The sequence below is a fragment of the Helianthus annuus genome, chromosome 7 (assembly GCF_002127325.2).
Source record: "Helianthus annuus cultivar XRQ/B chromosome 7, HanXRQr2.0-SUNRISE, whole genome shotgun sequence".
Taxonomy (NCBI): domain Eukaryota; kingdom Viridiplantae; phylum Streptophyta; class Magnoliopsida; order Asterales; family Asteraceae; genus Helianthus; species Helianthus annuus.
Window position 1 is genome coordinate 103370935 of NC_035439.2, and position 64037 is coordinate 103434971.

Genomic DNA, 64037 nt, shown 5'->3' on the forward strand with positions numbered 1-64037 from the left:
CGAAGAGCCACAAAGACGAAGAGATCTTTACGAACCCGCGAGGCATTCCACTTCGCACAGCTCGACGCCATCCTACCGGCACTCCTTTGGACCAAACTCAGAAAATGATCCCAACAACCCACAACCTTCCTTCATACCTCTACAACGTTCGGTATCACACCGAAATTACGACGACCCTACTCCATATTACATAGGTCAGTTTAATCCGGCTGACTACATACAGGAACCATCAGGTTTTGTCCCACTAGGGCCACAAGACCACTTTTCTGAAGATCCCATGGAGGAAGATGAGGATCCTACTGAACCAGCTCGTGGTACGCCCACGCATCCGATAGAAGTTTCTGATGGGTCATCCTTCCATGGAACGCCCTATCAAGGACCTGACAGTTTCCAAGCGTTGTTTGACCGACATGAGTGGTACTACACGCCACCTCAACAGACATCACAACAACCGCGACATCCACAGGATCCCTCTGAGGATTCACGCTTTGAGGCAGTTACGCCACCACCTCCGCCACCGGCGCAACCAGTAATACCTGATCCGCCAAGGCGTAGGAGGACAAATGCTCGTATGTCTACACGAGGAGGAGGGGGTATCCACTTCAGCACTCCTCGACATTCTAGTAGTAGCCACTATCCGCCACTACGAGAAGAAGGACCTTCAAGTCCTATACAGGAGGCGAACTCCGCACCAGCTGCACAAAATTCGCCACCATTTGGGTATGACCAACCCATACCTGCTTACACAGGTCCAACGGCTTACAACCCGTTCGAACCATCACAAGCACAATACAACTACGGCTATGAGCGCGACCCATATGTGGTGTCGGCAAGATATAATGCGCGCTACCCTGACGGAGCACATGGAAACATGGGACCACCGGACTACTCCGCTCATGGGTATCCAATACCTCCCAGACCTCCAGTTCCGCATCAAGCGCCACAACCACGTTTCTCTCCTCCTGAACAGGAAGAAATACTCCATCGACTAGATCGTGTGGAGAGAGAGTTTGAAGAAGAGAAAAAGAGCCATCGAGGATTTCTCAAGGGCTTGGCGAACCTACTAAAGGGCAAAAAGAAGAAACGTGACCATTAGCCCTAAATAGTTGTACTAATGAAATTTCTACTTTGAAATAAGTCCCTGCGTGGACACTTATCGTATTTCAGTCCCTACGTGGACTTATCTTTAGTCCTTGCATGGACACCTATCTTGTATTAGTCCCTGCGTGGACTTATCACTTATTTTTAAAACCTCTATGGAGGTATGTACTATTTGAAAGACCCGTTTAGGGCAGTATGTAACTGTATTTGAGATTTTGGAATGTATGTTATGAGTTTTGTTTTAATATGTATAAAATAAATCAAAACCATTCCTTTTATATTGATCTGCCTAAATAAAGAATCTTAAAGGGTGAAACCTAGCTTGGTGTCTTTTAAGATCCAGTCAAGATGGTACGACCTAATTGAAAAGATTCTGATTCTCTGTTAACCTCTGTACGCATGTTAACAATCATGGCAGATGTGATTCGTTAAAATCACGCACGTCATTCTTATACAATAATCCTTTAAGGATTTCAAAACCCAACTAAATGATTTATAAATCGTGGGTTAAATCACCAATGAAGGTGATCAATACTATTAAAACATCCATTAGTGATGTAATGCCTACGGGCCAGTATTATTAAAACATCCATTAGTGATGTAGTGCCTACGGGCCAGTATTATTAAAACATCCATTAGTGATGTAGTGCCTACGGGCCAATATTATTAAAACATCCATTAGTGATGTAGTGCCTACGGGCCAACCTTATTAAAACATCCATTAGTGATGTAGTGCCTACGGGCCAACCTTATTAAAACATCCATTAGTGATGTAGTGCCTACGGGCCAACCTTATTAAAACATCCATTAGTGATGTAGTGCCTACGGGCCAACCATAATAAAACATCCATTTGAGATGTAGTGCCTACGGGCCAACCATATTAAAACATCCATTAGAGGTGTAGTGCCTATGGGCCATAATAATTGTCTTATAAAGACAAAAGGCAGTGGTAGTCTATGACTCTCTGTCAGAAAGAGATAAGAGAACTACGGTTCGAACCTCTATGCCTTTGATTCTCTGAAATCTCGGCTAATATTATAAAACATCATCATGATTAGGCTTTATGCCGCCAATACTATTTATATAGCTGAAATAGGATATATTCAAATCCTAATATTTAATGAAATAATAAGTTAACCAAATATGGTCTCTGTACCATGGTTGACAAATTGTCATAAAAGACAATTATATAATAATCTCCTGAATAAAATTTTGTTATCTTCTGTAACAGATTCAAGTTACAATGGCGGATCCCAATGGAGAGAACAGCCACACAAATGAAGATGACTATGACAATACGCCAGTGCATCTGACAGGCGCACAACTGAAGGCTCTGATTGACAATGCTGTTCAGGCAGCTATTGATCGTCAATATATTGAGTCCCAAGGCAGAACCGTGTCAAAACCACCCTCTAAACCAAAGACACACTCCAAACCTCCCTCTGAACCCAAGAAAGATGACGACAAACACTCGTCCACTGAGCACAGCGTTCATCGCGATAGAGAATATACTGATGCATCCAGTGCTAAGGGTTGCACCTACAAATACTTTGTATCATGTAAGCCCCGGGAATTTACAGGGGAGAAAGGTGCTGTTGACTGCATCACCTGGCTAGATGAGATGGACACTATTGTGGACATCAGCGGGTGTGCAGCGAGGGATGTGGTGAAGTATGTGTCCCAGTCTTTTAAGGGCGAGGCCCTGGCATGGTGGAGAGCGTTGGTGCAGGCATCTGGTAAGTCTGCTTTGTACAAGATGACATGGGAGGAATTTATTGCTCTCATTAAAGAAAACTACTGCCCTCAGCACGAGGTTGAGAAGATAGAGGCTGATTTTGTCTCACTAGTGATGACAAACCTGGATTGTCAAGCATATCTGACAAGCTTTAACACCATGTCACGCCTGGTGCCATATCTTGTGACACCAGAACCTCGAAGGATTGCCCGTTTCATTGGGGGCTTAGAGCCGGCGATCAAGGCCAGTGTGAAGGCCTCTAGGCCGACGACCTTCAGGTCAGTTACTGACCTCTCCTTGTCTCTTACACTTGATGCTGTCCGTCTGAGGGCACAAAGGAGCAAGGAGGCTGAAAAGCGAAAACGTGAGGATGATACCTCACGAAGATCAGGGAAGAAGCACCGTGGAAGCGGTGAAGGCAAAAGAGGGTCGGAGGCAAAGAAGGATGGGCAAGCTGGTGAAAGGCCCAACTGCAAGATCTGCAAGAAACCCCACTCTGGGAAGTGCAGATTTGCATCAAACTCACAGTCACAATCAAAGACTCCTTCCTGTGGATTATGCAAGTCCAAGGATCATAAGACTGTGGAGTGCAAGAAAATAAAGGATGCAACCTGCTATGGTTGTAATGAAAAGGGGCATATCAAGAGTAACTGCCCAAAGTATGCCAAGAAGGCGGAAGAGACAAAGAAGTCAAATGCGAGAGTTTTTCGCATGGATGCAAAGGAAGCGGTTAAGGACGACAATGTGCTTACAGGTACTTTTCTCGTAAATAATATATTTGCAAGAGTACTATTCGATTCTGGCGCTGATAAATCCTTTGTAGACCAGAAATTTTGCCAACTACTAAATATGCCTATCAAAACCCTTGATGCGAAATACGAAGTAGAGTTAGCAGACGGCACGATAGAAACCGTCTCAACTGTTCTAGAAGGATGTGAAATATCCATTAGGAACCATTCTTTTCCTTTATCTCTACTTCCCTTCAAATTAGCGGGTTTTGACATTGTCCTAGGCATGGACTGGTTATCCCATAACCAGGCCCAAATCATTTGCGGCAAGAGGCATATAGTGCTAAAGACTCCGAGTGGTGAATCTCTTACCATTCGAGGGGATACGCAGTACGGATTGCCCGAAGACGTATCTATGCTGAAAGCTTCAAGGTGTCTGAACAGAGGCTGCGTAATTTACATGGCTCAGGTGATAATTGAAGAACCAAAGCCGAAGATCGAGGATCTTCCTATCATTTCTGAATACCCCGAGGTTTTTCCTGAAGAACTACCTGGTTTGCCACCAGATAGACAAGTGGAGTTCAGAATAGACATCATTCCTGGAGCGGCTCCGATAGCAAGAGCACCTTACAGGCTAGCTCCAACGGAAATGAAAGAACTGAGGACCCAGTTGGATGAACTGCTGGCGAAAGGTTTTATCAGACCTAGTTCATCTCCCTGGGGAGCTCCTGTCCTATTTGTAAAGAAGAAGGACGGATCGATGCGGTTGTGCATCGACTATAGAGAACTGAATAAAGTTACCATAAAGAATAGATATCCTTTACCAAGGATCGATGATCTATTCGATCAGCTGCAAGGAGCAAGCTACTTCTCCAAGATCGACTTAAGGTCGGGTTATCATCAACTAAGGGTCAGAGATGAAGATGTACATAAGACAGCATTTAGGACTCGCTATGGTCATTACGAGTTCCTAGTGATGCCTTTTGGGCTCACAAATGCACCGGCTGCGTTCATGGATCTCATGAACCGCGTTTGCAAGCCGTACTTGGACAAATTCGTCATAGTCTTCATCGACGATATCCTTATATATTCCAAGAACCAAGCTGACCACGAGAAGCACCTCCGTTGCATTCTCGAATTACTACAGCGTGAGAAACTCTACGCCAAATTCTCGAAATGTGAATTCTGGCTACGAGAGGTTCAATTTTTAGGGCACGTTGTGAGTGAGCGTGGTATCCAAGTGGATCCCGCTAAGGTAGAGGCAGTCATGAACTGGCAAGAACCAAAGACGCCTACCGAAATCCGTAGTTTCCTGGGGTTAGCAGGATACTACCGGAGATTTATTGAAAATTTTTCGAGGATTGCTGCGCCCTTGACTTCCTTGACCAAGAAGAAAGAAAAGTTTATTTGGGGCCCAAAGCAGCAAGAGTCCTTCGAAATACTGAAGCAAAAGCTAAGCAACGCACCTGTGTTGACATTACCGGAAGGTACAGATGAATTCGTAGTTTACTGCGATGCATCACACATGGGCATGGGATGTGTGCTTATGCAGAAGGGCAAGGTGATTGCCTATGCTTCAAGGCAATTAAAGGTGCATGAAAAGAATTACACCACCCATGATTTGGAGTTGGGTGCCGTTGTATTTGCACTAAAGTTGTGGAGACATTACCTTTATGGTATTAAATTTGTGATTTATTTTGATCACAAAAGCCTCCAGCACCTGTTCAACCAGAAAGAGTTGAACATGAGACAGCGCCGTTGGATGGAAACCCTGAATGACTACGATTGCGAGATCAGGTACCATCCCGGGAAGGCGAATGTAGTCGCCGATGCCTTGAGCAGAAAGGAAAGGGTAAAACCCATTCGAATCAATGCCAAGAGCATTGAAGTCAAGAACAATTTAATTGAAAGGATATTAGCTGCACAGCGAGAGGCTGTGTTGGAAGCTAACTATCCAAATGAAAAGCTGGGAGTAACTGAGGAGCAGTTGACTCTTAGCAAGGATGGAATCTTGAGGCTGAACGGACGTATATGGGTTCCGATTTATGGAGGACTACGAGATGTTGTCCTCCAGGAAGCCCATAGTTCCAAATACTCAGTTCATCCTGGTGCTGACAAGATGTATCAAGATTTGAAGGCAAATTATTGGTGGATAGGCTTGAAAAAGTCTGTAGCCGCCCATGTAGCAAAGTGCTTGACTTGTGCTCAGGTCAAGGCCGAGCACCAAAAGCCATCGGGCTTGCTACAACAGCCTGAACTTCCCGAGTGGAAGTGGGAATGCGTAACTATGGACTTCATAACCAAGTTACCCAAAACCAGGAAAGGAAACGATACAATATGGGTCATAGTCGATAGGCTGACTAAATCAGCTCATTTTCTACCCATCAAGGAGACGTATAGCTCCGATATGTTAGCCCAACTTTATGTTGATAAGATTGTAGCCTTACACGGCATACCTGTGTCTATTATCTCCGACAGGGATACTAGATACACATCTCACTTCTGGAAAAGTTTCCAGCAATCTTTGGGCACGCGTTTGAACTTTAGTACGGCTTACCATCCACAGACGGACGGTCAAAGTGAGCGTACTATCCAAACGCTAGAAGACATGCTTCGTGCATGTGCAATCAATTTAGGCGGTAACTGGGATAAGAATTTACCCCTGATCGAATTCTCCTACAATAATAGCTACCACACCAGCATAAAGGCTGCGCCTTTTGAGGCATTATATGGTAGGAAATGCAGATCGCCAGTTTGTTGGGCGGAAGTAGGGGAGGTCCAACTATCAGGACCAGAGATTGTTTTCCAGACAACGGACAAGATTGTCCAGATCCGGGAACGTCTCAAGGCTGCCCGCGATAGGCAGAAAAGCTACGCTGATCCAAAACGTAAGGATCTTCACTTCGAAGTAGGTGAAAAAGTGTTGCTTAAGGTATCACCCTGGAAGGGGGTGATGCGTTTCGGCAAGAAAGGCAAACTGAGTCCGAGATACATAGGACCTTTTGAGGTCATTGAACGAGTCGGATCAGTTGCCTATAAACTGAACTTGCCTGAAGAGCTCAATGGAATTCACAATGTGTTCCACATCTGCAATCTCAAAAAGTGCTTCGCCGATGAATCATTGGTGATTCCACACACAGATGTGCATATAGATGAGAGCTTAAAATTTATAGAAAAACCTTTGTCGATTGAAGATCGACAGGTGAAGAAGCTTCGCAGAAAGCACGTACCGATTGTAAAAGTCAAATGGGATGCTCGTAGAGGTCCTGAATATACGTGGGAAGTCGAAGCTACAATGAAAGAAAAGTACCCCTATTTATTTGAGTAAATCTCGGGTCGAGATTTATCTTAAGGGGGTGAGGATGTAACACCTCGAATTTTTGTGTCCAATGATGTGTTAACACGTGTCATTTGTTTACACGAGGCATCGATAATAAATAAAGGACTAATTTTGACAAACCTTGAAAGTATATAAAATTCGAGGGTTATAAATGTCAACAAGGGTAAATATACTGTATAGTAACCCTAAATAACGCTTGAACCTTCAAACGAATAAATCATAGATCGTACGGAAACGAAACGCGGAAGAAAGTGAGAGATTACAAGCTACAGGGGTTAACTGTGTCAACATGTTTAATATTACCTCTGAGTGACCCTTTAACGTTCCCAAGGCTTCGTAACAGTATTATACGCTCACTAGAATATACTGTATAAATTCCGCGGAGTTCCGTTTTAAAACGAAAGAGTTATACTCAAATTCGTATGAGAAGGGTTAAAAGCGTCAATAATGAAAGTTAAGGCTTTCTGAACAATTAATAAAATAAACGGGGACTTAATAGCACGGGTAAATAACACGAGGCCCCTATCGGTAAATAACCGAGGGCCAAACCGCAAAGTTACCCCTTCAAACCCGAAAGGTCAGGTAAATCATTACGAAAGATTTCGTTATTAATTACCAGGATTTCGTAATCATTTCAAAAGATTTTAAAAATCTGAAAAACAGGCCCTACGCGACCCGCATTGCATGTCTGGTTAAGTTGAGGCGGGCCGCGAGCCTCCTCTTTTACTCGTCTGGTATTTAAATCCCAGGCGGCCCGCATTATAAACGCATGGAACTCCCATGCGGGCCGCATTAGACGCCAAGATGCAGAATGCTTGTAACTACTTGCCTTTTGGAGCATTTGAACGACCAAACATCAATCAATGAGGCATGGGTGCCCCCTACTCGACCCATGACACTCTAGGCCACCTGCCCATCATCCATGGTCACTTGTAGACCAATGTGTGATGATCTTGGAGCTTGGTTTGCACTATAAATAGGCATACTTGTTCACAACTTAGAACACACCTCAAAACTCATTCATCTGATCATTCCAAGAGCTCTAAAGTATTCCTCTGTGTTCTTAAGTCTTGCCTTAACTTCTGTAAGTGATCTAACCCTTTGTGGTTTCACATTTCCATAGTTTTAGCCTATAAACACAACCGTCGTAACTAACGGTTGTCATTACAATAACTTGCAAATGGTTCAGTCTTATGACGGATCAAAAGTAGTTTTGAGTAGGTAATTATGTGGGTAATAAACCTCTAAAAAGGTTCCCCCTGATCACCACTCTAACTATGTCAAATATCGAGTCAAACGTGCGGTTAAAAAGTCAACAGAAAGCTATTTTAGCGATTTATGCATAATCTGTAATGTATATGTTATGGAACCTGTTTTGGCAATCATAAAACATGATAATAAGTATATAAACTTGTTTGCGCTCGTTTGAATCGACCATTTGCTATATTGAACCGGTTCGGAGCCGAATGTCGCAAAAGTTTGACTTTTGCTTTGACTTCAGTTCTGACCCGTTTTAGTGAGGTATAAATATACCTTAGGACTCTCTTAGGACCAGGTCACATGTTGGTATAAACCTCTGTGATCGGTTCATGAGTTATCCGAGTCTTTTACGTATTTCCGTCATTCGCCTAAAAGTTGACCGTAACGGCCTTTTGAAATTAAAACGAGTAATTCGGACGCGTGAACGGACCAGAACCTTGCTTATTAATTATAAGCATGTCCGTAAAGTTTCACGTCAATCCGAGGTCTAGAATGAGAGTTATGCTAAATGGCGCATTTAAAGTAAACTTTAGTAATTAACGGCGCAAATAGCATAACGCCTATCTAAACCAAGATTTCGTCACCAAATCTTTTACCCACTATTATAAATAAATATTTTGGGAATTTTAAAGATTTTAAATAATTTTTACCTTGCTCATAACCTGCGGTTATGGCTACGGTTCGGTTAATACCGAATATGCCCTTTTCGGCCAAAACATGAGTTCTACAAGGTCTTTTGACCCGATTCCAGTTGCTATTGATTTTAAATAATAAATAAAGTATTTTAAGCTTTATAAACTGTTTGGGAAACTCAGATTTCCTGTAGAGCTCGAAAAGCCCTTTTAAAGTCTTTAAAATGACCGAAAAGCCCCTACGGGGCATAATATAAACTTAAACTCGTTACGGGCAGCACGGAAGGTATCCTACTGATACCACAACCCATTTAAGGCATATTGACTTAGGAAATAAGCGTACGACTCTCATGGTTAACCGTTTCGCCTTTTTGCGCGCACGGTTCGGCTTATGAAACTAGTTTTCATAAATGAGCCGATACGGGTCAAATAATATCATTTGAACCCCAAAATCCAGAGTGTGAACCATTAACCCATATAAAACAAGTCTCCGGACTTATTGGGACAGAATCACACTCCATTCTCGGTTTTCGCCTTTCACGCGATTAAACCCTATCTAAATATATCAGAACCAACCGGTCTAGGCTACGGCCATTATAACGACCCGTTAGGATTCTAAGAGGTTAATTAAAACCTTCGTTCCAGATTAGGAGCCCCAGTAAAAGCTATCGGTGATTTAATCCAATTAAGGAAATATACTTGCAAAGGTAAATACTTTAACTTATTTCCCCTATATGGGCTTGGGTTACGGTATATTAATACCGCTTGATTGAGCATTATATTCTTCCATCGCTTAGGTGGTTAATTAAATAATATGATCGGCTCATTTAAACAGTTTTGTTGCTTATAAGCCTTTGGGGGGGTTTAATGACCGTTGTCCCGGATATCCTTGGCATCATTTTACGAAATGGCCACGACCATCGACATCCCGGTGTAGGCGTACACCCGGTATAAAGTGTCGACATTAAATTAAAAGACGTAGCCGTTGGTTTTTATACTACGGTTTTACGCAAACGTGGTGTGTCTATAAATCTTTAACCCGGCACGACCCGGGCTACTGAACGCATAAAAGGACATGTAAAACGTTCACAAGATTTATTATAATTTTCCCAAGTTATAAAAGAGTTTGTGCCTTGTGCATTCAAATCAATTTTAATAAACATTTTCAAATGTGTCAGTTGAATGTATTTACCAGTGTAAACTGACGTATTTTCCCCAAAAAGATTAAGTGCAGGTACCTAAACGTAAATTGGCTGGTATTAGCTCCCTAGCGTCGGGATAAGTCTCGCAAGCTTGATTGCAGTATCTGATGGAACAATACTTTATGTTTATTTACGATCCACTGTGGATATATTCAACCCCTGTAATACATTTGATATTACAACCAGAGGTTGAAGTTTATATATTTATCTTATGCTTTCGCTGTGCATTATATAATTGTGTGGTTTGACTATATTGTTGCCAACATCGTCACGGTAATCCCCCACCGGGCCCACCGGTGAAACACGTGGAAATCGGGGTGTGACACATATACCCGTCACCACCAAAAGGACCACCTCGGCTCGAACCGACACCTCGTTTACTCGAACCGACACCTCTTTTGCTCGAACCGGTTCCTCGTTTTCTCAATCCGCCACCTCTAGATTTTTTATGTGAATCCATTGTAGAGACTTTTGAGGGTTTTGATAATGAAGGATGTTGAGAGTGCGTGTGTTTATATTATATGGCTATAAGAAATATATATAGTATTTAAAATATTTTCTTTTAAAGAAAGTTACCATTTCACAACGGCCAAATATATCGAAGAGTTAATTACTGTTTTCGTCCCTGAGGTTTGTCAAAAATAACGGTTTCAGTCCATTAGTTTAAAAATTGCGATTTCAGTCCATTAGTTTCATTTTCGTAACCATTTCAGTCCACCAACTTAACTCCCATCCATTTATTCTGTTAACTTTGGGTGAAATTACAAAATTGCCCCTATGGTTTAATTAAAAAAAAACGCTGGTCACAGGTTTCGAACCTGTGACCTTTGCTTTGAAATGCGATTGTTAAACCAATAGGCCATGTATCAAACTTGTGAATGAATTCAAATTGTTTACCTTATAATATTGCATATTCATCATTATCTTCCTCAAACCTTTCATCTTTATCAATGGAGAAGCTACCATTAACAACCAGCATCTTCAATTGAATCGCTGGAAAAGATGACTGTTGCAGCATAACAGCTTCAATTGAATCGCCGGAGAAGATGATTGGGGCCGTCGGAGATGAGGTGTGGTGGTGTGTGGCGGAGGCGGAGGCGGAGGTGTGGTGGTGTGTGGCGGAGGTGTGGCGTGTGGCGGAGGTGTAGTAGTGTGTGACGAGGATGGTGGTGGTGTTTAGGCAGATGTGGTTGCGATGTGGTGTGGTGGTGGTGTATGGCGGAGGTGGTTGTGGTGTGGTGGCTGTGTGTGGCGGAGGTGGTTGTGGTGTGGCGGAGGTAGTTGTGGTGTGGCAGAAGTGGTTTAGGGTTAATGGTGGCTTCTGCCATTGATAAAGATGAAAGGTTTGGGGAAGATGATGATGAATATGCAATGTTATAAGGTAAACAATTTGAATTCATTCACAAGTTTGATACATGGCCTATTGGTTTAACAATCGCATTTCAAAGCAAAGGTCACAGGTTCAAAACCTGTGACCAGCGTTTTTTTTTATTAAACCATAGGGGCAATTTTGTAATTTCACCCAAAGTTAACATAATAAATGGATGGGAGTTAAGTTGGTGGACTGAAATGGTTACGAAAATGAAACTGATGGACTGAAATCGCAATTTTTAAACTAATGGACTGAAACCGTTATTTTTGACAAACCTCAGGGACGAAAACAGTAATTAACTCTATATCGAAAATATCAAATCTCACGCGGGCCAAACCAACCCACTAGGATAGCGGCGGTCTACTGGCATGGGTTGAAACCCGGACTGGGCTACCCGCTTGGTGCCCGTCCCCCTTAAACGGGACCAATAACAAAATTACAAGTTCACCAAAAAGAGCGCGTGAACCATGTTAACAAAAGGGGCAAACTTACTCTGTAAGCTTAAAATTCTAGGGTTTTGATCGTGTTTAACAAACGGATGCCGGAACGTTCACTCTGTTTCTGACGTAATCGCCGGATTTTTGCCACCGGTAAACACGCTGAAACCGTCGTACATTTATGCGCACATTTACAGTTTCGATATTTTGAATTTCTAGTTTTATTATTAGTATATATCGAGTGAAAGTGATGAAAATCGGTTTGAAATCGTTAGATTTTGCTTGTGATGTTTGCTCTTATGCATAATTCTGTTATAGATTATTAACTTGTTATCATCATTGAGTTTGTTACAGTGATTGTTCTCTGATGATTTCTTCATAGTTAGTTTAGAATCGGTTGTTACTCTGTTTGATTGCAGATTATTATTTTAGGCTTTTGTGATTCTGGTTTGTGGTTTATGTGATGCTTTTAGCGTTTTATAGTATTTAGAGTGGAAATGCAAAATGCTGGTTGTATCGTTATGGAATTTAGCGTTACAGACACCGTATATTGATTGCTAGACGCCTGAGAGGACCTATCGTGCTATCGTAATAGAAATTGCATGTGATTTATTGTGATGGAACTATCGAGTGTGCGAGAGTTGATATAATAGATCATGTGTCTTGTTACTACTCATGTTAACGATTCAGGATTTGTGGATGGAATACTAATAATATTGTTGATAAGGTAAAGAGTACCAGTTATAACATGTTCTTAAAGTCACAGGAGATATAATATGAGTTCCTTTTGATGTTTGTAGATTTGAGTGTGCTTTTTATTTGCTTTCTTTTGGAAATATAGGAAAGATTTTGGAGTTTCGTAAATGGGCGTTCCTAAGCAAAGGTGGACGTCAGAAGAGGAGGCTGCTCTTAAAGCTGGAGTCGTCAAGCATGGACCTGGCAAATGGAGCACGATTCTCAAAGACCCAGAGTTTGAATCTGTCTTGCGATTACGTTCCAATGTGGACCTTAAGGTACAGTATTGTATGCAATTTATCATAAGTTAGATACGATGCTTACGCGTAACATTATATTGAGTGCAGGACAAATGGAGAAATATGCACTCCATGCCTGGTGGATGTGGATCCCGTCAAAGGGCTAGACCTACAAGATCAAAAGCACAGCCTGTTTTCACTGCTTTTAAAGATGAAAATGACATGCAAATTTGTCTTCCAGATTCTTCTACAGAATTAGCTGAAACATTGCAATATGGTAGTTCTAAGAGGCCAATGCCAAGGTTATATCAACTTTTCGTCACTCTATCTGTCGTTTCTAGCTATGTTGCATACTTGTTTCCATTTGCTAAGCTGGTTATTAGGGCTGCAAACGAACGAAACGTTCAGCGAACAGTTCATGAACCGTTCGACGGGAAGTTCGTTTGTTTAATAAACGAACATGAACAAGAAACTTCGTTCGTTTAGTTAAATGAATGAACATGAACCGGGGTCACGTTCGTTCATTTATGTTCGTGAATGTTCGGTGACGTGTTCGTTTACGTTTGTTTGTGTTCGATAGGTCATTAGTGCTTTTTGTTTTTATAATTTATTTAAATACTTCAAAATCTTGACAACTAAAATATTTAATAAGTACCCGTGTATTATATATTATGTTCATGAACGTTTATTTGTGTTTGTTGTTTCCATTTGTGTTCATGAACATTAGCTTGTGTTCATGAACGTTCGCTTGCGTTCGTTGCCTAAAATTAACAAACGAACACGAACACAGCATTTCCTTAATGAATGAACACCAACATAAAATCTCGCTCGGTAAGTGTTCATTAACAGTTCGTGAACACTTACCGAACAAGATTTTATGTTCGTGTTTGTTTGTTAAGGTAATGAACTTGTTTGTGTTTGTTTGTTAATTTTAGGCAACGAACGAAAACAAGTGTTGGTGAACACAAATGAGCACAAACTAATGTTCATAAACACAAATGGAAACAAACGAACACAAACAAGCGTTCATGAACCGAATATATGATACACCGACACTTATTAAATATCTTATTTTTCGGAATTATCAAGTATTCAAATAAACGAACGAATGCGACCTTTGTTCATGTTCGTTCATTTAACTAAACAAACAAAATTTCTTGTTCGTGTTCGTTTGTTTAATAAACAAATGAACTTCCCGCCGAACGGTTCACGAACGTTTGGTTCTTTTGCAACCCTATCTGTTGTTACTAGTTAGATGATCAAAAGGACTAATGTTAGTTATAAGTCTGATACCGACTAATGTAGGTTGGATACTCTTATACTGAAAGCCATAGCTAATCAAAAGGAGTCGCGTGGTTCGAGTCGCGCTGCAATCATTGAATACATAGAGGTACATTCATGTGCACAGACATAATTAGTTTATTCATAATTCGTTTTTCTTTTTGTAATTTCTATAATTCATTTCATATAACAGGAGAAGCATTCTGCACTTCCGAACCTTGAAAAATCGTTGAAAGCAGAGTTAAAAACATTGACAGATAGTGGAAAACTAGTTAAGGTAAAGCATCGATACAAAATAGCACAAACTTTGAATTCAGATGTAAAAAAGAATCCGTCCCTATTGGTTCAAGAAGTAAAGAACGAATGCGGCCCGATGAGCGCTCCGAAGATTCTGACGAAAGCAGAAATTGATGCGGAGTTGGAGAAGATGAGGGGCATGACGCCACAGCAGGCGGCTGCCATGGCGGTGAAGGCGGTTGCGGAGGCTGAAGCGGCTATTGCGGCGGCTGAAAGGGCGGCAAAGGAAGCGGAGACTGCGGAAGCGGATGCGAATTTAGCTAAAGTGTTTGCTGCTGCCGCTGCAATGCGTGCGGTCAAGCAAACCACCCTTTGCACATGGTAACGCTGAATCCAAATCAAGTTATAATTGGTCAAATTGCCGTATGTGCTATAAGATGCTAGTTATAGAGCTTAACGACTGTTTATTCGCGTGCAGACTTTAGTGACGATGAAATGGGGTTCTTAACAAGATGTGTGGTAGACTCGTGTTGAGAGATGTGCAGGACTGTCAATTGTAAAGGTTCCCACTCATGAAAGTTTAAAAATTGGTTCTCTTTTGAGGTATAGATTGGAGGGTATAAGTAGATACACACACGCTACTAGTCGTTTTTGGTGTTGGAACAAGTTTGTTGTTTTTGAGATGGAAATCGGTTGTGTTTGGGCTTGGTGATATATATAGGCCGAGTAACATGTCAAATGTGTTCGGGTCGAAATGACAATGTTTTTTATACGGGTTGGGCGCGGTTGGGTTGGTGTCTCTTCGAGAATCTTTTAAAATCAAATACGATTAACTTGATTTTCACAAAGGAAAAAATGGCTAAGAATGTTTATGCACTAATGTAGGTCCTGTAGCACCTACAGATTGACTAGCTCAGTGTTGCAGAAGTCGGCCTAGGTTGCCGATTAATCGGCGCCTAGGCGCTAATCGGCTGGTCATTGCTTAAATATGAGCAAATCAGTTCAAAAATTGGTCCATGTCAAAGTCGGTCAAAATCGGTCTAAGGCGGTTCTAGGCGGACTAATCGGGCCCAGGCTTTTTGACTCAGTAAACCCAAATTTTTAGACCTGGCCCATGGTTTAAAGGGCTATTCACCTTCTACAGCCCAAATTTTAGTTGCAGACCTACATTTACAGCCGACACAAGCTCCTTCTCCGACCTCCCCTTCGGCGCACACCACCAGCTCCGCCTTCATTCAAGTTTAATTGCTTATGTTTGAGCTATACTATTTGAAACTTGAAGTATTTATGTGAATTTTAAAGTAGTATTTTTATATTTTGTGTATATATATAAATTTGAAAAATTACATATAAAAATTCTCATTCCGATTAATCCGTATTAATCCCGATTAATCCCTAGACGGTACCTCACCGCCCGACTAGCGCCTAGCGCCTTTTACAACATTGGACTAGATAGGCGAACACAATATAAACATTTCTGTTAATTCTGAATGTAGAACAGTGTAATACATAAACCCCATGCATGCTTACGATCTCTTATAAATCTACCAAAAATGACAAGTCTATAGCTACATCCTTGGGTAGATAACAACCTAAGTGCGCTAGCACTTGGGCAATTACAAAACATTACAAACACAAAATAAAAGTTGACTCGAATGTTCGGAAAACGCGATACCCATTTTCAAGAAGCGTTTGATAAGAACGAAAACGAATCCGAGCTACGTGTATATTCGGTTGTATACAAAATTCTGCTGGAAACATGTAAGATTATTATAAAATGATTAAAATGCAATTAGTTTTATAATTTGGTTTGAAATAAAGGGTTTAGATATATATTTTTCTTTTTTGCTAGAAAGATTTGTTTAACGGGCACTTTTTGTTAGACAAAACTGTACTTCGTACCTTTTACTATGAAGTTGGTAAAAACTAAACTTTATGTTCATGTTATATTACAAGGTCAACCTTTACCAATAACCTCGCTTGTTATCTTGGTTAAATGCCCTCACGTGTGTTACACGTGAGGGCATTACAGTCATTTCACATTTGTTATTATAAAACCAACACAACTCTTTCACTCTATCTCTGTCTCTCTTTAATATCTCTCTACGATATTTTCTTCCCTTTACAGAAACATTACACGACTACAACCACCTCACCTCACCTCACCTAACACTACCTTCAACCTTCTCTGGCAAGTTGACCACAACCACTGGCCGCCATCTTCATCAACAAAAGTTAGGGAAAGAGGTGTGGTGGTAAAGGTTGGTTGGTGGGGGCGGAGATGGGTGGTGAACGGCGGTGGAAGCGGTGTGGTGGTTTTGAATTTTTAGAGAGGGTGGAGATGGGTGGCACTAGTGGTGAACAGTGGTGGTTGTATTTCAGGGAGGGGCAGGGATGTGTGGTTGTGGAGGTGAACGATGGTGGCAACGGTGTGGTGGTTTTGTATTTCATAGAGGGGCAGAGATGGGTGGCATTGGTGGTGAACGGTGGGGTAGCAGTGTGGTGGTTGTATTTCAGGGAGGGACGGAGATGGGTGGTTGCGGTGGTGAACGATAATGGCAGCGATGTGGTGGTTTGTATTTCAGAGAGGGGCGGAGACCCGACGACATCGGTGGCAGTTGTGACAACCCTCACAACTCCAGGTATCCGAACAAATTAATTAATATTTAATTAGTGCTTAATTATTGTGCTTGATTACAATTATGATTAAACTGCTTTCTGTTTTCTGATACATACATACTCATGCATCACACCTTTTTAATGTCACTCCATTTACTACACACAAACAATAGTGACAAACTTGATGCACAAAGCACAGTTAGCACAGTGAGCGGATAACCATAAAGACATGCTGACAATGCCAGCACTAGACAGACATTGTTTTTGAGGCCAGTATGAGCCAGGAGTAGAATACTACACTAGTAGGGAGTGTAGGGAGGTGAGGACCATATAACTGCGTCACTAGGTGATAGTTATAGTGCCCGGAAGTGCCTAAAACATACTGTACTTTAAGTGCAGAATTCTGCACTAAATACCAAAATTCAGCATTTAACAATGCTAGTAAAGTGCAAAAACTTGGTAAAATAGTTCTAGACACTTTCCAAAGTGTTGGGAATTTAATGTGTCACTAAAAACAATATAAAAGACACTTTAAAGCTTTATTTAGCACTTTAACGGATCAACATCCAACCGAACAACCGGACTTTACCCGGAACATAAAAATATTGCCAAACACATTGTTTTTTACTTTTCTGAGCTAGTTAGGGTCTCCGAACACCCTAACACACCTTATATTATATAACACACACTAATATACTAACTAAACATTAGAAATCCTAACTAAATGGTTACCTTAACATTACAACCCAACCCCCTACCCCCCCCCCCTCCATTCGACGGTCACCATAGGGTGACCCACCCTTGCATTCTTTTGATTATTATAATTGCTATTGTTGGTCATTAAGAAACATAATACATGATGGTTAAAGATGAAATATGGTTTATAAATATGTATGAGAGATAACCATCTCATTTCATCAAACACCCAACAAACAACAAGCTCTCCTCCTTCCTCCTTCCCCACTCACGGCCGCCACCCATCACCACCATACACCCACCATCAAGTCTTGTTCAAGCCATTTTCCATACATCCAAAGGTGTTAGAGGTCCAACAAGCAAGCTTGGTGCACTCGGAAGCTCAAGGACCGCTCTAGTTTTCTTTTATCCACCACTTTTATGCTTTGTTTCTCCCCTAGCCTTGTGCTAGTAGTAAGTGCTTCAAATCTTCATCTTGTTCTTATTTTTGGTGGTTAATAGATGAAAGAATGATAAAAAGTTAAGAAACTCTAATGAACATAATCCAAGTCTTGAACATAAAGGATAAAGAGTGGATAAAGAGAAGATGTATGGTTAAATGATGTTGTAATCATGTTAATCTTGTGTTGTTATGCTTAATACATGTTGTTTGTTAGTAGAAGTAAGATGGTTCATCATCTAGACTTGCTAGATCATGTTTAAGAACATGAACTAGCAAGATGTAAAGGTTAAAGATATGGAGGATGATGAAACCATCCATACATGAACTTTGAACTTGAATAAATATAAGTTTTCTTGAAAAATAAAGTTGTAAACTTGTAGATCTAAAGATCTATGAGCGGTTTTTCGAAAGAACCAAGTGAAAGGAAGAAGTTTTGTTAAAACCCGGATCTTGTATGAACTAAACACATTTTTTAGTGGGTAAACAAGTGTAGGAACACTTGTGTAGAAAGAAAATTTAACAAAGAAATATTTTTAGAAAATATAACTAGAAGTTGTAAAAATACACATTCTTTAAAAAATAAAGTTTTTAAGAAACTAATCATATTTTTCATGATAGCAAGACCTACTATGTATGTTAGTAATTTGCTACATATTTTTACAAACTTTCAAGTTCATGAGTTTATGATTTAGGCTTATTCTTGTCAAGATTAGTGATTAAAGATTGTATATTGTTGATTGTAAATTGTTTGATTGATTTTACAAAAGAAAATGATATGCTAAAAAGCATGGACACCTCCATTTACAGAGGAAACTCTGGCGAAATTTTTCTAGAATTACAACACTTAGAAATATTTTTCTAACAAGCGTTTACAAATATATTTTTAACTTGGTTTTTAAAATAAACTTCGCCATGGCTTTTTATTCCAAAAATACCAAGTACCGGAGGTGGATTTTCGTAAATAAAATTTGATAAATATATATATTATACTAAAACACTTGTGTGATTGTTTGTTATTTTGTGTACTAGATATATTATTTTTAGGGTAAAAACAATATAACTTGAAAATATCATGAAATTACGACTCCAAAAATAATACCGACGCTCTCACAAAATAAATATTTAAGTTACATAAGTATTGTTATAATACGAAAACACCAAAACGTAACTTATGTAGTATTTCCGAGAAATACTCTTAGATGTATATTTCGATAAGTATTATTTTTGGAAAATGTATGAAGTAAAATATAATATTTTTGGGAAAAATATATATATATTTTGGAATTTAAAACATTTTAGACAAGTGACTAAAATATATTTTTCAAGTGAGACTTAAAAATATATTTTCGGAATTGTAAGTATACATGTATTATTACCCCCATCCTTGGGAAGGAAATTCGAATATAAAATAAATAAGAAGTGTGAATACGAAATAGTTACCTAACTATTTTACCAAAAACGTTAAACCCTAAGCCAACGCCTTCCGTCTAATAGGCATTAGTACGTGTAGGTCGTCACGCAGCAGATAGAGTTGGAGATTGATGTTTCTGGATACGCACTTATGTAAGTTCATGTCCCCCTTTTCTCTTTACTGTTTTCAGTTTTATACTTCGAGGGTGAAATACATGCGACAATTACTACAAACATTTATTACATGGTATGGTTGGCGTAGGGATGGTTTATACTACTAGATCATGTGAGGGGTGGGCACAACACTTGAGGCCATTAATCCTCGTTGTTAGGACCGAGGGACACAAGAGTGATAGATCTATTTAGGTGTAGCGAGCCCACACCCGTGAGGCCGGGGCGGCCCATAGAGGTGACTGTGTCTTCCAGCCGAAGCCCGGTAACAAATTTGCTAGGTTTGAGTTTCCCTGCACTTTCTCACACATACCAGTGGCTTTGCAACCCATTGGTGATCTCTTTTTCCTTATTGCTACATACCAGGGACTTTTATGCATACTTTAAAGATTTATACATACTCACTTTTACATGAACTCGCTCAACTTTTGTTGATTTTTCAAACTACATGTATTTCAGGAAATTAGTGGATCTGGCAAGGTATGCATTCACGTCAAGCTGCGTAGGAATAATGATGTCATCCGAGTCTAGGAAGTGTGACCTTTGCCTGGACGGGTCACAAGTCTTAAACTGTGTTTTATTTCATGTCTTTCATATTGTCGGTGAACATGTTTTCATTATGTCATGGTTGTATTTGGTTTGTTGTGTTGACTTTTTAAAAACAATGTTGCCGTGTTTACTTTAAAACTTGATGAATGGATGAACATCATGTGTTTTAATTTTCATATAGCATGGTAATGGTAATTGCTATGGTATTAAGAAGTCACACCAAATAAACCCACGCTTCCGCAAAAGCCAGGGTGTGACACAGTTGTAGTTGAGAACCGATGGTGACGGAAATCCAGCTATCACCAGCGGTAGCCGGAGCAACGTCGTTTGGTGATTGATTTAGATTCATTGGTGTTCTATGAGTTATTTGAACGAGATTTAGATGAGGTTTGGTTGCAGTTTGTATTAAATTTTGGGGTCTAGCGGCATTATTCATTTGGTTTTGTTTTTATATAATTTGTTGTTGCGAGTTGAGCTTGTAGTTTGGTTGTAAGTTGCTTCAATTGATGATATTATTGGTGTAATTAAGTAGGGCAGGCAATTTTTATATAATTGTAGTTTGGTTTTGTTTTTATATAATTTGTTGTTTACACGAATACATGACACGAACCTACACGAAGTTAACAGGTATCGTGTATGACCTTAACAGGTATCGTGTACCAAACAGGTAGACACGAGATTACCTGTTAATTTTCGTGTATAAACAGGTTAAATACATGTTTACCTGTTAATACCCGTTAGTACACGATAAGAAATTAAATTAAATAAAACTCATCAGCCATGTGCGTGTGGGTTTCTTAATTCCTTTCTATTTTCATTCCTCATTCAATAAAAAAAAACCCTAAACTCTCTTTGTAACTCTCAGATAGCATGTCGTGTTCGTGTTAACAGGTATTGACAGGTAATTTTCCTGTATAACAGTCGAACAGTCATGTTAACAGGTATTAACAGGTAATTTTCGTGTATATCGTGTCGTGTTCGTGTTTGAAAAAAAAGACACGATAAGTTATCGTGTCGTGTTCGTGTATGGGATTTCGTGTATCCGTGTCTTATCGTGTCGTGTCGTGTCGTGTCTTATCGTGTACGGGTATACACGATATGCCAGCCCTATAATTAAGTCCAAAATATTTGTATTTGTTTGTGAATTTCAACCAATTTTAGTCGTTTTATATTAAAGGATAGCAATTTGTTTTGTTATTCCGGTGTGTATCTTTCATAAGTTCGAGAATTAATTGAAAGAAAAATTTTGTTGTGCGCAGTATTCCTATTATTTACTTTTGAAAATCATTGATCAGCAAAGAGTTGTGGTTGTGTTTCAGAGAGGGCTGTGGATGGGTGACAGTGGTGGTGAACAAGTTGATAATCTGAGAAGAAGATGAACATTTATGCAGCAGTTAAGGTTTCATTAGTTTAAATGAATATTAAAATTAGAAGGGGAAATGACTTAAATGCCCTCACGTGCATCGCATGTGAGGCCATTTAATGGCTTTTTTGACGTGGTTAGGTGTAAAGGTTATAAGGTGTCACAAAACATGAACATAAAGATTGGTTTTTACCGATTTTATAGTGAAAGATGTACAATTTAGGTATAACATAAAGGTTGATTTCTACAATTTTGTCTAATTTTATGGAACGGCGAAATATATTTTAAAACAAAATTAGTAAGGAACTAGAAACCACACGAATTACAAAGAAATAAAAAAGACACCAAGAGTTGCAATCTCACAAATACAATTTCACTATATATTTAAACTATATAAATGAGTGTGCCTTAATCACTTCGAGAATCGCCTACAAGCCTTTCCATTATGTTTTTTCCATAAAAATAAAAGAGACCGTCTGTATAGAAGGAGGATTGAGTGTTGAAAACTTTTCCATTACGTGATTTCCATAAAAACAAAAGAGATCGTCTGTATAAAAGGAGGGCGTTTTACACCAATTGAATACTATTAGGGACCCGATTGTGTATTTAATTTCTTTTCAAGTTATAAATAATTAGTGTTTAAATATAGTTAAAAACTAATTTATTAGGTTTGGACTAAATGTATTCCCATAGGCTCGTTATACCATCTATTGACGTGATATATTTTGATACGTATAGACATATAACATATGTATACAGATGTATAACAATTGTATACAATGTGAGTGAGTTATTTGAAAAGATGAAACCGATTATGTAATAGGGTAATGAGAGTAAACTCACTAAAATATAGAGAGTTGGGACTTGGGATACGTATAACACAATCCAAAAATTAATGAGTTACGTGCTAATGCATTTAAAAGGGTGTAGCAACGTAACTTGTTGTTCGTCTATCTGCCATTAGTCTGTAATCGTCTTTGTTTTAAATGATCACAATAAAAAGATTGGTGATTGACTTATGATCATTTTCGTTGGATTAGTTTCTTAAAACATTATCAAACAATAATATTTTTTATTTTTTTATTAATAAATATAAAAAAAATCATCCATTTATCAACGACAAATAATTAAAAAGTACATATTACAGTTTTGAAAAAAGAACACGTGACATATATAATTCAGTTTTGCGATATCCACTAAATATTATTGGTGGCCCCTAAACTCCTGTCATTATCTACCAAAGAAAAAAGAAACAAAAATAATAAATTGATACAATAATTGAATGTTAAATACCCACGTTTGAATTTAGTATATGATTGACATATATCGCTTTTAAATATAAATGAGATTTGGTCCCTCAAATAGAAAGTCACCTTTCAAAAAATAAATAAAGAAAGAAAGCTTTTTATTTTGAATAAACCATATAAAAATGCATTTGTCAATTTATTTCAATAAATAAAAAAGAAAGCTTTTTATTTTGAATAAAGCATATAAAAAGGTAGGGTGGAGTTATTATAAAAAAAACCAAAAGTGTGAGAAAGGTAAGAAAGAATCTCAACCATTAGATCTAAATTAATTGAAAAGGGTATGATTGTAAATGCATTAACAAATTCAAATATGGTAATCCTTGATTTAAGGATTTGAAGAGAGAAAATCATTGATTTAAGGAATTATAAGTTTATAACCGTCCATAACATCATTCATTTTAATTCTTTTTGCATCATTCACAGAATCAGAGCATGTTCATGACATGGTGTTTTAAAAAAAATTCATAGTTCAATTCATGGTGTTTTTACAAAAATAATATAACACCATTCAGTAAATAAAAAACACCATTCAGAAATAAAATAACATCATTCAATAAACAAAATAACACCATTCAGTAAATAATATAACACCATTCAGTACAAGAATATAATACCATTCAGTAAATAAATATAACACCATTCAGAAAAAGAAAAAAACACCATTCAGAAACAAAATAACACCATTCAGAAAAGAATAACACCATTCAGTAAAAAATAACACCATTCAGTAAAAAATAATACCATTCATAAAAGATAACACCATTTAGTAAAAAATAACACCATTCAGTAAAAAATAACACCATTCAATAATCCTTACATCTCTGTATCATCTTCTTCTCCGATTCCGGCACCACCACTGCCGGTCCGCCACCGCCGTCGTCGAACACAACCACCCGACAGTAAAATCTCATAGTTCCCAACCGCCGCCGTCGTCTAACCCAACCACCCGCCGTCGTCGAACCCAACCACTGCGGTCCGCCACCGCCGTCGTCGACCACCACTGCCGGTCCGCTTCCGATTGATGTTTGATCTTCGTATTGATGTTTGATCTTCAGATTCGTGATGTTTGCAGGGATTATGTTCTGAATATGGAAGAAGAAAGAGAGAGAAAGAGAGAAATTAGGAACGTATGATAGAGAGAGAACGAAATTGTAGGGATTTTGGATTGAATTGATTTACAAAATGAAGATAAAAAGACACAATTGCCCCTAGATATTTCAATTCAATCCAAATTAATATAAATATTTTATATTTTGGTCCCTATTGATCTCAACCATTAGATCAAAAGATCTAATGGCTGATATTTTTTCTTACCTTTCTCACACTTTGGGCCTTTTTTACAGGATCCTAACTCTAAAAATGCATGTCAATTTATGTTTACCTCATTGGCCGCTCTATAAAGTAACGTTTTAAAATCCGGTTTTTACACCGTATCGGATTTGGCTCAAAAACAGATTAATCGGTGTATCGGGGTTTAACCGGTTCTAACGGACGATTCAACTGGTACAACCGGCCGGTTTGAACCGGTTTTTAAAACATTATCAGGGTTAGGATATAATAGGAAGTTTATTTAGCTAAGAAGGCTAGGAAGTAATCTTGACCATCCATTTAGTTAATCAATGGCTAAGATTAAATGAGGAAAATTGAAGGGAAGAAAAGAGGCGCGTGGGTTTGTTTAGGGGCATTCTAGTCAATCCAAGACAATAGTTTCTCTCTCCTTCAATTTCCCCCTCCCCCCCATTTTTTAAACGTTAATAACTCTTTCATACGACATTATTTTTTTCTATAAAAATTGCACCAAAAAAACGAGCGTTTTTTATCTTTAAAACGAGTATACTATTGCTATATTTTCGAAAAAAAAATTTAAAACCCAGTTGCGTAAAACGCAATGGAAAAAACCCAGTTGCATAAAACGCAATGAAAAAAAAAAAACTTAAAAGATGACATTTTTCTAAAACGCAATGCACCAAAAACACAAAGAAATGTCTTATTTGTAAAACGCAATGGCCAGAAAACACAAAGAAATGTCTTATTTCTAAAACGCAATAGCCTAAAAACACAAAAGAAAGTGTACTTTCTAAAACGCAATGGACTGAAAACACATAAAAATGTGTTTTACCTAAAACGCAATGCACCAAAAAACACAAAGAAATGTTTTATTCCTAAAACGCAATGGTCAGAAAACACTTAAAATGTCTGTTTTCTAAAACGCAATGGACTGAAAACATATAAAAATGTGTTTTACCTAAAACGTAATGCACCAAGAACACAAAGAAATGTCTTATTAATAAAACGCATTGGCTAGAAAACACTTAAAAATGTCTCCTTTCTAAAACGCAATGGCCTAAAAAAACAAAAGAAAGTGTTCTCTCTAAAAGGCAATGGACTGAAAACACCTAAAAATGTGTTTTACCTAAAACGCAATGACTAAAAACACTTCAGAAATGTGTTTTTCTAAAACGCAATGGCCAGAAAACACATAAAAATGTCTTAGTTCTAAAACGCAATGGCCTAAAAACACCAAAGAAAGTGTTTTCTCTCTAAAACACATTGAACCAGGACAATAGTTTTGTCTGTGAATTGTCTAAACCAGGAAGTAGGAGATCAAAAGACTGTTTACGAATGCAGTTTTTCAGAGACAATTTACAGAAAATTTAATTTTCTGATGCATTTTTATTAAAGCAATTTAATCGAAAAAAAATTCTTCAAAAAAGCTGAAGAACACGTTGATCGGGTTTTTGAATCATTGATTGGTGACGAAAATCGTACTATAAAGTAGTGATTATTGAGATAGAAAGTGAAGAAATGGTTGAAGATGGTGGGTTTTGAAAATGGTGGGTTTTGATGTTACTGGGAGGAAGAAGGAAGAAGAAAAGGATAAGACTGACTAAAATACCCTTCCTCTTTATTTTAAATTTTGTCACATGTTCTAATCCTATTGCTTCTTATACTTCCTAGACAAAATAAACTTCCTATTTGATCCTCACCCAACATTATCAAGTGACTAGCATTAAGTATCCGGATGACATAATAATTATTCAAAGAGTCATGCATAGTAATGTTATGAACCCGGGATCTATGGACGTAGTTTTTAAGACTTAGTTTTGCTATTCAAAAAGGGGTAGCAGCGCAGCTTGTTGCCCGTTTACCAACTATCTCAATGTAAATTCATAAGCTTCATAGTTTAATTTTGAATCGAGAAAAATGCCCGGATAGTCCCTGTGGTTTCGCCTTTTTTCACCTATAGTCCCTAACTTTCTAAAACTACTTGAATAGTCCCCAAGTTTTCAATTTTTGTTCCCGGATAGTCCCTGGGTCTAACTTCAGTTACTTTTCTCTGTTAAAATGATGTGAAATGACAAAAATACCCTTCATTAAAAAAATAAAACATTAAAAGAACATTTATGAATATAAGTGGGCCTCACACTTACTGAACCATATATAAAAAATAAAATATAAAAAAATATACACACTCTTTCTTCTCTCTTTCACTAAAAACCACCACCACCGTCACCTTGACTGCCGCCATCACCATTCCCCACCACCGCCATCCCCTTCCACCACCACACCTCCGCCTCCTAAACCCATACCCGCCTCCACCATCAACCACCCATCCCCAAATTCAAACCATAATCTCTAAATCCCCAAAATCTTCTTCCTGAAACTTCAATTCTTCAACATCAATGGCTTCCATAATAACAAAGCTCCGATTCATAACCAAACAAAACCCTCAAAAAATTCACACATTACACCCACTTCACCCTCGTCATTTCTCATCAATTTTAAACCCTAATTCCGCCGCCGCCATCATCACCACCCCCGCCACAACCACCATCGTTTCGATCTATTGATGTTGTTTTCATCAGTGATGATGATGGACAGAAGGAACTCGAGTCGCGGTTATCCTTAGCCCTTCAGTCATATTAAAGAGTGAGAGAAGAAGGTGGGTTAAAGATGTTACCGGAGTGATTGTGACTGCCGGAGTTTTGAAGCACTACTACCGTCGCCGTCCCGAGCCTCTCTTAGACCGCCGCTGCCGCCGCCATTGAGGGGGAAGGTCAGCCCTCCTCTGTCCGCAACTCTCTCTCTCTCTCAGTAATATTGTTGCAGGTTTTGAAAATGGAAAAGTGTGAACGACACTTGGCCTACTCCTAGATTGATTCGATTGATGTTCCTGCTTTTGACATAAAAAAGGCTAAGGATAATTTTCTTTAATCTATTTTCTTCGTTTTCCATCTGTGTTTCTCATATCCATTTGAGGTGTAAACTTGAAATGAAATTGAAGGTTAAATCAACTGATTGTGAACAATACTAGCTTTGTTATCTTACGGTTCAAATAGAGAGAGAGATATGGGTGGGTTGGGTTGAAGGTGGAGATGATGGTGGTGGTGGTGGTGGTGGTGGTGGTGGTGGGTGGAGGTTGAAGATGAAGTGTGGTGGTGGGGTTTTATAAATAAAAATAAAGAAGATGCCTGGATAGTCCCTATGGTTTGGCCTTTTAAAGAAAGGGTATTTTTGTCATTTCACATCATTTTAACAGAGAAAAGTAACTGAAGTTAGACCCAGGGACTATCCGGGAACAAAAATTGAAAACTTGGGGACTATTCAAGTAGTTTTAGAAAGTTAGGGACTATAGGTGAAAAAAGGCGAAACCACAAGGACTATCCGGGCATTTTTCTCTTTTGAATCAATCTGAAAAAGTAAGATGTTACACTCAAAAATAAAAACACGAAAAATACACTGTTTTGTAACCCAAATTTGAAGCTATAAGGGGACTAGGGGTGGAATCACTAGTGATGGATTCTATCACTCCCACTCTCCAATCAAAGCATGACATGTCATCAACCATATTTCTATCACTAGTGATAGAAATGGACTAGGGGTGGAATCACTAGTGATGGATTCTATCACTCCCATTTTTTTTAATTTTCATTTTAAAATTAGAAAATAAAAATAAAACACTAAATTATAAATTTCATTAAACTTTAAAAAAAATTACATAACCAAATAAAATAAAACAACTAAACCGATTTAAAAAAAAACAACTAAACCGATGGCATCTCCCAACCCCACTTTGCGCAAATCGCGCGCTTTTGTTCGATGACAATTGACTTGAACGGTTCGTCGAGATGGGCGTGTTTTTCACACAAGATTTTTAAATCATTTTGTCTTTCGATCGTTTTCAAGTGTTCCTTGTACGCCTGCTCCCGTTCAACTTTTAGGGTCATCATTGTTTCTTTTCTTTGTTCGGCCATCTTGTATTGGGTCATTTTCTCCTCTTCGATTCTAAAGATCGACTCCGCCACCGCCTCCTTCCCTTTGCTTGACGAATCACCACCTCGTCTGCGTCGTGGCCTTGTGGGTGTATCTTCCTCAACGGGCTCGTCAAGGGGTTCGTCTAGAGGCTCGTCGTTTAAGTTCATTTGGGGCAAGTTATCCGACGCGGAAGTCGTGTAGTTCCCCGAATCGGATGTCTTTGTTCATTTCGAACCGCCTTGATTTTTTGGAGCCGTAGGACCATGCGTGTCAACCAACTCAACGGGGACCCACTTCGGGTGATGTCTCGCAACTTGCCATGCCGCAACGTGTGGAAAAGTTCTCTTATGGTACGTTGTGCAATACATTTCGGTGGCTTGTTGCATGATCGTCGCCTCGCTCGCTCCACTTTGTGGGTTTCGGCTCTACAAAAAAATAAAATGTTTATAAACTGTTTTTTATAAAAAAAAACTGTTTTTTTTAACTGTTTTTAATAAACTGTTTTTTTAAAAAAAAACTGTTTTTTTTAACTGTTTTTAATAAACTGTTTAATAAACTGTTTTTTATAAAAAAAAACTGTTTTTTTATAAACTGTTTAATAAACTGTTTTTTATAAAATAAACTGTTTTTTTTTAAAAACTGTTTTTATAAACTGTTTTTTATAAAAAAAAACTGTTTTTATTAATAAACTGTTTTTTATAAAAAAAAAAAACTGTTTTTTTTAACTGTTTTTTATAAACAGTTTTTATAAACTGTTTTTTTATAAAAAAAAACTCTTTTTTTTAATAAACTGTTTTTTAATAAAAAAAACATACCTTTTGAATGAAACAAGCATTGAACCGGCTCATTTTTCGGTTCAAATCCGACCACTTCGACGTCATTTTGTCCATGTTTCGGACCCTTGCACCGGGAAGTTTCATAAAATGAGCTATAACCCGTCTCCAAAACGCTTCCTTTCGTTGCTCGTTCCCGTGTTTCCTACTCTCCGAGATGTGCAAATACGCCTTCGTCAACGAGACCTCCTCCTCGCTCGTCCAAGGTTGTCGGCCGATTGGAACGATTTCTTGAACCTCAACATTTTGTTCTTCTTCCTCTTCCTCTTCGTTTTCCTCCGCTTCTTCTTCCTCTTCCTCTTCCTCGTCCTCGTCAACACTTTGTTGTGGTTCACGTGGTTCATGCCATGCTTTTGCAAAATGATGAAGGAGGGTGTTGTCTTCTAGTAGTGGGTCGAGTGCGTGGGGTTGGGTTTGATACGTTTGCGATTGAAATTGGTGAGGTTGAAACGGTGGAACGAACGGTTGGTTATGGTACGTTTGCGATTGAAAGGGTGGATATTGTTGGGTTTGAAAGGGTGGGAATTGTTGGGTTTGAAAGAGTGGGACTTGGTCGGGTTCGTCTTGCAACCTAAATCGATCGGGCTCACCAAGATTCGCTCGAACCTTGGGCCTTATTTTCTTCGTACCCGAACCGCCACCTCTTTTTTTCGATCCACCACCTCTCTTGCTTGAACCGCCACCTTCCATATTTCTTGTAAAAAATGAGTGTGAAAATACTTGAGAGTTTTTTGAATTTTTTGTAGTGAGTGTGAGAATTGTTGAGAGGTTTTTGAGTTTGTTTGGGATTTATATAAAAAGTTTAATCAATTAAACAATTAAACGGTCAAAAAAAAATTACAACGGTCAAAAAAAAACGTTCGAAATTCAATTGTTCAACGCGTTATCTGCAGCACGCGTTTATTATATCACGCGTTAATAAAGGGGCGGCGGCGGTGTGCAACATGTTGAAAACGCGTGGAACTTCCCTATAACGTGCCCGCCCCGAGTCCCCTAATCATTGACAAATTTCAAAAAGAAAATACCTTCATTTTCATAACTAGCATTTGAGCATATACTACATCAAATCCTTGATCAAATTTAGACCATTTTTATCCAAGCATATCTTCATACACACAACTAAATACAAAATAAAAAAAAAAAAAAAATCACATACAGGTTAACTGACATTATTTACATTATAACTAGAATTCTAACCAGGAAACAAGTTATTTCCAAGAATTCCCTATTGCAGCACCTTGTAGGAACATAGGGTAATATATTCCGGCCATTACTGGCCGCACACTACGCCTGAAGATACCCTTTGGCTTCCAGATAAGAAATCACTTTCTCGGCCATCGCCTCGGGTGGAGGACAGACCTCTCCGTCTTGTTGCAACACGATCTGCACAAACGAAGTTTCATCTTCATTAATGATTAAACCATACATAATGGTCAGTCCACACGTTGTTTCGCTTTTTGTTTGATCAAGGGCTAGTTTAAGTACTTGATTATTAGTCCAGAACACTAACAATACCTCAGAATTTAGTGGTGGTTCATACGGGTCATCGATCCCAGTAAAGCCTGTAAAGTTTAAACCATAAATTTGAAGTAAGTAACCACACAATATAATATGTACAGGGGTTAACGTACAAGACCACCTTATCGTGCGATGCATACGCGAGCATCTCAACCGCACATCTGATCTAATCTAGGTCTTCAATTGAACGTGGCGGCACATTAGTAATTAGGGTTAAACCCTAATTACGCACGTTATTCGCATAATTACGCATAGGTTGGGTTAACCCTAACTACGCACGTTATTTGCATAACTACGCACGTTATATTAGTGGTCACGTACCGTACTGTCGCACATTAAGAGCCTTTTGTATTTTAAACTTTCTCATAATATGCATAATAGTTAAAGCGGGTTGAATTTACCTTTAATTTTTCCAGCGCGTGCGAGCTTGTATAAGCCTTTTGGATCCCGACTCTCGCATACGCATAGAGGGATGTCCATAAACACCTGCAAATCACAAGCCTTGTGAGTCATGGTAATGGGTATTACGAATCAAGAAAATTACTAAAATAACCTCAATGAAGTCTCCATCTGGAAGTATAGATCGACAAGCATCGCGATCTTTTCTGTAGGGAGATATCGCGCTAGCTATGCATATAAGTCCAGCATCAGCAAACAGCTTAGCCACCTCTCCTGAAATATCAAAGAAAATTAATATTATTAAAAATCTATCCAAAATATATTAAACCTAATTTGAGGAAACCTACCAATTCTTCTTATATTCTCTGCGCGATCTTCTGCTTTGAAAGTAAGATCAGAGTTAAGACCATGCCTAACATTATCACCGTCAAGGACGTATGTCAGTTTTCCTCGAGCATGGAGGATTCGAGTCAATGCACAAGCGACAGTGCTCTTCCCTAATTCGTTAAAACACAACATGAAGAAATCACAGAAAAATGCTATGAGCAGACGAAACCAGTGATAGAACCGATAAAACGTGAATCAAAAACAATGCAAACTCACATCATCTTAAATTAGCTTACAATATAAATACGAATATGTAGATCAAAAGCCAAGATGAAAATAACTTTCATATAATGAAGAACAACACTCTTGCAGGCAAAAGATTATAATCCTAAATGGCGATTTAATCTATGAGATCACAGTAAAAAGAATTATAACAACAAAGCTAACCAACTTAAAAATAATAATAAAAACAAAAGAAATATCATAATATTCAAACCAAAGACATAACAGCAACTAACTAACTAACAAACTTAAATACAAACAGTAAATCAAACAATAATAACTATAGCGGATAACCGAATCGATAAAACAAACTAGTAATTTGACCTAACCTGAACCACTAAGGCCAGTAATCCAAATAACACAACCTCTCTGTTGAAGCAACTCCTGCCTATCAACCTTCTCAACTGAACATTTATGCCAAACAACATTCGTCGATTTGATTCCATTCCTCGTGTTGTCGAAACCGATCGAACCTACATTAATACAACAATATCACTTCCAAAATCCACAAAAAAAGAAACAAAAAAATCACAACAAATTCGTTTCTTTGAGTTCTTTTTACCATCACAATCATTCACAGCTTCACATCCATTCGATTTAACATCAACATCGATTGCTTTCATTGGCGCCAAATTCTTCGACGCCGAAACCGTAAACCGACGGCATTCCGGCGAGAAATTCGCCGGAAATTTTGCGAACCCTAGCTTTGTCGGCGGACGGTCAACGGAGTCAAACATCGGCGGAGATGTGAAAATCGGTGAGAAAAAGTTTCCGGCGGCAGTCATTGTGGCGCGAAAGAATCGAGGATTTGAAAATCGAATCGAATCAAATGTTGACGAATGAAATGAAATGTAAATTGGATTAAAGAGATTTGGAGAATCTGTAATGAGAATCTGAAATTTATAAATGTTGCAGGAAGAGAGGAGAAACATGTGATGTGCTGGATGACAGGTGTTGTGTTGTTATTGGGTTAGGATGGACGGTTGTGATTGAGTTTGATGTCATGGGAGATTTTTAGGATCTACAAAGATTCAATCAGCCCCACAAAGGCACTACTACACCAACTCACCTAATAGGGATGGCAAAAATAGCCTACGTATTTATCCCTCGTAGCAACTCGGGTGGTCCGGGTAGTGGGGTAACACCACTCACTTAATAGGGATGGCAAAATTACGTGAGTATGACGGGTACATCCGAAACCAATACAAATAGAACGGGTATACCTGATACTCGATGGGTATTAGGTCGGGTACGGGATTAGTTTTAAAAGGTATGAGTCGGATATGAGATTAGGTGATACTCGACCTGATTACCCGAAACCACATACCCGAACTATATACCCGATCATATACCCAGATTTTTTAATTTATATTTTTATTTTCCATTAACACTTGTCTATTAGTGGGTTTTATTTTAGTATGTTCATAATGTGAAAAGATATATTTTCTTTTAGTATATGTATTTGATAATATCATTTATATTGTGTATGTTGTGAAGTATATATATATATATATATATATATATATATATAAGTGTATAAGTATTGTAAAACTATATGTTAATAGAACAACTTGAATGAATAGTGGTAGCCCGCCTGGCAATATTCATTGGACCGCATAGGTGGTTCTATGGTGACATCTCATGTTTATGTCACGTTTCATCTTACACATGCTTTCCCTCTCTTCACCACCACACCCTACAAGCGAGGGGGGGGGGGGGAGACAGATTAAAGAAGAGAGAGAGGGAGAGACAGATTAGAGAAGACATGGGAGCGAGAGTTGGAGTACGCGGCCGACACGTCGACGACGCCACGGGTCGGGGTATAACACGAATGAAGTTCTGGTGCCGGAAGTTGTTAAAAAGAAGGCGGTTGATGAAGATTCGTGTAAAATCTCACCAGAGTTCCTACGTGTGCTGCTGTGAAGGGTCTGTTTTGAGTTTTGACAATATTTTTGTTTCATGGTTTGGGGGGGTTTTCTGACACGTGTATACTTGAGGAGTTTGAGACAATATTTTATGTAAATATGCTCATCGTTTTTTTAGTTTTAACCATTGAAGTTTAATTATTGATCTAGAACTGTTTATGTTGTGGTTCAGGAAGATGCTTCGCTCAAAGGTAGTACAACAACAATTTATCGGATAGACAATAGTAGGAGTGAAGATTCATTGGATGATGAACATTAAGGAAAGTTAGAACATGGGGAGGTATGACCTTTACCCTTTATTAATGTTATACTAGGTTTTTACCTGGGATTGCTTCCCAGGCTCGGGAAACTTAGTTATATTAATTAGTATTTGTTATTAATACGACCACATTACATCAACCATCTCATTCGATTTAACAACAATGTCCTCAAATCACCGGATTAGATAATGAACCCATAATAGAGGTTGTTAGGATCTGAGTTTCTTTTTGATTGTGTTTTTGTTTAATAATTAAGAAGATGAACAAGTAATGCAGCGGAATTAAAATGGAAATAAACTTTGCACACAATCAAACAGGAGAAATGCTTTCAACACACATTTTAACATAGAACCGAATGATTGAATTTATTTCAAGATTCAGGTGTTTCTTCAATCATCCGTTTAACCCCTACTTTCACAAGGTAATCCTCTGCTTCTTTATCTGCTGCTGTTATTTTATCCATCTACTTTTGGTTCCTTCTTTGGTTAAGGATGGCAGCAGGTGGAGCAGTGGATCTCCTGAAATGTTGCTTTTGTGGCTCAGCTGAAACCACTGCTTCAGGATAATCAGGCTTTTGTGGAATACTAGGATTTTTCTTCCTTAGTTCTTCCAGCCTTTTGTAAGATGCAAACACTTTATCCTCTTTCCATCTTAACACTTGATTCCTTGACCCAAAAGCAGCTGTAATCAGCTCTTCTTTCATCCTCTGAAGCTGCAGAGTCCTTTCTGGTACATTTTTCTTAAACTTTGCCCAGATAGGAGGAGTCTGCTTCACCTTGTTTTTGATCATATCTTGAATTCTGGCTGCTTCACTTTCAAGCTCACTAATGGTCCATTCTTTGTACATGTACCTTTCTCCTTTATACGTTTTGTAAGCCATGATGTTATCAAGATAATCTTTTCTCAAGGTTTCATCTGCTCTTTCTGATAGTTGCTGACAAAGATTTTTTGCAAACTGCTCCAATGTTCTGACCTAAGTTAGCAGGAACTGATAGTATCTTTGTATTTCCTTATCAGATTTACCATGTGAATTCCTTTTAGAGATATCCTCTGCTTGTTGAGCTTTTAACCTCATATATTCTTCAATGTTGTTTGGCCTAGGATATCCTTCAAGAGATGGCAAACTCCTTTTAGCAGGGTGTCACGACCCCCGACCCCACCCTGGACGGAATCAGGAGCCGCGAACAGCCCAGTGGTACCGGTGATTATTTTTGAAAAACATTGCAGCGGAATTTTCATCAGGACCGTGAGTTAGGAAAAATATCAGAGTTTAGAAAACACCGGATTTGATTTAAGTAGATGGGATAAATCTCTATTTTACAATGGTAGCTTTAATAAAGATAATTTTTATTTCATAAAACAATATTTCTTAATTTGATTAAAATAAGCCATTTCTTGATGCCTTTCAGTGCCGTATCCAGCCTTTATTCCAATCTATGGTAATTACCTGAAACATGTTTGAAAAAGGTTTTGTCAGCGGGAAATGCTGAGTGAGATCATTCCATTTTTATAAATTATATTGTTATACCTTACAGTATTAAGGTTTTTATATTTATTTTTATTTACCCCACTCAATCAGTATTTTGTCACATGATGGCAGTTCCAATATAACAGCAATAATATCACTCATTGGCTTACTTTCATCCAATAGTGAATTAATCAAATAACTATACTTTACTATTATTCAATTTATCTGTCATTAGGCGATTCCTATGACGGGATCATATCACTGTTGATCATTCTTTCAACTAGTGACTCTGGTTATATCACTGTTGATCATTCTTTCAACTAGTGATTCTAATTATAACACTGTTGATCATTCTCTCAACTAGTGTCTTTGGTCATATCACTGTTGATCATTCTTTCAACTAGTGACGCTGGACATGATGGTGTCCTATGACATTACTTTGTCAAATATATTATTTATGGCATTTAAATCATGTAATCCAGAATAATGACATTTTATGTCAACTATTATAACTTATCCAATATGTCAATTCACTAATTGTAATATCATGATATAGTAACCTGACTACAAATAGAATATATTATACTTGACTTTATTATGGTATCCACCTTAAACATACATTAAATTTATTAACAATTTAATGTTATGATAATATTAGTTATAATTGTGGTCATGCTAACTTTCTGGGTAATAGTAAAGAAAATCAAATAATGTATAATACCTCTCATACCAGTAGTTATTATAAAATATAATAACTTAATCGCTGTAAGTATAACTGGTAACCATTTAGGATTTTAGAAAGCATTTTGTAATATAATTGTTTCACAAAAAGGTGATAAAACTGTGATAAAAGAGTATGGACTCACAAACGGTGAGAAAAGAGAAATGAACTCACAGTGCAGATTTCTACGGGCAAAGTTTAGTCTACAGATAAGCCTTGATATATTGCCGGTTCAATTTGAGCAGAGTCTAGCCTACTGATTTGCCTTGATTAACCTATTAACAATGCACACAAACGGGATTGTAACTAATACAGCAGTTACGTCAATTCACGAGATTAAACCCTCACAACGATTAACAAGCGCAATACTTAACAATTCAATCGGATTCGCAACGAATAACAGAGCATAGTCCGAATTCGAACAGCACTCAAACATTCAAGTCGAAATCACGATGAATAACAAAGTATAAGCTCAATTTGAGCAGCACCCGGACAATCGTTGGATAGTTACAATCGATCGGACGTTGAATCGTAATAGCGATCGAGCTATTACCCTGATTGCGGCAGCGTTTCGTGAATTGTGTGTTTTAATAGTATACAGAGTATAACTCCGTGTATAATTCGACTTTTAACGTCGATTTTGTGCCAGAAATCAAGTCCCGGACCCTACTATTTATACCCAAAAATTGTCCCCCCTCGCGCCACGCGAAAGGTCGACCTGTGCGCGTCGCGTGGCGCGAGAGACCCTATTCTAGCATAGGGTGGCTTCGTGTCTAAGTAGCTTAGCTGAGTTGGTTTCACAGGCAATTTCAATTCAGACAACGAATTATAAAGATAATCGTCAACTAGGTTTTACCCCCCCTGAGTTTTAGGGGCCCTGATCCTGATTCCAATTGTTCTGAAATTTTCAGGGTTTGTGCAGTTACTTGGGTGTCTTAATTAGGTTTTCCTATTGAATAAAATAATATAATAAATAGTGGTTTTGACGAGGGTTGTTACATCCTCCCCACCTTAATAAAAATCTCGTCCTCGAGATTTGGGTTATGATATTTCTGTTAGATTTATGTCATAATTTAGTCAATGAAACTAGATTCTTAAGGTAAATGACACAGAATCAAATTTTGTGAATACTAGTTGTATCAGTAGGGTTTAAAAAGTTCAACTGAAATAGTTCAAGAAATCGGTGACAACTGAATGAGATGAAATGATATAGTTTCGAATGGGACTAGGTTCAAGCCAACAGATAAATGATCAAATAGATATCTGTTTTACAGTTAGTGAATGACTTTTTAGAATAAAATTCATGGTCAAAAGAAAACTTACTTTGATTGGCAACTGGGGAAGACTCAGAATCAGTAAGGTCAGAATGAAATAATAGCACGAAGATGATTGTTAATTATCGAATCATGTCAGGAGAAAAATCAGTGTGTTGACATTATTGAATTTGCAAGGATACACCAAAATACAACAGAGTTTAGTGTATCATTGTCTTAATACATAATTGTATCAAGACTATTTTCAAATGATGAGTCAAACGAAAGATATACGTGGGTTTTGAATGATTCGTATGTTTATGATAAGTTACAAGTTTATAACGACTCCGCAAGGTGTCGTAATGATTGGAATAATTTCAATAATTACGGTGCTCGAACAATTTCACCGTATAATCAACTGAAAGTTTAAATGAAGAAAACTTGGATATTCATTTCAAATAGGAGTTTCAATTTATAATGAAAAGACCAAATGAAATATTATAGAATTTTCGATAAATGATGAAAGAAACGTTTAAGAAGTACACCGGAATATGATATGAATTTGTGTACTTTTATCTTAACACATAGTTGTATTAAGACTGATTAAGAATATGAACCAAAAAAAATTAAAATTCGTACATTAGGAGTGAAATTGAAAATAGTTCAAGCTACAAATTTATTATGACGCCACAAGGTGTCATAGTGATTGAAATAGTAGCGGTGAATGAAACGAGTTTCACCATGATGTAAATCAAATGAAGTAAATCCGAATGTTTCAAATAAATTATTTTGGATTGAAATTGAAAGTTTTTCGATCGAAGATGATAAGGCAATAAAGATTACGAAGCGCTCGATAGATACACGGAAATATAAAATGAATTTGTGTATCATTATCTTAGCACACGATTGTGTTAAGATTGTTTTGATAGAATGAATCAAAGCGGATTAAACATAAATAAATAATTAAACCCGTATGTAAGAGGTGCAACGAGATTAGCACAAGCTTCAAATTTGTGAAAACGTCACCACAAGGTGATCGTGACCAAATAAATGATTCAATGAAAGTGAAAACCAAACAAGTTTGTGATGGATCTGAAATGGATGAAATATTTGACGGAATGGATTTATTTATGAACTTGTATTTGTACTAGGGTCAAATAATAACTTACCTTAGATATTATATATCAGTGACTATGTCTGGAATCATCTCTGCTTCTTGTGTAGTAAGTACGTATGCTCGCGCGTTCTTCTTAGCTCCGTCTGTTGTTCTAGCCTTGTTGTCAGATGCTTTGGTTAGTTTCGGGCAATATAGTTTGATGTGTCCGGTTTCCCCGCAATTGTAACAGATGTTAGTTTTCCTTCTACACTCTTCCTCTATATGCCCAGTCCTCTTGCAGAAGTCACAGTAAGGTGTTTTCCTAAAACGACATCGTCCCGAATGCTTTTTGTTACAGCTTCTGCAGATAGGTTGCTCCAATGACGGTTCAGTTTCTTTCTTCTTGAATTCTTGGAAAATTTTCTGGGCTAATTCTTTCTTCTTGTTTTCTTCTCTTGTGCGGATTAGTCCATCTGTCAGCATGTTAGCTAGTTCAACTGCTTCCTCAATATTTTGTGGTCTAACGGCTTTGACTATGTCTCGGATTTCGCTAACTAATCCCCAAATATAACGAGAAATTAGTACGGGTCCTGGCGAAGCCAGAGTTGGTATCATTCTTGCATATTCGAAGAATGTTGTCGTATATTCACGACAATTCACATCTATCATTTTATGATTTAAGAACTTGTTAGTTATTCTTTCCTTTTCATAAGGAGGACAAAATTTTCTTTCTACCATTTCCTTGAATTTTTCCCAGTTTATGGCATAAGCCATGGTCCTTCCTTTTGCCTGAAGAATTGTATTCCACCATTCTAAGGCTTCTTCCTTAAAGAGATTAGATGCATACATCACCTTATCTTCTTTAGCACATTTGCTGATCGTAAGAACAGCTTCCGTCTTTTCCAACCATCGTAGAGCAGCCGTGGCACTTTCACTGCCCGCGAACTCGGTTGGTTTACATGCTAGAAATTCTTTGTAGGTACACCCGAGAATCATGGCCTTCTTCTTCTTGGGAAATGGGGTTTTGGTAATATCATTATTATCACTATTGACACTATGGTTAAAACTATCGTCATGGGTATGCTTGCTACTCGTAACTTTGGTGGGTTCTACGGGATTTTTAAGAGCTTTAATTATTAAAGGTAAAGCATTAGCTATTCCTTGAGCTATTAGATTTTCTATAGCATTTTTATCCAAAGGATTTTCATTATTAGTATGAGCTTCTGGATTATGTGATACTTCATTCGACATCTGGATTGCAAATATTTTTACTTATTAATATCACAGAATCCTTAAAACAAAATAATACCTCCAGGATATTATATGTGCATATTGACATATAGATATTCATGTACAAGACATAAGTTAATTTGTATTAGTTTCCTAACTTTATTGTTTAGGTATTAAAGAACACCTAATTAGCTTAAACAAGTGGCTTAACTTATACTAAGGCATCTTTTCTTATTCACCCTTTGAATGTTATTAGATGTGCTACCAGTTAATAGCAATCTCCTAACTCTTTTATTTAAGTTTAAATATTATTATCACAACACTTATAGGCTCAAAGTAGTGGCTTAGCTCTGATACCACCTTCTGTCACGACCCCCGACCCCACCCTGGACGGAATCGGGAGCTGCGAACAGCCCAGTGGTACCGGTGATTATTTTTGAAAAACATTGCAGCGGAATTTTCATCAGGACCGTGAGTTAGGAAAAATATCAGAGTTTAGAAAACACCGGATTTGATTTAAGTAGATGGGATAAATCTCTATTTTACAATGGTAGCTTTAATAAAGATAATTTTTATTTCATAAAACAATATTTCTTAATTTGATTAAAATAAGCCATTTCTTGATGCCTTTCAGTGCCGTATCCAGCCTTTATTCCAATCTATGGTAATTACCTGAAACATGTTTGAAAAAGGTTTTGTCAGCGGGAAATGCTGAGTGAGATCATTCCATTTTTATAAATTATATTGTTATACCTTACAGTATTAAGGTTTTTATATTTATTTTTATTTACCCCACTCAATCAGTATTTTGTCACATGATGGCAGTTCCAATATAACAGCAATAATATCACTCATTGGCTTACTTTCATCCAATAGTGAATTAATCAAATAACTATACTTTACTATTATTCAATTTATCTGTCATTAGGCGATTCCTATGACGGGATCATATCACTGTTGATCATTCTTTCAACTAGTGACTCTGGTTATATCACTGTTGATCATTCTTTCAACTAGTGATTCTAATTATAACACTGTTGATCATTCTCTCAACTAGTGTCTTTGGTCATATCACTGTTGATCATTCTTTCAACTAGTGACGCTGGACATGATGGTGTCCTATGACATTACTTTGTCAAATATATTATTTATGGCATTTAAATCATGTAATCCAGAATAATGACATTTTATGTCAACTATTATAACTTATCCAATATGTCAATTCACTAATTGTAATATCATGATATAGTAACCTGACTACAAATAGAATATATTATACTTGACTTTATTATGGTATCCACCTTAAACATACATTAAATTTATTAACAATTTAATGTTATGATAATATTAGTTATAATTGTGGTCATGCTAACTTTCTGGGTAATAGTAAAGAAAATCAAATAATGTATAATACCTCTCATACCAGTAGTTATTATAAAATATAATAACTTAATCGCTGTAAGTATAACTGGTAACCATTTAGGATTTTAGAAAGCATTTTGTAATATAATTGTTTCACAAAAAGGTGATAAAACTGTGATAAAAGAGTATGGACTCACAAACGGTGAGAAAAGAGAAATGAACTCACAGTGCAGATTTCTACGGGCAAAGTTTAGTCTACAGATAAGCCTTGATATATTGCCGGTTCAATTTGAGCAGAGTCTAGCCTACTGATTTGCCTTGATTAACCTATTAACAATGCACACAAACGGGATTGTAACTAATACAGCAGTTACGTCAATTCACGAGATTAAACCCTCACAACGATTAACAAGCGCAATACTTAACAATTCAATCGGATTCGCAACGAATAACAGAGCATAGTCCGAATTCGAACAGCACTCAAAGATTCAAGTCGAAATCACGATGAATAACAAAGTATAAGCTCAATTTGAGCAGCACCCGGACAATCGTTGGATAGTTACAATCGATCGGACGTTGAATCGTAATAGCGATCGTGTTATTACCCTGATTGCGGCAGCGTTTCGTGAATTGTGTGTTTTAATAGTATACAGAGTATAACTCCGTGTATAATTCGACTTTTAATGTCGATTTTGTGCCAGAAATCAAGTCCCAGACCCTACTATTTATACCCAAAAATTGTCCCCCCTCGCGCCACGCGAAAGGTCGACCTGTGCGCGTCGCGTGGCGCGAGAGACCCTATTCTAGCATAGGGTGGCTTCGTGTCTAAGTAGCTTAGCTGAGTTGGTTTCACAGGCAATTTCAATTCAGACAACGAATTATAAAGATAATCGTCAACTAGGTTTTACCCCCCCCCCCCTGAGTTTTAGGGGCCCTGATCCTGATTCCAATTGTTCTGAAATTTTCAGGGTTTGTGCAGAATTACTTGGGTGTCTTAATTAGGTTTTCCTATTGAATAAAATAATATAATAAATAGTGGTTTTGATGAGGGTTGTTACACAGGGCCATCTTCAGTGTAGAAGGATTTGATCTCCTCTCTAACTGCTATAAGCTCTAAAGGATACTGAGCACCTGCAGAAGTGATGGCAGTGTTTGGTTTTTGAACTTGAGCTGAAGAAAGAGGAACAGGGTTTGGAATAGGTACAAGTGGCAGTGATTGTGTGGTTGTTTGTGGTGGTGAAGTGTTATCATCTAGGACAACATTGGTTACCCTTCTCCTTTTGGGTTTAGGAGAGGTTGATCATGTTTTGATGGATTGAGTGGTAGTGATTTGAGTGGAAGGTTGCTGACTAACAGTTGTTAGAACAACTGGTGTTTCAACCACTGTTGTGATTACAACAGATGATGTGTCATCTGAAGTCTTCTGCTTTTTAGCAGGAGATGATGGTGGTGATGAAGTTCTTTTTGGTGTTGAGGTGATTCTTGGTGGTGATGAAGTTGTTTTTGGTGTTGAGGTGATTCTTGGTGGTGATGATGTTTTTGGTGAGGCAGTGGTTGAAGTGGGAGCAGTAGTTGTAGTGTGTGTTGAAGTGGTGGCAGTTATGTGACAACCCTCACCAAATCAGGTATCCGTACGAATTAATTAATATTTAATTAATGCTTAATTACTGTGCTTGCTTACAGTTGTGATTAAACTACTACTTGATTTCTGATACGTACACATACATGCATCATACTTTATTGCTGTCACTCCATCATTTACACTGAACCATAGTGACAAACTTGATGCACGAAAGCACAGTAGCACAATGAACGGATAACCCAGTAAACATGCTGATATAGCCAACACTAGACAGACACTGTCTCTAAGGCCAGAATGAGCCGGAAATATATTACTACACTAGTAGGGAGTGTAGGGAGGTGAGGATTGTTAAACTGCGTCACTAAGTGATAGCTATAGTGTCGGGAAGTGCCAAAAACCCACCTTAAATGCAGAATTATGCATCCTTTTATAAAATTCAGCATTGCATTATACTAGTAAAGCGTATAAACATGGCAGAATGGTCCTGAGGAAGCCATCCGTTTGAACAAGTTTTCAGATGTTGAGCCAAAGAAAAAGGAGACTCACGTAGAGTCATCTGGCGAGAACAAAAGGAAGTTCTCGAACTTTAAACAAGGAACAAGCGGTGTTGGCAAGAAAGGAGAGTCAAGCACACCGGTCCAAGCTACAACCGGTGCTGGAAAGAAAGGAAAGGGTTATATGGGTACACATCCCAAGTGTAACACCTGCCAGCGTCACCATTCTGGCCGGTGTGGGTCAAAAGTATGTGAAGCATGTGGAAAGGTTGGCCACTCGAAGGACTCCTGTTGGGCTATTGCTGGCCGGGGAGGCCAAGGAGGTTTTGGAAATTGGAACAACAATCGTGGTGGAAATGGAAATCATGCACAAGGAAACAATGGAGGAAATGAAAACCGAGGTAACAATGCAAACCAAGTTGGGAATGTGAACCGAACTCAAGGAAACAATCAAGCTGGGAATGGAGGAGGAAATGGTCAAAGAATGGGTTGTTTTAACTGTGGTGACATTGGGCATATTAAGAGGAACTGCCGGGGATTGAACCAAGCACGGGGAAGGGTTTTCAACATCGAAGTGAGGGAAGCGCACAACCAACGCTTTGCATCCGTTTTATTTGATACTGGTGCCGATTATAGCTTCGTGTCGTTAGAATTTAAGAATATGCTTGGGTTAGCCGCTAGTAAATTAGATATCCCGTACTCAATCGAATTGGCAAATGGAAAGTTAGTAGAAGCCAATGAAGTGGTCATAGGTTGTGTAATCAAGTTGGGAGAGCATGAGTTTACTTTGGATCTACTACCAGTCAAGTTGGGAAGCTTCGACGTGGTAGTAGGAATGAATTGGTTGTCAAGCAACAAGGCTGAGATTGTCTGCCATGAAAAGATCATTCGCATCCCAACCGAAGATGGTGAAACAATTATGGTTCATGGGGAGAAGCGAGATACACCTTTAAGAATCATCAGCTGCCTGAAAGCCTGTAAGTGTTTACAGAAGGGATGTGCTGCCTTCCTGGCACACATCGTGGATAAGAAAGCGGCTGAACCAAAGATCGAAGACATCCCTGTCGTGAGGGAATATCCTGAAGTCTTTCCAGAGAACTTGCCAGGATTGCCACCCAAAAGGCAAGTGGAGTTCCGCATCGACTTAGTTCCAGGCGCCGCGCCTGTGGCTAAGGCACCCTATCGACTTGCCCCTTCTGAGATGCAGGAATTTTCGACACAACTTCAAGAGTTGTTAGACAAAAGATTCATTAGACCAAGCTTCTCACCTTGGGGAGCTCCAGTTTTATTTGTCAAGAAGAAAGACGGTAGTTTCCGTATGTGCATTGACTACCGGGAGTTGAACAAGTTGACTGTCAAGAATAGGTATCCTCTGCCAAGGATTGATGATCTATTTGACCAGTTGCAAGGTTCAAGCTTTTACTCTAAGATCGATTTGCGATCAGGTTACCATCAGCTGAGGATACAAGAGGAAAGTATCTCGAAGACAGCCTTTAGGACTCGTTATGGACATTACGAGTTCCTAGTTATGCCGTTTGGGTTGACAAACGCACCTGCAGTTTTATGGATTTAATGAACCGAGTCTGCAAGCCGTATCACGACAAGTTCGTGATTGTGTTTATCGATTATATTTTGATTTATTCAAAGACGAAGAACGAACACGAGCAGCATCTAAGAGCTATTTTGGAGCTGCTGAAAAAGGAACAGTTGTATGCCAAATTCTCAAAGTGCGAATTTTGGTTGCGCGAAGTCCAATTCCTTGGACATGTAGTGAATGGGGATGGGATTCATGTGGACCCCACAAAGATTGAAGCGATCAAGAATTGGGAGACTCCAAAAACGCAAACCGAGATTCGACAATTCTTAGGGTTGGCTGGGTATTATCGAAGGTTCCTCGAGGATTTTTCAAAAATCGCTCAACCACTAACACTCCTCACACAAAAGGATAAAAAGTTTGATTGGGGAACCAAACAGGAAGAAGCGTTTCAGCTGTTGAAAGACAAGCTTTGCAATGCGTCGATCTTAGCGCTACCAGAAGGAACTGATGACTTCGTGGTATATTGTGACGCCTCACGTCAAGGCTTAGGTTGCGTGTTGATGCAACGCCAGAAGGTTATAGCTTACGCTTCGCGCCAATTGAAGGTACATGAAAAGAACTATACCACGCATGACTTGGAACTAGGCGCAGTGATATTTGCATTGAAGATCTGGAGACATTATCTATATGGTACGAAATATACGATCTTCACGGATCATAAGAGCCTGCAACACATATTCGACCAGAAAGAGCTGAATATGAGACAAAGACGTTGGGTCGAGTTGTTGAACGATTACGACTGCTAGATCAAGTACCATCCAGGGAAGGCGAATGTGGTCGCCGATGCCCTAAGTCGAAAAGAGAGGATCAAGCCCATAAGGGTTAGGGCTTTGGAGATGATTATTCAGACAGATCTTTCTCTGCGCATTCGTGCCGTGCAGAAAGAAGCAATTAATGAAAGAAACATTGAAGAAGAATATCTCCGTGGGATGGAGAAGCAGTTAATACCAAACGAGGAAGGAACGTTATGCTTCATGAAAAGGATTTGGGTTCCTCTGTTTGGTGGTTTGAGAAGGGTTATTTTTGATGAAGCACACAAATCGCGGTACTCTATCCATCCAGGAGCGGATAAGATGTACCAGGACCTTAAGGATTATTATTGGTGGCCTAGGATGAAAGGCGACGTTGCTATTTACGTTAGTAAGTGTTTAACGTGCGCCAAAGTAAAAGCAGAATAACAGAAGCCTTTAGGACTTCTGCAACAACCTGAGATTCCCAAGTGGAAATGGGAACAAATTTCCATGGATTTTATAACGAAGTTGCCGAGAACGCCAAGAGGTCATGACACTATCTGGGCAATAGTAGACCGGTTAACAAAATCTGCGCACTTCTTACCTATCAGAGAGAAAGACAACACGAGCAAAGTGGCCGTAATTTACATGAGAGAAATCGTTGCACGACATGGAGTGCCTCTCTCGATCATCTCTGATAGAGACGGAAGGTTCGTGTCAAGAATTTGGCAGTCTTTCCAAGAAGCTTTTGGCTCACAGTTGAATCTGAGAACTGCATTTCACGCGCAAACTGATGGCCAAAGTGAACGGACGATACAAACATTGGAAGATATGCTGAGAGCATGTGTTATGGATCTGGGTGGTAGCTGGGATAAACATTTACTGTTGGTCGAATTTTCATACAACAACAGTTACCACACCAGTATTGAAGCCGCGCCATTTGAAGCTCTATATGGCCGCAAGTGTAGATCACCGCTTTGTTGGTCTGATGCAGGTGATAGACAATTGGTTGGTCCTGATGTGGTCCAGGAAACCACAGATAAAATTGCACAGATCCGAGATCGCATCAAGGCGGCTCGCGATTGACAAAAATGCTATGCGGACCGAAGAAGGAAACCTCTAGAGTTTGAGGTAGGTGATATGGTATTGTTGAAGGTATCACCCTGGAAGGGTGTGGCACGCTTCGGGAAGCGTGGAAAGTTGAACCCGCGGTATATTGGTCCATTCAAGATTCTGGAAAGAATTGGTTTAGTAGAGTACAAGTTGGATTTACCTGCCGAGCTGAACGGTGTTCACGATACATTTCATGTATCAAACTTGAAAAAGAGTCCAACGCAAGATGCTGTTGTCATTCCCGCAGACGAGATTCATATTGACGACACGCTCCATTTTGTTGAAGAACCCGTTGAGGTTACGGATTGGAAGGTGAACAAAACCCGCCGAAGCAGTGTTAAACTCGTCAAGGTTCGTTGGAATGCAAGACATGGTCCAGAATACACCTGGGAGCGTGAGGCCCGAATGAAAGAGAAATACCCCCACTTATTTCGCAAGACCCCTGCAACTAGAAGCAGAGCCTAAAATTTCGGGACGAAAATTTTCTAACGGGGGGAGAATGTGACAACCCTCACCAAATCAGGTATCCGTACGAATTAATTAATATTTAATTAATGCTTAATTACTGTGCTTGCTTACAGTTGTGATTAAACTACTACTTGATTTCTGATACGTACACATACATGCATCATACTTTATTGCTGTCACTCCGCCATTTACACTGAACAATAGTGACAAACTTGATGCACGAAAGCACAGTAGCACAATGAATGGATAACCCAGTAAACATGCTGATATAGCCAGCACTAGACAGACACTGTCTCTAAGGCCAGAATGAGCCGGAAATATATTACCACACTAGTAGGGAGTGTAGGGAGGTGAGGATTGTTAAACTGCGTCACTAAGTGATAGCTATAGTGCCGGGAAGTGCCAAAAACCCGCCTTAAATGCAGAATTCTGCATCCTTTTATAAAATTCAGCATTGCATTATACTAGTAAAGCGTATAAACATGGCAGAATGGTCCTGTATACTTTCCTAAGTGCCGGAAATAATTCGTGTTACAAAAATATATATAAAGAACCCTTTTTGGACTAATTAAACAAATTAACGGTACGGTATCTAACCGGATAACCAGACATTACCCGGGACACTAAACTCTTGTCAATAACATTGTTTTATTATTTTTTTGGTTAGTCATGGTTCCCGTTTGCCATAACACCCACTAAAAATAATCAAACTAACTTATAACATCACTCTACTTACATTCTAACTAATACTTACCATTTAGTTGAATTTTTACCTCAAGACCCCCCTCCCCCCACCGAAATTTCGGTTCTTGTGGACCCCCCATATCAACTTCACCATAGTTACCATCTTCCACTAGATTTTAATCCATTATTTTATTTGATCTTTGGCTTGTGTAAGTAACCATATTATGTGAATGATCTATAAGAGCATAGCACTTAGATTTACCATCATTCCTCAAGATTTCACCTCTCACTTCACTACTCTCTCTCTCATTTTTGGCCACTCCCAAACCGCCACCATCACCACCCTAAACAACCATCATCTTCCAAGTTTCAAGTCCCATTCAAGGTTAAAAGTTGATACAAGAGAGCTTGCTTTGTGTGGAGCTTCATAAGGGCCTTGTTCTAGCTTGATTCATCATCTTTTCTCATCATCTTTGCACTAGAATTCTACCCTAGCCTTGTGCTAGTAGTAAGTCTCGGTTTACCCTTGATCATCTTACTTTTTATGACTAATATTTGTAGAATGATGTTTATTTCACTAGAACACTAAATGGATTAAACTAGAAACTTGAAACATAAAAGTTACATAATTTTTACATAAGAATGAGTCTTGAAGATGAAATCTTGTTGGATGAGGGTTGGTTAAATCATGCTTGATATTTGATCATTGGTTTCTTGATAAATCCGTTGTTCGGGCACTTGTTGACATGATTTAGTAACATTTAAGATATAAAAGAACATGCTGAATTTCATTTTTCAGCCGACTTCATGGGGCTGTAAACACACCATAATAAGTCGAAAAACAGAATTTCTAAAGCCTAAAATATGTAATTTCGAAAAACGAAGCAAATGGCACTGGAATCGTAATTTTTCGAGATCGTTTACTATTTTAAAAGTCTGTTTTTATGACAGCAGCTAAAGCTGAGTTTTACTGCAGTAAAATGGGCGATACGTTTTCAGTTATAACTTGAAACCTGAGTAGAACCAGCCCCTGAAATTTATACCATAGATGATCACTAATGTATTTGTGACATTCCAACTGGAATTTCATAAAAGGGACTTACGATAAATTTTAGATGATTTATTTCGTAGACTGCAATCAGAAGGTAACAAATCTGATTGCAGTCTGGTAAACGAATTTCTATAAAATATTTATAATGAGCTGGACCCCGATATTTTTATACAATAATACTTGGTCCACATAAGGCGTTTTATAAAAATTTAGGAATTTTTGGAATAGGTTAACTATTTTATTTAAATGTTCGAAAACAGTCCAGTTTTTCATATATTGAAACTGAAGCGTCAAAGGTAGTATGTTACATGTCAGATGGTAAGGGTTGATTGTTGATGATCATGGTTTGATTTCAAAAGAAAATGATGTGCGTATTAGCATGGGCATCCCCGTTTTTAGGGGAAACTCTGGCGAAATTCGCTAAAAATCCCAAGACTTAAAAAATTATTTTCTGACAAGTGTATACAAAGGTGTTTAATTTTATTTTTCGGAAATAAACTTCGTCATAAATTTTATTACAATATACCTTCTAAGTGGGACTTAAAAATGTATGATCCGAACTACCAAAACACATGTACAAATATCCCCATCCTTGGGAAGGAAAGTACTTATAAAATGAATAAGAAATGTGAATACGAAATAGTTACCTAACTATTTTTTTTTTCAAAAACGTTAAACACAAAGCCAAGGCACGGCCCGTTCGTCTAATAGATATTAGTACGTTGTAGGTGGTCGTACTGCTGATAGAGTCTTGAGTTGCTGATTCTGAGGATGCACCACAGTGAGTTCATGTCCCCCTTTTCTCTTAACTGTTTTCAGTTTTTATACTGCGGGGGTGAAATACATGTTACTATGGTTACGAATAGTTTTATACATGGTATGTTAGCGTAAGGAGGGTTACTACTTAGATCATGTGAGTGAATAGGCGGGAACTGAAGGCCATTAATCCTTAGTGTAGGACCGAGGGTCAGTAGCGGTAGATCTATCTGGGTGTAGCGAGCCCAGCCCCAGGCCCAACAGAACGGACCTCGGGGTGACTTTGAGCCCGACGCAAAAATCTACTAGGTTTGAGTCTTCCTACTGCACTTCACACATATCAATGGCCTTGCAAACCATTGGTGATCTCATTATTTCCTTATTTGCTACATACCAGGAATTTTTATACTTACAAAGGTTTTACATACTCGCTACACATGAACTCGCTCAACATTTTTGTTGATTTTTCCAACTTACATGTATTTCGGGGATTTAAGGATCTGGCGAGGTATGCTACGTTTTCACGCTGCGTAAGAGTTATGGGGTCATCCAAGTTTAGGGGTTGTGGCTTTTACCTGGACGAGTCAGAGTTCTTAAACTACGTCTGTTTCATGTTTGTGGTTATGTCTTATGAACAAGGTTTTTATTTGTTATGTTGTAATCTCGTTGCACGTGTCGACATTTTAAAACTATGTTGTGGTACTTTTATTTTAAAACATGAATCAATGGATGATCTGCATGGTTTTACTTTCATATAGCTTTGTTGTGATTAAGCTATGGTATTAAGAAGTCACACCAAATGAACCCACGCTTCCGCAAAGCCAGGGTGTGACAACTTGGTATCAGAGCTTTGATCATAGTGAACTAGGATTCCTTCTCGAGTCTAGACTATGATCACTAGGGCTCTCACGAAAACATTTTTACATTGCATACATTACGTCCAGATCCCGGATACAAAACATTTTTACAAACAAAAAGTTGAACACTTTTCCTTCTTAAAAATTTATGATTCAGTCGGGGAGACTGAGGGATTCAGTCGGGGAGACTGAGGGATTCAGTCGGGGAGACTGAGGGATTCAGTTGGGGAGACTGAGGGATTTAGTCAGGGAGACTAGGAGATTCAGTCAGGGAGACTAGGAGATTCAGTCGGGGAGACTGAGGGATTTAGTCGGGGAGACTAGGAGATTCAGTCGGGGAGACTGAGAGAATTAGTCGGGGAGACTAGGAGATTCAGTCGGGGAGACTGAGGGAATTAGTCGGAGAGACTAGGAGATTTAGTCGGAGAGGCTGGGAGGTAGTCTAGTGGGACTAGTAGGATTATTTGATTGTTCATTGGTGACTAATATGTTTATTTGATTATGTGATTGATTATTTGTGCTCATGTGTGCTTGTGTTACAGACGACATGCCTTCATCTGGCACTGGAGAGTCAGACACTAAGGACCCCATGCCTATAGTATCAGACGAGATAGTTTCATCAGAGCACGAGGTGTATACTTCAGATACTACCAGCACGGACGATGACGACTTCCAGCCCTTTGCGCTGCCCGACGTCGTAGTAGATCCCGCTAATGGTCATCTTGTTGGGGATTTGCCGCTCGCGGTAATCTCTGCTCCTGTACCCCTAGCAGCCTACCCTATTGTTGATATGCCCCTCGACGTAGTCGCTGACGACGACGTCGACTTGTTTGAGGAGGACCCACTCGAGGGTGACTCCGAGGGCGAGGCCCATATTGCTGCTGGTGATCTTCTACTTCTTGCTGATGCTCCTGCGGAGGAGGCTCCCATCCATTCACCTGTTCCAGACTCCTTTGAGTCTGTGGCATCCGCACCTTCACACGCGCAGGGTGTGCAGCACCATTCACACGACACAGACCCTGATATGGCATCATCCGCTGCACCTGCACCTGCCCCTAGTTTTGAGTTCGATCATGATATTGATGATGATTCAGATCCTGTTTTCCCACCTGGTTTTGACCCAGACCATGATATTGAGTTCGTCCATCTAGATTAGCCTTTGGAGGATCCCATAGCCCCTGTCGACCCTATGTTTGCCGATCTAGCCGATTTTGAGATGGAGTTTGATGATCCGAAGCCTGCTGTGGCCCCTGAGCCAGTTGTTGCTCCCGACCCCGCATTTGAGCATGACCCTATTCATGCTGATGCACCTGCTGTTGCTCCTTTGGTTGCTGATATAATAGTTGATGATCATCCTGTTGTTGTTCCACAGTTAGTGGATGATCATGTTGCTATTGATGCTCATGTTGATGCTCCTCATGTTGCTGACATTCCTGCTGATCCTGTTGTCGCACCACATCCTGATCCCATGCCAGTGATGTTCGACCATGCACCTTTCGCGACCCATATCGATCCCAGATACGCGCACACCCGCAATGGGTGGATAGATGATGATGATGACTACCCGCCTTTCGTGGTACCTGTTACACCGGTTTCAGCACCTGCTTTAGTTCCCATTGATGTACCTTTGTTTCCCACACACGTCACAGATGCGCATCGCGTAGACCTTCCTGTCACATTTCACCAGGACATCCCTCCACCACGTCCTGGGGAGGGTTCGTCTCGTCAGCCATTTGGTCATACACCTTTCATGACAGGAGGAGATCAGTTTGTACCTCCGATTTCTCATCATACTTTTGTTCCCCCTGTTACACGATCTGCTATACCATCCTTCGATCCATCTAGTGAGTTGTTCCTCTGGACTTCGCCACCCATTATGCCACCATCTGATCCTTAACATCCTTATCACATAGGTTATTCTACAGAGGATATTCTCAGGTCTTTCACGATACAGCAGGAGGCGCTGACTCGTCGCGTGCAGGAGCTTGAGAGAGCTCAGCGTCCACCGTGCCAGTGCCCGACTCACCCTGCAGTATCACATCCTCCTCGTCCGTTATCTCATGATTCTGCTGCTCGTTTTTGGACTCCGGAGCAGCAGATAGCATATCTGTTACGCTCTCATCGCGCTATGGAGGAGGACTGGCTTCACATGCGACGTTTGTTCTATTCTCGTTTTCCCCCTCCTCCACCACCATCAGCTTAGGCCATTTTGTACGACTCGGGTAGACTTTTGATGAGAGGACGACGATTGTGCAGACTTTACAGCCTTTTTGGAGACCGCATATTGGATGATTTTGACTTTTGATGATTTGTATATTGGTTGTTATTGACACTGATTTGATAGTTTTGGACTAGGGCGATGTGGCCCTTAGTCATGGATGTTGTATGATACAGTTGTGTACTTGTAAACCTTACATTGTGGGCTCGATTTATGACAGTGCAATCGCAGTATTCTCATGATATGTGATGTTTGCTTGATTGTTTATGTTCTATAACATGAGATGTTATGTGATTAATTTATTTATAACATGAGATGTTATGTGTGATGTTGTTGCTATATACGTGTACTTTACTTATTATGGCCTGACCTACGTGAACACATCTTTTAGAAGATGCCACCAAGACGCCAGACACGCATGCCTACCAACGAGGCAGAACTTCAACAGGTCATCGCGGCCGCCATTGCACAGTATGCCGCCTCGCAAGGAGGAACCAGCGGAAGCAATTCAAATAACAACGGCAATAACAATCCACCTAATGGTAATGTTAAGTCATTAAGACATACTATGATACATTTGGATATCCTTAGCAAGTTCGCTAATGCCATTTGTATATTCTAACGCATGTGCAGGGTGCACATACAAGCAGTTTCTTGACTGCAAGCCTGTAAATTTTGACGGCACCGGAGGTGCTGTTGCACTTGTCAGATGGGCCGAGAGGACGGAATCTGTTCTCCGAATGAGCAAGTGCGCCCCAGACCAACAAGTTACTTACATTTCTGGGCTATTCTTGGACGGAGCCCTGTCCTGGTGGAACTTACAAGTACAGACTCTTGGTGAAGTCGCAGCTTATGCGATGACATGGAATGAGCTGAAAGAGCTCATGCGGAGAAAGTATTGTTCACGCGCTGAGATTCAAAAGTTGGAAACTGAGTTTTGGCATCTGAAGATGGAAGGACCCAAAATCGCGGAGTATGTCCAAAGGTTTCGCGACTTGTCACATGTGGTACCCTATATGGTTACACCGGAATTCAAACGCATCGAGCGCTTTATTTGGGGTTTAGCTCCACAGATCATGAGTATGGTCACTACTTCAAAGCCTGCGACAATCACCGAGGCAATCGATCTGAGCGTAACTCTTACTGAGGAAGCCATCCGTTTGAACAAGTTTTCAGATGTTGAGCCAAAGAAAAAGGAGACTCACGTAGAGTCATCTGGCGAGAACAAAAGGAAGTTCTCGAACTTTAAACAAGGAACAAGCGGTGTTGGCAAGAAAGGAGAGTCAAGCACACCGGTCCAAGCTACAACCGGTGCTGGAAAGAAAGGAAAGGGTTATATGGGTACACATCCCAAGTGTAACACCTGCCAGCGTCACCATTCTGGCCGGTGTGGGTCAAAAGTATGTGAATCATGTGGAAAGGTTGGCCACTCAAAGGATTCCTGTTGGGCTATTGCTGGCCGGGGAGGCCAAGGAGGTTTTGGAAATTGGAACAATAATCGTGGTGGAAATGGAAATCGTGCACAAGGAAACAATGGAGGAAATGGAAACCGAGGTAACAATGCAAACCAAGTTGGGAATGTGAACCGAACTCAAGGCAACAATCAAGCTGGGAATGGAGGAGGAAATGGTCAAAGAATGGGTTGTTTTAACTGTGGTGACATTGGTGATCTCTTTATTTCCTTATTTGCTACATAACAGGAATTTTTATACTTACAAAGGTTTTACATACTCACTACACATGAACTCGCTCAACATTTTTGTTGATTTTCCAACTTACATGTATTTCGGGGATTTAAGGATCTGGCGAGGTATGCTACGTTTTCACGCTGCGTAAGAGTTATGGGGTCATCCAAGTTTAGGGGTTGTGGCTTTTACCTGGACGAGCCACAGTTCTTAAACTGCGTCTGTTTCATGTTTGTGGTTATGTCTTATGAACAAGGTTTTTATTTGTTATGTTGTAATCCCGTTGCACGTGTCGACATTTTAAAACTATGTTGTGGTACTTTTATTTTAAAACATGAATCAATGGATGATCTGCATGGATTTACTTTCATATAGCTTTGTTGTGATTAAGCTATGGTATTAAGAAGTCATACCAAATGAACCCACGCTTCCGCAAAGCCAGGGTGTGACAAGTTGTTTGGGTAACAACTGTTGAAACCACTGAAGTACCAACAGTTGTTGATACAACAGGAGTTTTAACCTCTGTTGGTTTGGGAGATTGATGTGTGGAGTTTTTAGGATTTTCTTCATCCTTTGGTTCTGAAATACCCTGCTCATTCATTTCCATAAAAACTCTCTTCTCCTGTTCAAACCTTGCTTTATCCTTTGCCTCCATATCCCTTTTTACCCTTGCTTTTGCATCAGCAATGGCATTTGTGGTTAATTCAATCTTTTTAGTACCATCTGGCAAGGGGATGTCTGCAAGCATACTTGACTTGTCTGGTTCAATGTACAGACCATCTTCATATCCCTTCTTTTTTAAACTGCTTCAATTTCTCCCCCTTTTTGGCATCAGCTGGTGGTGGTTTATCCACAAAGATGATAGAGGGAGGAGTAGTGCCAGTGGTATTCAGCAGATAGGCCTTGATTGCCTTGATATCTACCTCTGTGTCTTTAAACCTTGCTTCCATGAGATTTCTGATCTTTTGAACTAGTATCTCATGTTGCTGATCAGCTAATTCTCTTTGGTGGTGTAGCAGAGGTTGAAACAAACTCCACAGCTCATTTGGAGTGGGAGTAGATGAAGGAGCAATTGTTGGAGTTGGTGCAGCAGGGGATGGTACCTTTTGTGCTTTCAACAACTGTTGCAGCATGTCTTTGATTTCTGCAACAGATGTATCAAGCTTGTCAACTCTATCCGTCAATTCTCGGTACATTAAACCATCACCCAACTTAATGGGATTATCTGATTTCCCACTAACAGTGGTTGTATCAGTGGTTGCCTTAGGAAAAAATTTCCAAAAGTCATCCAATGATGCCCCTTGTTCTCGATACTAGGGACTTCTTTCCTCAGCAATTGATAACCTTTTAAATGTACCATTGGTTGGAACAAACACACAAGTGGTTATCAGAGTTGCTGGAGAGGAAATTGCCTTCAAGGAAGTCTGATTTATGAAACAACTAGCCAGGTGTAGATCAGTGGATCCAACACATGTAGTTGCTGCTTCGCTTAAACTACTGACAGGAAGTAGTTGTACATCCTGCAGTGTAACCTCCTCTGGTGTTGTTGGTGGGTTAGCAATGATAGAGAGTTTAGACTCAGTCACTTGTGGTGGAATGCATTCAGTGATAGGTGGTTAGGAGGAACTAATTTCTGTCTGAGCTATATCAACTGCATCCAACAAAAGTTTTGTTTGTGTAGGAATTTGAGAGGTGAGTATGGGTGTGGAAAGAGAATTTGCCTCGGGCAGTGGGCTGTGGATGATAGGATCAAGTGATTCTAGAGCATCATAATTTGGTGTCCCAGTTCTTAAAACCTATTCTTTTTGAGAAGAAGCAGGAGGAGTTTGAGGCTCGAGTTGAGATCTTTCTACCATCTGCTGTGAGGAAGTAGCAGCAGTAGTTTCTGGTGACTTTTGTGTTGTCACTGGCAGTTGCTCTGGGATCTCATCTTCCAGAGTTGCCTTTGTTTTAGGTTTGGGGGGCTTTTGTGTTTTCTTTTGTCTTGGTCTTTTGGTGGATTTAGGTGTGGGTTTCACAACAGTTGTTTTGCTGCTGTGATCACCTTGAGCAGTGGGCTCAGCAGCAGGTGCCTGAGGAGCAGTGGTAGCTGCTAAAGTCTGCTCAGGAGCCTCTGCTTGTGTTTTGGACACTTTTGATAGCCTTGTAAATGTTTCAGGTGTAAGGCCATTTATTTGAAAATGTTCACCCTGGATGAGTACATGAGCATCATCCTTTCCAAATTTCTTTTGAAAATAAAAGCTTAGGAACCTTGGAAATAGTAAAAATAATTTGCTAGTAACATTTTTTGACCAAGTCATCAAAGATCTCCTGTGAATAGTTAAAGTTTCCCCCATGCAAGATCGCATAACCCAGGTATTGGATCTTTAATGGAATTTCATTGAAAGCAGTGGTCTTATTAGAAACACACATTAAGAGGGTATGAAACAAAAACCTTGTGGCAGGGGGAAAATTGCCTTTTTGCTAATTGTCTTTTTTCATTTCCTTTGCATACCCTCTTTCTAAAAAATCTTTTTGATACTCTGTTTTAGGGAAAGAAGTTTTACCTTGAAGATGAGTTCAAACACTTCAGAGATGGTTTGTGGTGTGATTTTAACTTTAACACCCTTTATCGAGGAATTGATGGTTATGGGTGTTTCACCTTGAGATTCAAGTTTTGCATTTTTCCAAAAATTCCCTCTGGGCTGCCAAGTAAATCGGAGCATCAGAAGTCAACAAAGTTTTGTACTTTGAAGACGAAAGAGCATCTATGACGAAATTGAAGGTCTGAGTGTTACTTGGTTTTGTCAACAGACCCAAGTAGTTATGGGGAGCTTTGTATGGAATTTCTAAGGCCTTTTGAGTGGATTTCTCAGATGATGAAGACGGTGATTTTGCCATTTGAGGAAGAAGGACGATGAGGAATTTTGTGAGAAATGGAGGATAACTGCTTTGAGAAAGGAATTTTGAATTCGATTCGACAGTAAAAACCCTGTTTGGGGGTTTTGATCAGGGTTTTATAGGGAAAAAAGTGAATGCTGACGTGGCAGCAGTTACAAAAGATCTGACCGCTATGTACTGTCCACGAGCCAACCCCTGATGAGTAATGGAAGACAGTTGTTTTATGAAGCCACTGATGGAATAATATCACTGGTTGCAATGGTTACAATGAAAACAGTGGGAGACTTTAAGCTATCAGTGGATAGCCTATCAGTCCTGATGGTGCAATGTTGAGATTATTAAAATAAACTATTACAATGGATTTTTGATTTCCTAAAAACATTTTAATGCTTATATTTCATGAAAAATTTTCATTTTAACTATTTTTAAGATGCATGTTGAGATTATTAAAATAAAGTATTACATAGAAAAATAGAAATTTAATGAAATATTTATAAACTATTACATGCTAAAGTTAACACTTGTTAGGATTTCGTAGATAAAATTGTAACGATTAGGTAAAATTGTAATTACATTGTAATTCTATTTTTTAACTATCAATGGATAGCCAACAGTGATTGAAACACAGATGTTTGGTCACTCAGTGGTCAACATGAAAAATGAAGAAACAGAGGTTGTCTTTCAACAGTGGATAACATTTAACAATCAGATGTTTGAACCAAAATAGTGGCTGTAACAGACTTTTAAGGATTAATGAAAACTATCATTTTTAACTATTTTGAGGATGTTTGACGTTAAACAGATATTTGACCTTAAACATCTGTTTGGACATAAACAGATGTTTGCGCTTAAACAAATGTTTGACCTTAAAAAGAAGTTGGCCCATAAACATTTTTTGCAAAAAAAAGACCAATTTCAAAAATACTATACCCAAACAATGAAAATGAGGAGCTTAATAATCAGTTAGCATGCTGGGGTGATGTGATAAATACCGTTACATATAAACATCTCAATGATATGAAATTTAACAATATAACAGAGTATAAAAACAAAGGTAGAATATCTGCTGTTGATGCTGAACCACTTTTGTTGTTGGGCAGTGGTTCATCTTTGAGTTTGTATATGGTTTGTCTCGAGAGATAAACTATAGCGAACCACTGCTACACTAAACACTATTACATAAGAAACACTGATACATAATTACTAAAGTTGAATCCGCTGTAGATGCTGAAGCACTGCTGCTACTGAGCAATGGTTTTCCTTTCGTTGATCAGGCTTTAGGTACATAAGTGCTTGTCTTTAACAGGGCTTTGTCTTCAACAGTGGATAGGCCTCATCAGTCTTTAAGTCCATCAGTCTTTATAAGGAGCAGTGGTTAATTATAACAGTCCTTAGCATGATCAGCTGTTATAACCACACCATAACCCTTTGAATGGACGCAAGTGTCCGTCTATTCAGTTGAGAGGACTCATTGCATTACATCTTTGTTGAAAAGCAGAATCTATAAATTTAGGGAAAATGGATTTGAAAGATGATAACCCAACAGTAGAGGATCTCATTCTACAGCTCAGATAAATTCAGGGGTATTCTCAAATAATGGTTCCTAGATGTTTGAAGAACGACAAAGACAGACAAATGTCCACAGTGCTACTTCTTTGAACATTTGTCGGTCTTCAAACATCTACGAATCTACGAAGCATTATCTCATTGGAATGTAACGATTAGGAAAAATTGTAATTTCATTTTAATTCTAGTTTCATTTGATAATTTCATTCTATAATTAATTAACCACATCAACAATAAACATGTGAGCAGTGGATGTTTTTTAGGAAAACCAATGATTGTCAATATCAGTGGATGTCAACAATAAAAATGTGAGCCGTGACTATTTTTTAACTATCAGTGGATAGCCAACAGTGATTGAAACACAATTGTTTGGACAGTGAGTGGTCAACATGAAGAATGAAGAAACAGAGGTTGACCATCAAACCAATCCTTGACACTGTTAAACCTCTGTTGACTTACCAAACAGATGTTCAGACACAATTCAACATCAACATGATCAAAATCTTACTCAAACACTAAATAATAAATAAAAATAAAACACAACGATTAGGAAAAATTGTAATTTCATTTTAAAACTAAAAGTCCAATAATTACATCACATACTGAACAATATTAAAGTTCAAATCTAATAATAACAACAAGAATTAAGAAACTTTAGTTTCAACTCGATCCATTGTTGAACCTCTCGATGTATGTCCTTCAGCATCGCCATGAACTGCACGTCTCTATCACCGCACTCTATATTACTGACAACACAAATAAGAAACAAACCTAAAATGCAAAGGTCTCTTCTCAACTATTATAGCACATCTGAGTTTTCACGATATTGCACGAATCTATACTTTCTATAAAAGAAGAAAATCTTCCCGGGGCAAGAAAACCTGACTTTCGATTTAACCAAAATAGAACAATGCAACTCTCCCATCAAAGAAGATAGCACATGCAACTTTTCAAGATAGAAGATACATATCATTCGTTGAAGTTGCATCTCTGCCATCAAAGAAGGTAGCACATGCAACTTTTCACGATGTTGCAACAATGATACTGCAGCATCGATATTGAAAGGTTGATGTGGGATGCGAATTTACATTGAAACGACGATGTTGGAACAATGATACTGGAACGATAACATGTAAACATAATCAACAAACATTCGAAGAAAGAAGTGTAATCGGAGATTAGTGGCTGAATCACGAGAAAGATGCATTTGAGAGAGAGAGATACGCTCACATATATGAGCGAGCGAGATTTGAATGTGAAACCAAATAATTATATCTTATTTATAAGATTAGAATATATGGTTTGAATTTTGAATTTCAAAATTATAGGATCGTGTAAGTGACCCGAACGAGTCGTCCAGAGGAGTTTTGATCAGTTTCAGAGGCGGAAACTAAGAAACTGACTTAGAAACAGCTTGTACTTCACTTTAAACACTCTCCTGATTGATTTAACAACGATTACAGTCAAAGGATAAACCGGCAGCACCTCGGTATCCAAGTTCACAATCGATACAAATGATTTCGCTTGGATGCTATTTATAGGCATCAGATTTCGCTTGAAACGACTACAAGCGAAATCAGAAAGCTGTTGATTCCGCTTGAAAAAGCTTGGAGCGAAATAACATATTTGCTGATTCCGCTTGAAAGTGAACAAAATCATTTCAAGCGGAATTACATCCTCAAGCGAAATCAAACCTATTTCAACCTAAAACCTTCTATTTTCTCATACAACGTGCCCTGATCTAACATTTCTAGTACAAGACTCGATACGAGACGATGACGACAGATGTATGCACTAACAGACTCCCCCTCAGATGTTGACGAGTCGTAAGTGTCGAGTCTTTACGTCTTCAGTCTTTATCAGTCTTCGGGCTTTACTCTTTCGAATCTTTTCTCTAAAATCTTCAGACTCCCCCTTACGATGTGCTGGCATTCCTTAAGTTCACCAGCATCATCTGTTTCAGGATCGTAATCTGGCTTTCACAGATTCAAGATCATTGCCTGACTCAACTTTCTTCACAGAGTCCTCAGATATCGGAAACCTGGCTCTTCACACACAAACTTCTCAGGATCGATTAACCTGACTCTGCTATATCCAAACTCCCTTTGATATTGTTTCAAGATCGTGACCTGGTTCTCATTCAGCTCAGGATTGTCACCTAGCTCAGACTTACACCTGCACAATCTCTACCTCAAAGTAAATTTCACATATTTAATCATTTCAAATTAAGGTATTCAGACTTCCCATCAAATTTAACTATAATCCTGATGAACCACTTGTAGATTTGATCAAAACACATTTGTTTTCAAACACAGATTCCCCCTCACAAAAAAAATATCATCATGTTTAGCACTTGGAACTTTGAAAATCAGCTCTTCAACATCAGTTGTCGAAAATCTTTTTTAAAATTTCAAAATTTTTGCTAAAACACACTGAAAATCTTTTTGGATTTTTGAATGAAAAGAAATAAAATGCAGTCAAAAAATATTTACAGACACTATTTTTGTGAGTTTGTGTAAGAGGATCATATCAGTTTATGAGACAAATCACCAACACCGTTAAGCTTGATTTCATTTTAAGTTCTAAACAATTCACCTAGATTGTCAAGATATTGGTCCACTTAAATTTTCACACAAAGTTCAACTGTTTCGAGATACGATATTAATGTCTTAAACACTTAAACTTATACGCGTGTCCCATTACTTGAATATACTCCCGTATCCAGATCCCAATATTCAGTCTTACAGGTGAGTATACCACAGATGATATCTGTAAGGGGGTTAGATGCGAAACCGTGAGAGCTCAGGTCAGAACTTCCGTTCAGCAGAGAGATGACGGTTCAACTTTTGGTGTGTCCCCTTTAGAGGATCTTTTCTTCAACAGCACATGATTAGCATTTTTCAATGTTTCATCATTTTTTATGTTGAGGGCGATGTTATATTTCAAGCAAGCAGAAAGTATTATACGGGGACTAGGCCATTGCTTCCGTAAAATCAGAAGTCCCGGGATAATACCCTAGATATCACTGAGTATAAAGACCTAGTATTTCAGAAAGAGGGACCTTTCAAACAAGATTTCGGGGGTTAGCCATATATCCGAGAGATGTTCCCCACGAGATAAGCAAGTTTGAAATTTAGGTTTATATCTCGAACACAATCTACTAAATGTGCAAAAACCTACTGGCATATCATAAGTGAGACCGTTTATCACATTAAAACATTCCATTTCTTTAGCGTACTATGATTGTCTACTGATATACTATCATTTCCTCTTTTTACACAAAGCTCAATTTTTGAATTTTATCATGTTTTTGGCTTTTTCAAATTTTCTAATGTTTTTGTATTTTCTGACATGTTTTTGGCTTTTTCAAATTTTCTAATGTTTTTTGATTTTGACAATTTTTCTCCCCCTAAAATGCAAACACATTTAAAAGAAATTTGAAAACAAACTATACAGAAAAATTGACAACCGATATCAAATCGCATCAACTCGCCATCCACTTGGCATAAACAATCAGAACTCCCCCTTTCAACAAACTATTTTCTCATTTAGATTTCAAAACACTTAAGTTTGTTTTAATCAAAATGATTTTTCCAGAAAATAAGTTTGTTTTTATCACTTGTAGGGACGGATTCATCATCTTGTTCGATTTAGTCACTTGTATGAAGATTACATCAAGTTCAAATTAATGACCTTGAGTAATCACTTTGTCAGAACAAAACTCTGTACCACTTATAAGAACCCAATCACCTGTACCAAGTGTAGGAATAAAACATCTACAATTAATCAATTTACCAATCAAAGATGCCGATTCCTGCTTCACACTTACCAACCTGGAAGCTCCGGCAAGTCCTCATCCTGTAAAATTTTTCAACATTAAAATTCATCCACTTGGCATAAACAATCAGAACTCCCCCTTTCAACAAACTATTTTCTCATTTAGATTTCAAAACACTTAAGTTTGTTTTAATCAAAATGATTTTTCCAGAAAATAAGTTTGTTTTTATCACTTGTAGGGACGGATTCATCATCTTGTTCGATTTAGTCACTTGTATGAAGATTACATCAAGTTCAAATTAATGACCTTGAGTAATCACTTTGTCAGAACAAAACTCTGTACCACTTATAAGAACCCAATCACCTGTACCAAGTGTAGGAATAAAACATCTACACTAAATCAATTTAGCAATCAAAGATGCCGATTCCTGCTTCACACTTACCAACCTGGAAGCTCCGGCAAGTCCTCATCCTGTAAAATTTTTCAACATTAAAATTCATTCACAAAAACATTTTTTTAGGAATGATGCCGATTCCTGATCCACGATTACAAACTTGGGATCTCTGGCAAAGTCCTGTTTTCACATATTAAACACAGACATCCAAGCCTCAGCAAGCTTGGATGTTAGTTTATCAAGTTCACACTCAGTCAGGGTATATGTTGCTTTCTTTGTTTCATAAAACTCTTTTACCCCTTTCACCTTTCAATCAACCATTTTTCCAAAAATCTTTTTCACGTTTCCATTAAACGCCTTATCGACATCAAATTCTTTCTTTTCAGAATAAAATTGATTCGATATCTCAACCTTACCAACTTTTGATTTAAAATTTTCAGACCTCAATGGTGGAAAGTTCTCATCATCCATCGGAGGTACTGGGTTTTCTTCTTTGATCTCTACTTGTGGCTCCTCTGATTTTGTGGAATCAGGTTCATCGCTGACTTCTCATCTGACTTTTTAACAACCCACATTTGGTTGTCTTTTACTCTCTTTTTGTAAAAATTTTTCTTTGAACACTCACCAACTTCAAAAGTAGAATTTTCAAAAATTTTGAATTTCTCAGTTGGTTGTTCATCTTTTTCAACAACTTTTTCTTTAAGTTTTTCAGAAACTCCCTGTTTTGTCTTAGTATTTGTCGGATAATTCCATGCAATGTGACCAGCTTCATTGCATTTGAAACAGGTTCTAGTCTCTTTTGGATGAAACACTCCAGTTCCTTTCCTTTTCTTCTCAGCAAGAAACTCTTGGTTTAATTGTCTCCAGAAAGGTTTCTTCTGAACTTCCTCAGCACTTCGACCTGAAACAAATTCTGTTTTTGTTTTAGAATTTTTCTCATTTTTATAATTTTCTGGTGGAATAAAACCAAGACCTTTCTTTTTGAAATTACCGTTATGGTTTGGTTTCTTTTGAAAACCTGAACTAGAACTATAACCCTTTTTCTTGTTTAACCTTTGTTGTACTCTTGAAGTGTATTTTTTAGGTTTTCCAGTAAGATTTAAATCTTTTATTTCAGAAATATTAATTTCTGTCATTTTGAAAACCTTTTTGATCATTTCAAACCTAACACTTCTTATTGGAAACTCTTTGTCAGAATATAATTTGTCAGAATCATTCAAAGTGTATGCAACTTCAAATGTTTCATCATCCAAATTTGATTTTGATAATAAAAACTCTTTACTGTAAGTCCTTTTAACCACCGGTTTTGAACTGTTGACTGACGAACTTGAACCTCTAGACTCAGACTTTGACTCAGACTCCTCATCAGTATCCAACACCTGATCGACCACCTTTT

General features: G+C 38.6%; 2 protein-coding genes across 3 annotated transcripts; one reads left to right on the forward strand and one right to left on the reverse strand.

Annotated features, from left to right (window-relative positions):
* Positions 1-11773: 11773 nt before the first annotated feature.
* Positions 11774-15016, forward strand: LOC110939695 (telomere repeat-binding factor 1). The gene is made up of 6 exons (XM_022181264.2): positions 11774-11961; positions 12650-12821; positions 12891-13084; positions 14088-14172; positions 14257-14681; positions 14779-15016. Coding segments are annotated over exons 2-6 (855 nt in total). The 5' UTR covers positions 11774-11961; positions 12650-12671; the 3' UTR covers positions 14780-15016.
* A 12796-nt stretch (positions 15017-27812) lies between these two features.
* LOC110939696 (adenylyl-sulfate kinase 3) lies at positions 27813-32440 on the reverse strand. Of its 2 annotated transcripts, XM_035975164.1 has the most exons (8): positions 32035-32440; positions 31802-31945; positions 31211-31360; positions 31018-31136; positions 30866-30950; positions 30462-30508; positions 28929-30329; positions 27813-28538 (listed from the first exon to the last, which is right to left on the reverse strand). In XM_035975164.1, exons 7-8 carry the CDS (start codon positions 29634-29636, stop codon positions 28338-28340), a joined length of 909 nt encoding a protein of 302 aa, XP_035831057.1. In that variant the 5' UTR covers positions 29637-30329; positions 30462-30508; positions 30866-30950; positions 31018-31136; positions 31211-31360; positions 31802-31945; positions 32035-32440; the 3' UTR covers positions 27813-28337. The 2 variants fall into 2 exon arrangements, with proteins under 2 accessions (XP_035831057.1, XP_022036957.1); XM_022181265.2 differs by lacking the exon at positions 27813-28538 and having other exon boundaries at positions 29955-30329; positions 32035-32362.
* Between the last annotated feature and the right edge of the window lie 31597 nt (positions 32441-64037).

What these genes read in the sequence shown, in the direction of transcription:
- LOC110939696 (XM_035975164.1), bottom strand. Translation starts at nt 29,636, where the DNA reads ATGGAAGGTGGCGGTTCAAGCAAGAGAGGTGGTGGATCGAAAAAAAGA. An exon ending in ATGCTTGTTTCATTCAAAAG is followed by an intron (nt 28,539 to 28,928) that starts GTATGTTTTTTT and finishes ATTTTTTTGTAG; the next exon opens with AGCCGAAACCCACAAAGTGG.
- LOC110939695 (XM_022181264.2), top strand. Translation starts at nt 12,672, where the DNA reads ATGGGCGTTCCTAAGCAAAGGTGGACGTCAGAAGAGGAGGCTGCTCTT. An exon ending in GTTCCAATGTGGACCTTAAG is followed by an intron (nt 12,822 to 12,890) that starts GTACAGTATTGT and finishes TATTGAGTGCAG; the next exon opens with GACAAATGGAGAAATATGCA. An exon ending in CAATCATTGAATACATAGAG is followed by an intron (nt 14,173 to 14,256) that starts GTACATTCATGT and finishes TTCATATAACAG; the next exon opens with GAGAAGCATTCTGCACTTCC.